The following is a 72,089-nucleotide window of genomic DNA, read 5'->3' on the forward strand; positions in this document are numbered from 1 at the left end:
GCAAAATTTGCAGATGATACAAAACTACTCAAGATAGTTAAGTCCCAGACAGACTGCAAAGAGCTACAAAAGGATCTCTCAAAACTGGGTGACTGGGCAACAAAATGGCAAATGAAATTCAGTGTTGATAAATGCAAAGTAATGCACATTGGAAAACATAATCCCAATTATACATATAAAATGAGGGGTCTAAATTAGCTGTTACCACTCAAGAAAGAGATCTCGGAGTCATTATGGATAGTTCTCTGAAAACATCCACTCAATGTGCAGTGGAAGTCAAAAAAACAAACAGAATGTTGGGAATTATTAAGAAAGGAATAGATAATAAGACAGAAAATATCATATTGCCTCTATATAAATCCCTGTTATGCCCACATCTTGAATACTGTGTGCAGATGTGGTGACCCCATCTCAAAAAATATATATTGGACTTGGAAAAGATTCAGAAAAGGGCAACAAAAATTATCAGGGGTATGGAGCATCTGCCATACGAGGAGAGATTAATAAAACTGGGACTTTTCAGCTTTGAAAAAAGATGACTAAGGGGGGATATGATAGAGGTCTATAAAATCACAACTGGTATGGAGAAAGTAAATAAGGAAGTGTTATTTACTCCTTCTCATAACATATGAACTAGGGGTCACCAAATGAAATTAATAGGCAGCAGGTTTAAAACAAACAAAAGGAAGTAATTTTTCACACAACGCACAGTAGACCTGTGGAACTCCTTGCCAGATGATGGTGTAAAGGCCAAGACTATAACAGAGTTCAAAAAGAACTAGATAAGTTCATGGAGGATAAGTCCATCAATGACTATTAGCCAGAATGGGCAGGGATGGTGTCCCTAGCCTCTGTTTGCTAGAAGCTGGGAATGGGCGACAGGGGATGGATCACTTGATGATTACCTGTTCTGTTCGTTCCCTCTGGGGCACCTGGCATTGGCCACTGTCGGAAGACAGGATACTGGGCTAGATGGACCTTTGGTCTGACCCAGTATGGCTGTTCTTATGTTCTTAGCTTATTTACCCAGAGCAGCAGGAAGTGAGTTGTTCCTTAAGGGAATTAGGAAACAATAGAACAAAGTTGATTTAGCAGAGGAATTTTAGCCTTGATAGAATTGAATTATCCTAATAATAAATGCATAGGGCTAACGCTTCTTCACACCAAAGTCAAATATTGTGTTTCTATTGACTTTAATGGGAATTGGATTTGACTTATAGCATGCAATAATTCCATACCAAACACAAAACCCCAAACACAAAAACATTGTTAAGTTACAACGTCAAACATTCAAAAGTGAGAAAATGGCAAAATTAAAGTTGCCTCTGCAAAAAGAGTTTGTGAGCAAATAATTAAAGATTGTATCATAATGTACAAGGGGGCAGAATTGAGGTTGTTTGGGCAACCTTATTTCTGGCATTTCTTAACTTGATTTTGCATCCTTAAAGACAAACCAAAAAAAAATGCAGATTTTTAAAATTTCTTATGCGATTTAAAAATAAAAGAAAAAAAATCAGTTGGTAACAACTTCCCACATGGGTCATTAGCAGGGTTTGATTTACTCCTTGACCTAAATGAGTAATAACTCAATCAACTGATAGAAATAGGATGTTATGATCTGTGTACATCAGTCATTTGAAGGGGAAATGTCACATATTTTGCCAGTTGGTCACACAGTTGTTCGCTAGACACCAGCACAATGCTGAGAATCTGGATTCCTGGATTCTATTCCTGGTGCCTAAAGAGTCATATAGTGGTTAGAGCATAGAGTGAGAGTTATGGGTTTTATAAGCTTCATTAACAAAAAGCATTCATTTACTCAGGCCTTATTCATTTGTGTCTTTCAAAGGAAGTATGTAGGAGTAACCCCCTTTTAAAGACATCATAGCTAATTGCAAATATTTCTCATATTCATTCCTATAGGCAATATGTTTAAAGGAATGACATATAAGTCTGCCATATTAGGAACTTGGTTGTATTTCCAATTCTGCCCAGTGCAAGATCTTCTGCAAGCTCTCTAATCCTCAGCTACTTTCTCTGTAAAATGGGGAATGTGATGTTATTCCTAATATAGGGGCATGAGGCCCTATCCAGTAATAAGGGTTGTGATTAATGCTAGTAACCTGGGGTCTTGGCTCCAAGTCCAGTGCATCTTCTTCTAGGCCAAAGATTATTTTCTTGGGATAAAGGTGTTGGGGGAATAGCAGTAAGTGAAGAAGGAGGTAATATTTGGTTGAACTGTCCTCCTGGCTAGAGCTCTAGCTTTGTGTAGTGTAGGTATTCACTAAGGGAGGCTCCGTGGCGTCTGGGAACAAGGTGCAGTGCAGTTGTAACATTCACAAAATGAAGGGACAGGTATGGAACAAGCTCTACTGCACATGTGGAAATGAGATTTTTTGTGGCATATAACCCTGCCAGATCTCCATGGTCTTTCTTGGGGACAGAATGAATCTCTCCAGTCTCAGCATTACCCCCTTGTAAATTTCAAATTCCTGCTTCAAACCACCTAGGCTCTAAAGAGGTTTGCAAAACTCCTTATATTGCACTAATCACATTCTTGGTAATGGCCAAACATTTTTTGATCAAACCTAATAAAATAAAGTAAAATTGAACTTGAGACAGAGACTACACATGGAAAATGTCAGCCCAAATAGTTAAAATTTATTAAAGTTACACACAAATGAAAGCACAGCATTAAAATGAAAAGTGATCGGCAACCTTAACTATAGGCATCAATCCAGCTCCAACTATTAAACATAACATATATTGACTTTTTATTGAATATAAGTGAATATCAAGATTTATTGATCTTGGTCAATATTTACTGAGAATTTATTGATCTGAGTGGTAGTCACTGAAATAGGAAGTCATTATTGTGAGATAATTTCTGAAAACTCTAAACATTGGTCTGCGCAGATATGAAATCAATACTAGCATTTCATAGAATATCTGACATAGCTAAAAATAGTTTAAATTGCAGCTCTAATAGTAATCCAAATGTACTGATTTGTTTTATCCTATTCTATTATGTATGGCTCTCCTCAGTGTATTGTGATACCCCAAGTGATATTAAACTCTTTCCACTCCTCCCTTAATTAAAAATGTCTCCATGCATGGATTTCATTGTTCATTAGTTGATCATAATTCTGATGAATTAATTAATGTCAGAAAAGGCAATAAAAACAGAGCTCTATTGGCACACATATGCCACAATATCTGTCTGGTTCAATCACGTTCAACAGAGATATGCCAAACTTTTTAAAATACATCTCTGCAATCATGGTTGGTTGAGTGCACAGACCAAATTCTGTATTTAGTTATACTAGTGTGCATCTTAAATGATTTCACTGAAACTAAGTGAATTTTTGTATATGAGAGCAGAATTTGTCTCCAAGTTACCATATATTACAGTGGTGAAATAATCACCCATATCTGTTTCATAGAACAAGGATGTTTAAAGTTCAACACACTGGTATACATTTTGTATTGAAATGATAAGTTTTCAACTATTAAATACCTCTTTTTTTCTGATTGTTTTCTTTAGTCCAGTCTAATCTCAGAAATGTTGTACATGAAAGAAAAACAAAATACCCCACCAATATTTTACTTCTCCTGTCTAATAGCAGATTTACAAAGGAAAGCTCAGTTACAATATATTTATGGTATACTGCACTAATGTTTGAAAAATCTTATTTTTCTGGCAAGCACCATTTTACATGTGAGATCTAATAAAAGCACAGGAATAACTTTCTGCAGCCTGAAAGGCATTCTGATTGTCAGATATAGGATTATAAAGTGAAATAGGATCAGATATGTGCATGTACAGCATAAGAAACTAAAAAGTTTCTTATTGCTGCAGTAGGATGCTGAATTGTGGAACCGATAACACTTCTCAGTCTTTCTGCAAGACAACAGGAAGCTTTTCTCTCATCTCTATAGAGTCACAAAAATTGTGAACACATTAAATGAAAATCTCCTGGATGACTATGGAGTAGATGATGTTTTCATAAATTGTCAGGAGAGGATGCCTTGCAGGAACACAGATTGATAATCAGCAGGAGAATTCTAACATGCAAGGTACACAAAACAAGTGTAGTAAATGACTCAATCAGGTGAATCAGAGTAAATAAAGTCAAGTTTCCAACAATTACAAGATTTCGAGTATGTTTTGAGAAAACAGTACCGAAGCAGAGCCCTGCTACTGACGGGTTTTTGAGTGGCTTCTGGTTTTGCCTTTATAGGTCTTTCAAATGTATACTAGAGGCACCCAGTTGAACCTTTTTTATTTGATTGGTACAGATAATGAAGAAAAAAATATCACAAACTTACCTGTGAGACCTCCGGGCCCTCCTACCCTTAAAGGAATGGGTAGTATAAAATCAGTTTAAACATCTGATGGAGAAAAGGAAGGAGTTCTTTTTTAACTTCTCAGCCTCCTCCTCAGAAAATTTGAGAAGTTACAGCTTCCTGCCAGTAAAAGACACTTGTGCTTTTAGTTTTGAAAACTCACAGTATGTCACTGCTTACTGCGTGCTATTTTCAGTGCCGGGAGTAAAACTATGAACACAGGCACTTTTGTGCTAAACATCATAAGGCCCCTCTGAAGTTCACCGAGAGTCCAGAATTAAAATGCAGAAGGATCCAGCAAGTAAAATACAAGCTTATTATTTTCTATTTTCTAGTGGAAAAATAAAGTACTTCTTGGCATGTAACTGAAGTGGTAAGAAGGTAATTCATCTTGCATGAGAGTATTTCACAAGTGAAAGGGACATGCCGTCTGTTTAGAGAGTAATCAGGAAGCAAATGATTAATTTAGAGCAGTCACAAAAATTATATACAAGAGGAGAGGGTTTCAGCAGTCTGTGTTTTGCTCTCCAGCAATGACTTTACTGAATCTTTTCCTTATTTCTGAACAGAAATGGTACTGTGAGGAAACCATATCCATAGTATAGCTTTATGTCTTGTCTCATGTTTTCTGACACTTTATGAACTGACTCATTTTATCCTCCTTGTAACTGACTACTAAAGCTAATTTTGACCCTTAGTTTTCACAAAAAAGAAACCAAAACAAACCCTAGTCTACCATAAAAGAGAATATAAGAGAATATAATTTGGGATGTCAAATGATTAAAAAAAAAAATTGCACTTAATTGCGAGATTAAAAATATAGTAGTGATTAATCAGTTTTAATTGTACTATTAAACAATAATAGAATACCAATTTCAATTTATTATGCATGTTTTTGGATGTTTTCTACATTTGCAAATATATTGATGTCATGGTAGGGGTCTACTGTAAAGCACCTAACCAGGAAGATGAGGAGCATGAGGCTTTTCTTAAATCAACTAACAAAATCGTCCAAAGCACGGGACTTGGTGTTGATAGGGTATTTTAACTACACAGACAGCTGATACGGCAGGGTAGATTATCCAAACCAGCTCTTGGAATGCATTGGAGATAACTTTTTTTATTACAGATGATGGAGAAAGTGACTATGGGTGAGGCTCTTCTAGATTTGATTCTGACAAAAAGGAGGAACTAGTTGAGAATTTGAGGGTGGAAGGCAGCTTGGGTGAAAGTGATCATGAAATGATAGTGTTAATGATGCTAAGGTATGGTAAGAGGGAAAACCGCAGAATACAGACAATGGACTTCATGGATGCAGACTTTAGAAAACTCAGAGAATTGGTAAGTTCCTGTGTGAATCAAGTCTAAAGAAAAAGGTTCTGGAGAGTTGGCATTTTTTAAAAAGACATATTATTAAGGGAATAAAAGCAAACTATCCCAATGTGTAAGAAAGATAGGTTATATGGTAAGAGACCACCCTGGCTTCACCAGGAGATCTTCAACCACCTGAAATACAAAAAAAAAAAGAGTTATACAAAAAAATTGAAACTAGGTCAAATTATGAAGGATGAATATAAAGAAACCCACCACCTCAAGCATGTAAGGACAAAATTAGAAAGGTGATTAAATTAGCTAGGGACATATGAGATAAAATTAGCTAGGGACATAAAATGTAAAATGAAAACATTTTACAAATACATTAGAAGCAAGAAGAAGGCCAAGGGCAGGGTAGGCCATTAGTATGAGGAGAGAAAGACGATAACAGAAAACATATCAATGGCCAAAGTATTAAATGCCTTTTTTTGTTTCAGTTTTCACCAAAAACCTTAGCAGTGATCAGATGATAGTGCAGTGAACATCAGTGTAAAAGGGGTAGAATCTGAAGCTGAGATAGGGTGGGAACAATTTAAGAATTACTTAGACAAGTTAGATGTGTTCAACTCGGCAGGGCCTGATTAAATACTTCCTAGAATACTTAATGACCTGGCTGAAGAGATCTCTGAGCCATTACTGATTATCTTTGAGAAATTGTGGAGGACAGGAGAGATACCAGAGAACTGAAAAAGGGCAAATCTCATACCCTATCTATAGAAAGGGGAATAAGGACAACCCAGGGAATTATTGGTACCCATAAACATAATGGAGCAAATAATCAATCAATTTGTAATAACCTAGAAGATAAGGTGATGAGTAACAGTCAACATGGTTTTGTCAAGAACAAATCATGTCAAACCAACCTAATATCCTTCTTTGACAAGGGTAACAAGCCTTGTGGATGGGTGGGGGGGAGGAAGCAATAGTGATATATCTCAACTTTAGAAAGGTTTTTGATACTGTCTCACTTGAGTAAACAAACTAGGGAAATACAGCCTAGATGAACCTACAATAATGTGGGTGCACAGCTGGTTGGAAAACTGTACTCAGAGTAGTTATTAATGATTCACAGTCAAGGTGATTGTGTCTAGTTTAATTCAATACCTGCATCAATGATTTGGATAATGACAGAGTACGCTCATAGATCCTGTGGATAATGCCAAGTTTGGAAGGGTTGCAAGTGCTTTGGAGGACAGGATTAGATTTCAAACTGATCTTAAACTTGAGAAATGGTTTGAAATAAATAAGATGAAATTCAGTAAGGACAAGTACAAAGTACTATACTTAGGAAGGAATAATCAATTGCACCAATATAAAATAGGAAATGATGCCTAGGAAGGAGTACTGCAGAACAGGATGTGGGGGTCGGGTGACCAGATGTCCCAATTTTATAGGGACAGTCCCGATATTTGGGACTTTGTCTTGTATAGGTGCTTATTACTCCTCATGCCCTGTCCAAATTTTTCACATGTACTATCTGGTCACCGTATCTGGGGTTATAGTGGATCACAAACTAAACTAAACATGAGTCAACAATGTCACACTTGCCACACACACACACAAAAAAAGGCGAACATCATTCTAGGATGCTGGAGGAATGCTGTGAGCACAGATAAGGCCTCAACTGGAGTACTGTGTCCAGTTCTGGGAACCACACTTCAGGAAAGATGTGGGCAAATTGAAGACAGTCCAGAGGAGAGCAACAAAAATGATTAGATGTCTAGAAAACATGACCAACAAGGGAAGGATTGAAAATATTGGATTTGTTTAGTCAGAATAAGAGAAGACCGAAGGGGGAATATAACAGTCTTCAAGTACGTTATATAGAGGAGCGTGATAAATTGTACTTCTTAACCACTGAGGACAGGACAAGAAGTAATGTTCTTAAACTGCAGCAAGGGAGATAAAGGTTAGACATTAGGCAAAACTTCCTTATTGTTAATCATTGGAACCAAATATTGTGGAATGTCATTCATATTAAGTTTTTAAGGTCAGGTTAGACAAACAGCTTTCAGGGATGGTCTAGATCAGTGTTTCACAAACTTAGGACGCCGCCTGTGTAGGGAAAGCCCCTGGCAGGCCAGGCCGGTTTGTTTACCTGCCCCGTCTGCAGGTTCGGCCAATTGCGGCTCCCACTGGACGCGGTTCGCTGCTCCACGCCAATGGGAGCTGCGGGAAGCGGCGGCCAGTATGTCCCTTGGCCTGCACCACTTCCCGCAGCCCCCATTGGCCGGGAGCAGCAAACCGTGGCCAGTGGGAGCCGCGATCAGCCAAACCTGCGGACAGGGCAGGTAAACAAACCGGCCTGGCCTGCCAGGGGCTTTCCCTACACAAGTGGCATCCCAAGTTTGGGAAACACTGGTCTAGATAATACTTAGTCCTGTCTCAGTGCAGGAGACTGGACTATATGACCTATCAAGCTCCCTTGCTGTCCTACATTTCTATAGTTTCTATGATTGTCTAATTTGACCCATATAGTTATTTGGGCATTTGATGCACTGGATGAGGTACACCAAATGTTGTGACAGGCATGTGTCAGATGCATAAATCTTGAAAGGTGTGTGGTAGGGGGTACTGATCATCGTAGCAGTGGAGATTAGGGCTGTCAATTAATTGCAGTTAACTCACGCAATTAATTCAAAAAAATTAATCGTGATTAAAAAAAATAATCCTGGTTAATCACACTGTTAAACAATAGAATACCAACTGAAATGTATTAAATATTTTTGGATGTTTTCTACATTTTCAAATATATTGATTTCAATTACAACACAGAATACAAAGTGTACAGTGCTCACTTTATATTTATTTTTGATTACAAATATTTGCACTGTAAAAAACAAAAGAAATAGTATTTTTCAATTCACCTAATACAAGTACTGTAGCGCAATCTCTTTATCATGAAAGTTGAATTTACAAATGTAGAATTATGTACAAAAAAAACCTGCATTCAAAAAAAAAAGTGTAAAACTTTAGAGCCTACAAGTCTACTCAATCCTACTTCAACCAATCACTCAGTAAAACAAGTTTGGTTAAAATTTGCAGGAGATAATGCTGCCCACTTCTTGTTTACAATGTCACCTGAAAGTGAGAACAGACGTTCGAATGGCACTTTTGTAGTCAGCGTTGTAAGGTATTTACATGTCAGATATGCTAACATTTGTATACCCCTTCATTCTTCGGCCACCATTCCAGAGGACACGCTTCCGTGCTCATGATACTCGTTAAAAAAAGAATGCATTAATTACATTTGTGACTGAACTCCTTGGGGGAGAATTGTATGTCTCCTGTTCTGTTTTACCTGCATTCTGCCATATATTTCATGTCATAGCAGTCTCAGATGATGACCAACACATGTTCATTTTAAGAACACTTTCACAGCAGATTTGACAAAACATAAAGAAGGTACCAATGTGAAATTTCTAAAAATAGCAATAGCACTTGACCCAAGGTTTAAGAATCTGAAGTGCCATCCAAAATCTGAGAGGGACAAGGTGTGGAGCATGATTTCAGAAGACTTAAAAGAGCAACACTCAGATATGGAAACTACAGAACCTGAACCACCAAAAAAGAAAATCAACCTTCTGCTGGTGGCATCTGACTCAGATGATGAAAATGAACATGCGTCGGTCCGCTCTGCTTTGGATCATTATTGAGCTGAACCCGTCATCAGCATGTCCTCTGGAATGGTGGTTGAAGCGTGAAGGGACTGATAATCTGATATTTGCACTGTGAGATTACTCACTTAAATCACATGGGACAGTTTTTATTTCCTGATCAAATGACCTGTCTTTTACATGTCCTCCTTGAAAAAAGGTAGGGACATGTCTGTGGATTTTTTACATTAACTAGTTAATTGCTAACTCTTCATCTGAGGACCAATCAGTTGCTCTGGATTTAATAGAGTTGGCAGTTTTTCAAAGGGACACTATTAAGGGCCCAAAAGCAAGCTATTCCGCTGGTTAGGAAAGATAGAAAATGTGGCAAAAGACCACCTTGGCTTAACCACGAGATCTTGCATGATCTAAAAAATAAAAAGGAGTCATATAAAAAATGGAAACTAGGACAGATTACAAAGGATGAATATAGGCAAACAACACAGGAATGCAGGGGCAAGATTAGAAAGGCAAAGGCACAAAATGAGCTCAAACTTGCTACAGGAATAAAGGGAAAGAAGAAGACTTTTTATCAATACATTAGAAGCAAGAGGAAGACCAAAGACAGGGTAGGCCCACTGCTTAGTGAAGAGGGAGAAACAGTAACAGGAAACTTGGAAATGGCAGAGATGCTTAATGACTTCTTTGTTTCGGTCTTCACCAAGAAGTCTGAAGGAATGCCTAACATAGTGAATGCTAATGGGAAGGGGGTAGGTTTAGCAGATAAAATAAAAAAAGAACAAGTTAAAAATCACTTAGAAAAGTTAGATGCCTGCAAGTCACCAGGGCCTGATGAAATGCATCCTAGAATACTCAAGGAGCTAATAGAGGAGGTATCTGAGCCTTTAGCTATTATCTTTGGAAAATCATGGGAGACGGGAGAGATTCCAGAAGACTGGAAAAGGGCAAATATAGTGCCCATCTATAAAAAGGGAAATAAAAACAACCCAGGAAACTACAGACCAGTTAGTTTAACTTCTGTGCCAGGGAAGATAATGGAGCAAGTAATTAAGGAAATCATCTGCAAACATTTGGAAGATGGTAAGGTGATAGGGAACAGCCAGCATGGATTTGTAAAGAACAAATTATGTCAAACCAATCTGATAGCTTTCTTTGATAGGATAACGAGACTTGTGGATAAGGGAGAAGCTGTGGATGTGGTATACCTAGATTTTTGTAAGGCATTTGATACGGTCTCACATGATATTCTTATCGATAAACTAGGCAAATACAATTTAGATGGGGCTACTATAAGGTGGGTGCATAACTGGCTGGATAACCGTACTCAGAGAGTTGTTATTAATGGTTCCCAATCCTGCTGGAAAGGAATAACGAGTGGGGTTCCGCAGGGGTCTGTTTTGGGACCGGCTCTGTTCAATATCTTCATTAACGACTTAGATATTGGCATAGAAAGTACGCTTATTAAGTTTGCGGATGATACCAAACTGGGAGGGATTGCAACTGCTTTGGAGGACAGGGTCATAATTCAAAATGATCTGGACAAATTGGAGAAATGGTCTGAGTTAAACAGGATGAAGTTTAACAAAGACAAATGCAAAGTGCTCCACTTAGGAAGAAAAAATCAGTTTCACACATACAGAATGGGAAGAGACTGTCTAGGAAGGAGTATGGCAGAAAGGGATCTAGGGTTTATAGTGGACCACAAGCTAAATATGAGTCAACAGTGTGATGCTGTTGCAAAAAAAGCAAACATGATTCTGGGATGTATTAACAGGTGTGTTGTGAGCAAGACACGAGAAGTCATTCTTCCGCTCTACTCTGCTCTGGTTAGGCCTCAGCTGGAGGTTCCTAATCCTTCCCAGAGATTGGATTAGTCAATCTCCAAGAGAAGTTACATACACTTTCACAATAAAATACACACAATTGTGTTTTTAATACAATGGTCCCCAAAAGTATTAAACTTAATTAAATAATGTTTATCTTAATTCCCTAATGTTTGTCCAGGACCCTGCAGAATATTGTCATATCTGTTACATGTGCATCAAAGTTGTATCTGCCCCGTGTAAACCCTGCTGCTGTAGTGCTGCTGTGTTGAACTGCTAGGACTATGTTAATGCGAACTAGGTACCTTTAAATTTGCTCTAGCAGGGTCTACATGGGGCAGTTACAACACACTTTAGTGCATGCTGCAATTCACACTCCCATAGTCCTGACAGTGGGGCCATGTAGATAAGCCCTAAGTAGGGCATGCTAAGTTCATACAGAAGAGAAAAGAACAATAGGAGGCTACTGGAAGTTAGAGGTTGACAAGAAGGACAGTAGAACTGATTAAATGGACTGGATGCTAAGCACACCCATCACATGAAATGGGAAACCACTGGCCAGAAGCTGATGAGCTTACAACAATAAATGGCACTGAAAGGTGGGGTAGGGTGGGCTGCACTGTGCACACACACCTTTCAAAGCTATGAAAAAGTTAAGCAAGGTTTTTTGCTGCCTTAAAATGGCCATATTGAGAGGGGGAGGGCTTCCAGTGACTGTGAGAGGAAAACTCCCAACTAATTTCTTCTGAGGAGAACAGAACATCAGCTCCCAGACTGTGGTCATAGCGAATTACCTCAGTGGTGACCACCAGATTGGGGGATGACCGATTGTATGAGAAAATAAATGGAACATTTAAGTAAGTTCTTGGCAATAAAGGATAAGAACCACATACAAACACCCTGGGAGTGTGTTACTTGGCTAGTGGTGCACATCCTGATGTGTAGATAGATAAAACAATGATTTTTAATACATGTACTAATTACCACCAGAACTTTTTGTTATTAACTTTCAAAGTAAATAATTAGGACTGTCATATATTAACAAATAAAATTACCCTGATATTTCTTCCCTGAATCTCACAGGTCACAGTCCATGTTACTTCCAACAGAGAGGTATCTGACAGAAAGATGGTACCTTTCAGCAGCCACTGTCACCTTGACTGTTGTCACAGCTTTCCTCCAAGACACGTGAAAGGCCTAACATCAGCTATCTCTACAGGGGAGAACCTCTGCTTGCTGACAGTAAAATCTGTATCACAATCAAAAGGAATGGGCAAACCAGTTCAGCTACAGTTAAGCAACAACCTGAACATTTGTCCATTACTTTTGAAAGAAACTTTTTTGAAGGTTGGAAGAAGCTGAGTTTAAAAAAAATGAAATTTTAATTTTCATACTAGTGAATATTACCTGGGGAATTATTATGATTTTTTTTGGTGGGGGGAGGAATGCTAGAATTCCAGCTGATTTTTTTTTTTCATACTATGTTTACCTGGCCAGAAGAAGAAATTTTGTATAGCCAAGAGCGCTGGATATTTCCAATAGGTGCTTATCTGGATAGTTAAAATAAGGTGCCAAAAATGGGTACTGAATAAAATCACTAAATAATTTTGAGGATTTGCCCATTAACCAATCCTTCTAAACAAACTGCAATTCAACCTCATTTCACCCTTTTCCCAGGAATTTAGTCTTGCATTACTGTTTAAATATAATTAAATGAGACTTTTTTAATGTTTTTATTGTGATGGCTTAGTGGAAGAGAATTGCAGTTGAAGTTTGTTTAAATACCCAGAAAATAATAATGAATTACTCTGTATGAAGAACTCAAGTTGTTTTTCCTCCGGTTAAACAAGCGTTGGCTAGAACACTTCCTTTTAATGAAAGAAAATGACAACTGGCAACCTTAAAAAAAAATAAGATTTTAAAATAAAACAAATCAGAGCAGGGCAATCTCTCGATTTAGCACAACAGAGGGCAGGCTTCACTGAAAATTGCTTTCTAATGATACCACTCTGGTGGATTCATCCAGATGTATTAGTGGTTGTGATGTCTGTATTCCCCACGCTGGAGAACAAGGGGCTAAGGAGGAGCTCGGGTTCAGGCAGTGCTGCTCTGACACACTTGCAGAGACTGCACAAGCGGGAGGTGGGGTTCAAAAAGAGAAGCAGAGCCACTCGGAGAAGGCAGGGGGTGAAAGGAAGCAGATCTCTCCTCTGAGCTCTGGGGAAGTACTGCCTGGAGTTCTCATTGCCTGAGGCCTGGAACTCTCATTGCCTGAGACCTGGCAACACAAACCTGATATAGCTTGCAGAGGAGAGACTAGTGAGATTGATTGTGAAGGTCAGAAACTTTCTTTGTGGTTCTTTAATTTGCTGTGGGAGAAAAAGTTATTCTGCAGGTCTGGAGGGTCTGAGCCCCTGTTAAGCTGGGACCTAGGGCTCTGAGCCCAATTGCTTTCCTGTGTGCCCAGGGCCCCAGTTTGACTAGGGTTCTGGAAGTCCTCTGGATGTTCCCAGTGGCAGAGGAGCAGCACTGCAGGCAGCCAGCACAGTTGGCTGGAAGCGCCATTACTGCCTAGCTGAGCATGCTCCCCGTTCCTGCCTCTCTCGTGGTAGCAGCAGTTCCAGCTTCGTCTCCTCCTCACTGCTGTGCAGAGCTTGCCCAGAGCAGGGAGCAATGCTGACAGGTGGGAGGCAGCCCCCAGCTGTGCTGAGCCAGGAGCCCTGCCACTCCCCTTTCCTGCAAGGCAGCTGCTTGCCGTCCGCTCTGCTCTCTGGCCCTTGCTCCCAGCTTTCCCCTGCCCCTCTTGGGGATGCATGTGCAGAAGCACTTGGGCTGTCAGGGCAGTAAATGGGAATCAGCCCCAGTTTTGGGGCTTGTTCACACTTGCCACCCTGACGGTACACGCAGCCTGGGTATCCCTGCACATACACCCCCAGTGAGGGTGGAGGGAGCCAGAGAGCATAGTGTGGACCAAGCAGCTGCCCTGTAGGGAGGGGGAGCAGAGAGGGTGTTGGGGATCATCCCTCCCCTGGCTGTGCTGAGCTGGGAGCTCTGCCACTTCTCCTTCCTGCAGGGCAGCCACTTAGTCCATGCTCTGCAGGAGCTAGCCCTAAAACTTCCCTGCAGCCACGCAGGGATTTTTTATCCTTGCCTTCTGGGGTATGGCAGAGGCAGAGAGCTGGGATCCCCAGGGGGCTGTGCGGTGCACTGTACCCCAAGCCCTGGGGATGCACTTCACCTCTCTTCAGCCAGCAGCACCCAGGCTGGGGTGTGTGTGTTTATCCTCTGAAATCTACATTTTTTGCCAAACTTCAAAACAAACAGAAAAAATAAATAAATAATCAAGCAAACGAAACCACCTTCATCCAACACTCCATTTTCAGAATGAAGAACTGCAAAGTTTCATTGTAATAGTCTGACATCCCTGGAGACTGATGTCCCCATTATCCTCAGAACAGGTGCACATGGGCATCTTCCTGCCATGGGACTCAGCCTAGAGGTGGAGAGCCCAATTCCCAGTAGATGGTAGTTCAGTATAAAGCCTTCTCAAACTGCACTCATTCTACTGAGACAGCCACCAAAGGAGCTAGTTATGCAGTTTATGTGCTCATGTGCTACTTATGGGCACTGTCACAGTTAGGACACAGGGTGGGCAGTAAAGTTTTCCCACAGTGCAACACCTTTGTAGCGCTTGACACTGGGTGGGGCGGTGCTCTGAGATGGGGTTACTTTGACTCAGCTCTATGACTGCACTGCAGTGTAGATGCCAGAGCCCTAGTTTCGAGCATAGGTCAGACAATCAATCCTTAACCTAGGGTTAAAATGCAGTGTGGACGCTCAAGCACAGAGTTCCCTGACGTGGGTCACCTGACTCGAGTCCCACTAACCTTAGGTTTACATTATTGTTTAGACAAACCCTGAATGTGCAATGGCCTAGACCCGAAGTCCACAAACTAAGGCGCAAGCCCTGAAGACCTTGTGGCTGCTGAAATGCTTCTCCGTGATTGGTTTTCTTTTGGTATATATACCCTGAAAGGAGTGGACAGGGATGTGTGACCCAGCCAGTTAGGGGATGGGGGCTGAGCCACAAAAAAAAGAGAGACCCCAGAAGACAGGATATAACTGTAAAGGGGAGTTCGTCAAGGAGGGAGACAACTTGCTGCACCCTCGCCTGACCACTAGGCAACACCGATAGTGAGTTTTCCCTTGAGAAAAATCTGTATCCATTCCTTGCCCATTATGTGGAGCTTTCACCATAGTGAAGGATGTCTTAGAGTGATCAAACCAAGGGGAAAATGTGGGACTTCTTGGCATCCCAAGGGGGGAGTCAGAAAAACCTTTTTTTCCCTTCAGGGCAAAAAATGTGATTCAAGCCTTATAATTTTTCTTCTTGCCTTGTTTGTTTAAAATTATCCTTCTAAAGTACAGAATGGGCTGACAATACAGAGAGAGGCTTAAATGGGATTTCAGTGATGGATAAGCTTTGTGCTGGACCTCTGCACAAAGTTGAATTTTACACACTGAGCATAAGAATCCTGAAACTAGAGCTGAGTATGAAAAAGAACGAGTATTGCACCAGAAACAAAGCTGCCTTTTTATTTTAGAAAGATTTATGGTTCTTAGAGAAGGTGAAAAAATAAATCACAAGTGCAGCATGGTCATTAGACTAGAGAGAGAGAGAAAGAGGGGGAAAGAAAATAATCACTTTGTAAAACAACTGAACGTTTTGGCAAGAGGTTAATGGAAACCAGTCAAATGGCTTCCAAGTTGTCACATTGCTGGCAAATTGATGTGTTTTATGGGAGTGCTCGATAAATGAGATCTGTCTCTAGAAATGCAAATAGTTAGCTAATAGATACATTGCCAATAGATGGTGCTCCAGAATATATTAGCATCTTTTCTGGATTTTAAACAGGGCCAACAGAATGGGAAGGTGGTGTGCACTGGAATTGGCTTCTTGTGTGTATCTCTTTACATGGTGCTTTTATCAATGTGCAGTTTATAACTTTTCAAAATTGTACAGTGCTGATGAGCAGTATGAGGGAAGGTTATCCCTAAGAGTTTCATTCTTAAGAAAGGGCTTTAATCTGATGAATTCTCAGCTCATCAGTAATAACCTACAATATATATATAAGCTTACATATTTATTTAACCAATGGTTTATAGGAATAGTATAAGAAATTGAAGGATATTTAAATACTGACCTAATATTCAGTGCAGGTTCAACGTTTTTCAGTCCCAGATGGATGCAGAATAAAAGGTAACGCACACACACACACACACACACAAACATTCCTGTTTCATGTATTGCAGGCAATGGACAAAGTGGCAGTCTGTAAGTGTAAGGATTACTTCAGGCTAGAGAAGCAGCCCATGCTTCCCAAGGGTAGGTAGGAAGAGGACCGTACATTCATACCAGTCAATGGGTCCTAGCAGAAGTAGTGGGAGGGTGCATTACAACCTCTCTAAGGGTTGTGTAGTGGCTGCTTTCCCCTGGATTCTGGTAGATGTTGGGCCTGACCCTAAGTCAATGAAAATCTCTTTCATTTCCTGATGTACTTAAGAATGGCCATATTGGGTGAGACCAGTGATCTGTCTAGCCCAGTATCCTGTCCTCTGACAGTGGCCGGTGCCAGAAGCTTCAGAGGGAATGAACGGAACAGGACAATTATTGAGTGATCCATCCAATCATGCAGTTGCAGCTTCTGGCAATCAGAGGCTTAGGGACACCCAGGGTTCCATCCTCTAATCATTTTTGTTTTCCTTCTTTGTACTTTTTCCAGTTCTAATACATTTTTTGAGATGGTTCGACCAAAACTGCACACAGTGTTCAAGGTATGGGCATACCATGGCTTTATATAGCGGCATTGTGATATTTTCTGTCTTATTATTTATACATTTCCTATTCATTCCTAACATTTGTTAACTTTTTTGATTGCCAGTGAACACTGACCAGATGTTTTTAGAGATTTACCCATGATGACTCCAAGATCTCCTGAGTGGTAACAGTTAATATAGATCCTATCATTTTGTATATATAGTTGGGATTTGTTTTCCAATATGCATTATTTTGCATGTATCAACATTGAATTTCATCTGCCATTTTGTAGCCCAGTCACCCAGTTTTGTGAGATCCCTTTGTAACTCTTCTCAGTCAGATTTGGATCTAACTATATTGAGTAATTTTGTGTTGTCTGCAAACTTGTTCATCTCACTGTTGACCCCTTTTTCCAGATTGTCTGAGTAGGTTGAATATCACTGGTCCCAATACAGATCCTTGGGGGACCCTGCTATTTACCTCTCTCCATTCTGAAAAGGGACCATTTATTCCTACTCTTTGTTTTCTGTCTTTTAGCCAGTCACTGATCCATGAGAGGATCTTTCCTCTTATCCCATAACTGCTTACTTTGCTTAAGAGCCTTTGATGTGGGACCTTGTCAAAGGTTTTCTGAAAGTTCAAACACACTGTATCCACTGGATCACCCTTGCCTGTATGTTTGTTGACCGCCTAAAAGAATTCTAATAGATTGACGAAGCATGATTTCCCTTCACAAAAGCTGTGTTGCCTCTTTGCCAACATTTTATATTTATCAATGTGTCTGATAATTCCATTCTTTACTATAGTTTCAACCAATTTGTCTAGTACTGAAGTTTGGCTTATTGGTCTGTAATGGCCAGGATTGCCTCTAGAGCTTTTTTCAAAAAATTGCTGTTACATTAACTATCATCCAGTCATCTTATATAGAGGCTGATTTCAGTGATAAGTTATATACCATAGTTAGTTGTTCTGCAATTTCAAATCTTGGATGAATACCATCTGGTCCTGGTCACTTATTACTGTTTAATTTTTCAATTTGTTCCAAAACCTCCTTTACTGACACCTCAATCTGGGACAATTCCTCAGATTTGTCACCTAAAAAGAATGGCTCCGATATGAGCATCTCCCTTATATACTTTGCAGTGCAGATCGATGCAAAGAAATCACTGAGTTTCTCCTCAACTGCTTTGTCTTTCTTGAGTATTCCTTTTGCACCTTGATCATTCAGTGGCCCCACTGGTTGTTTGGCAGTCTTCCTACTTCTGATATATTTAAAAAAATGTTTGCTCTAAATTTTTTTGTCTTTTGCTAGTTGTTCTTAAAATTCTTTTTTGGCCTGCCTAATTATACTTATAAAATTGACTTGCCAGGGTTTATGTTCCTTTCTATTTTCCTCGGTAGGATTTGACTTCCAATTTTGAAGGATGCCTTTTTTGCCTCTAACCACCTCTTTTAGTTTGTTTAGCGATTGTGTTTTGGATTATAGCCATTGTGCTTATCTGAGATACACCATCCCAGTGCAATCTCTCAGCCCTTGTGTTGAATACAAATATTTCCCTTTTTGCCTTTCTGTTGGTAATGATATCCACACAGCCAAATCCTACCTCCCCGATTAAAACTATTATAAGCAACAAGTATTAAAATTAATCCAAAACCATAAGCTGGTCAATTATCTTTAGCCAAAAGGTGTGCATACAATATGCAATATCAATGAATGAATAACACGACAATCCCATTTCCTTATATATAGGATAATTGCTTTAAGTAGCACCACATGCTGTAACTTCCCTTGTGAAAATAAGACCCCTTCCCTTGTTAATCTTGACAATCAATTTCATTATCTGTTTTTTTTTTAATATTGCTCTTTAATGATGGATTTTGTGCATTCACATACTATTCATGTTTTTCCTCCTCCATCTTTGACTCTGCATTACCATATTGTGGAATTCTTTTTGAATGGGGATAGGAGTTTAATGAATCGCAACAAAACATAATTACTTTGGGAAAAGTGTAGACTTAGTAAATGTGTGAAAATGTTGTGGAAATGGTGCATAACCTTCTTAATGAAAAGAATCTGAACATTATAGTGTAGTCATGCCTTTCCAAAGGTGAATCTTTCTTTTTTCTAAATAGTGCATTCAATATTCCTATTATGGAGTGCATTGTGTCAGAAAGAGAACATACTCAAACTCCATCACTGTTTCCATTCATTGCACAGGCTAAAACCCAGGGGAATGGGCTCAGGATGAGGGAATCTCCTGAAGAATCCCCTTTCAGAGGGGATCCCCTTCCACATTTTTCTGCCGGGGTTGACCCCACCCCTCCATGGAATGTCACAGATCCCATTCAGGACCCCTGTATATCCTAAGAGAGGCACCAGAGATTAGAGTAATTCTGCTCTACAACAAAAGTTCTGGCTCCTGGTTGTTCCACTGCTTCCTGGTAGAATTGAGCCATGCTGCCATGAACTCCCTCTGGCTGCAGCTGCACCTGCAACCAGGTCCCTCCTTAAATAGGGATCCCTGCTGAGTTGTTTACTAACTTGGACTAATTGTAGTTTTATTTTCTTCACAAAGGTTACCGCAATGAGTTAACTGAAACTGGATTTATTTGATTTTACAAGAATTAGTATAGTATAGTATAGTATAGTAATTATGGTAGTTTGTGTGTGAATAATCCCAGTCACACTTGAAAGCTGGGATTTCATTTTGTTTTTACCCAGAAGGTACATCTTTAAGTTGCTGCATTCTTCATACCTAGTTCAAACTGAAAAGATTACTAGTTGAAAGCAAAGAAAATAAAGGTTGAAGTGGGCTTATTTCAAAGGAAAGAGTTAACTCTCTCACACTCTTTCTGCCTTAAGCTACCTCCTACACTTGGAGCTAGGAGGTTGATTCCCTCCTTGTGTAGACATCTTCACATTAGCTTTCATTGAACTAGTGTGCTAAAAATAGTAGCATAGCTGGGGTAGCATGGGCAGCAAGTGGTGGCACAGGCTACCTGTGAGAAGCACACACCCATGAGGTTCAGGTGGGCTTGTACTTAGCATGACTAGCTCATGCCGCTGCTCACGGCTGCCTGTACTACACTTGCTTCAGTACTATCTTATCACCCTAGCTCAGAGCTGGGGGTGTGATTCCCAGCTGGTGTAGACATACTCACGATAGCTCTTACTAAGCGTAGACATACACTTACAGCCAAGGAAATTAGCAGAGGCGGGAGTAAGAAGTGCCCAACAGAAGTTGTAAGCACTGAAAATAGAGTTTACAGAGAGATCATTATCTTAGATTTCATTTTCTGTTTTTCGCAATTTAATGTGCCAGTACCTCTACCACCTCTTCCTCGTTGGTGTTTTGCAAGAAAGGGCAGAGCTGGCTTGGGCACCTACCTCCAGATGAGGGGTCACAGCTGTGAATCCTGAGTAGCTTAAGGCACCTCTCTCTACATCAGAATTAGGCACCTAACTCCCTTTGAGATGTGGGGCTTAGGGCACACCCCTCTCCTCAGTATCAACTACTGGCTAGTTTATGCACTCCCTATTCAGTGAACTGACTTTTGTGAATCACATTCTTAGGTGCCTTATTCTCTGTATGCACTGTAGAGGGAACCTGGACCGCTAATTCATGGCTGTGGATTCCATTGGGATCACAGCACCTAGATACTAAGTGTTGCAACTCTGAGTTTAAGTTCCCTTTGTGGATCTAGCCTCCCATGACCAAATGGATTTGAGCTTCAGAATCCTGGCTTCACCCTTTTAATAACAATTAATAGTATGTGACAAAGTTTCTTCTCTGCCTTGGTGGGTTCTGCGCTTTCTGGAGGATTTGCTTGCCTCAGAGGTTTTCGGCAGTCCTCAGTTTGGCTCCTTTTGCTAGTGGCACAAACCTGCCGTTCATTCAGCTAACCTCATCACTGGCCAGCATGGGGAAAAGGAGGAGAACAATCCCCCACAGTCTCTGCTGGCCCACCTAATGGGTCGGGGGACAGGCCAGAGACCTTCCCCTCTGGTGGGACCCACAGTCCAGATCAACTTCTCTTATATCAAATAGGGAGTTGGGGGGATGGGAGGAACCTGGGCCTGCCCTCTACTCCGGGTTCCAGCCCAGGGCCCTGTGGATTGCAGCTGTCTTTAGTGTCTCCTGTAATGACTGTGTGACAGCTACAACTCCCTGGGCTACTTCTGCATGGCCTCCTCCCAACACCTTCTTTGTCCTCACCACCGGACCTTCCTCCTGATGTCTGATAACGCTTGTACTTCTCAGTCCTCCAGCAGTACGCCTACTACTCTCAGCTTCTTGCGCGCCTCTTGCTCCCAGCTCCTCGTACGCCCCTCACTGACTGCAGTGAGGTCCTTTTTCAACCAGGTGCCCTGATTAGCCAGCCTGTCTTAATGGATTCTAGCAAGTTCCTGATTGTTCTGGAACCGTCCCGTTACCTTACCCAGGGAAAAGGGATCTGCTTAATCTGAGGCTAATATATCTGCCTTCTATCACTCTCCTGTAGCCATCTGACCTGACCCTGTCACATATCCCCCGCCCTCTGCTCAACACCACGGGGTTGGGCAACTTGGGACGTCAGGCGGTGTACCCGTGACAAGCCATCTGCATTGCCATAGTGGCTTCCAGACCGGTATTGTATGGTGAATTGAATAGGTTGTAGGGACAGGAACCATCTGGTCACCCTTGCATTCTTCTCTTTATTTCACTGCATCCACTGGAGGGGTGCATGGTCAGTCACGATGATAAACCATCGTCCCAGCAGGTAATAACGTAGTGTTTCCATGGCCCATTTCACAGCAAGGCACTTTCTCTCAACCACTGCATACTTCTGCTCTCTTGGGAGGAGTTTCCTGCTGAGGTAGAGGATCGTGTGTTCTTCGTCTCTGACCATCTGTGATAGGACAGTTCCCAATCCTACTTCAGATGCATCTGTTTGTAAAATGAACTTTTGTTGAAGTCCAGGGCTATAAGCACGGGGTTACTGCAGAGGGCTGTCCGTAGATCCGGGAATACTTTCTCTGCGGCATCTGTCCACTTCACCATGTCTGGACCCCAGGCTTTTATCAGGTCTGTCAGGGAACTTGCTCTGGTGGCGAAATGGGGAATAAATCGCCGGTAGTACCCCACCATACCCGGACTTGCTTTTTTCGATTTGTCCGGGCCAATTTTGGATAGCCTCCAGTTGGTTTAGTTGGGGCTTGACCACACCCCTTCCTACAATGTGGCCAAGGTATTTAGCCTCGGCTAGCCCTATAGCACACTTGGCTGTAAGGCTGGCCCGTCTTAGCATGTCCAGTACCACTTCCATCTTTTCCAAGTGGGTCTCCCAGTCGGGGGTGTGAATAATCACATCATCCAGGTACACAGCTGCATAACTGGTATGGGGCTGCAGGAGCTTGTCCATAAGATGCTGGAAGGTGGCAGGTGCTCCATGCAGTCGAAAAGGAAGAACAGTATATTGAAACAGACCCTCTGGGGTAGAGAAAGCTGTCTTTTCTTTCGCATCTTTGGCAAGGGGAATCTGCCAGTATCCCTTTGTTAAATCAAGGGTGTTCAAAAATTGGTCATTGCCCAGGCGGTCAACTAACTCATCAATACGGGGCATGGGGTATGCATTGAATTTGGATATCTGTCAGCCGGCAAAAGTCATTACAAAACTTAGTGGTGCCATCGGGTTTGGGCACCAACACAATCGGGCTCAACCATTGACTGTGGGACTCTTTGATGTCTCCCAGCTCCAACATCCTTTTTACCTCTGTCTTGATCTCCTCCCTTTTTGCTGCTGGGACCCGGTAGGGCCTTAAAGTTACCTTTGCCCCAGGGTCTGTGATAATGTGGTGATATGCTTCGGTGGTCCGACCTGGTTTGGTTGAAAACACATCCTGGTATTGGTTGATCATCTCAGTTACCGCCTTCTTCTGGTTTGGTGTCAGATCAGTGGATATCCTGATCTGCTCCTGCAGGTTATTTCCCTGGATCTGGGTCTCTTGGGCCACTACACATGCCTCTCGCTGGTGCCAAGGCTTTAAGAGGTTAATGTGATCAATCTGTTCTTGTTTCCGGTGTCCTGGTTGCCACACCTTGTATGTTACTTCCCCCACAGGTTCAACCACCTCATAGGTCCACTGCCATTGGGCCAAAAGCTTGCTTTCTGCTGTGGGTACCAACACCATCACTCAATCCCCTGGTTGGAATTGTCGGACTTTTGCCTGGAAATTGTAATGGGTTAGCTGGGCCTCCTGCGCCTTTTCCAAATGTTCCCGTACAATAGGAGAGTAGCGAGGCGCCTCTTGCTGGTCTTTCAGGGAATTAGCTTTTCCAGCCTCCGGAGCACCCTCTGCAGACCGATGCCCCGCTTGCCACTGGCCCCCATGTCCCTCCTGGACCCCAATGCCCCTTTGCCTAGAGGTTCTGCCCCCTTGCAGTACCCCCACAACTCTGGGTCTCCCCTCCTGGGGGGACCCCCAACCCTCTGTCCCCCACCTCGCCTCAGTCTATAGCTACTGCTAGTCTCGATCTAGCCCCTGTTCCCTGGGGCAGACTGCAGTTTAAATGCCACTCATCACCGGCAAGTGGGGTTTGGACCTGCTGCCTCTGCCTACCCTTGGGCTGCCCCTTTGCAACCCCAGTACCCTTTCTGGCCTTTAACAAGGCCTGCAGCCTGGGGGGTTTCCAGGCTGGAGCTCCCGCAGCTCTTCTAGCCTTCCCCCAGCCCTGCTCCACTTTAGGTACTCTTTCTCAGCTCCCAGGCAGACAGGCCCTTCTCCCTCAAGAGCTACAGGGAGAGTTCTCTCAGCTCCTGGCTTCACTGGCTTTTATAGGGCCAGCTGCAGTCTGATTGGGGCATGGCCCAACTGCGGCTGCTTCCCCAATCAGCAAGCCTTTAGCTCTCAGCCCCAGCCCTCTCCCAGGGCTGGCTTCAAGCCCTTTCAGGGCAGGAGCGGGTGACCATCCCACTACAAGGGTGACCCGGGCAATCCGGTCTCGCATCTGCAATACATGTTCAATTATACTTCTCCCCTCATTGGGTTCCTCTTCCCAGATCTCTTTGGCAATATCTAATATGCCACGGGGGTGGCGCCCATATACTAATTCAAAGGGGGAAAGCCCAGTTGAGGCCCGAGGTACCTCTCGGATGGCGAACATAAGGTAAGGTAATAGGGTATCCCAATCCTTCCTGTCCTGACTTACCACCTTCCTTATCAGAGCCTTGAGGGTTTGGTTAAACCTTTCTACCAGCCCATCGGTCTGCTGATCATAGACTGAAGTTCTCAGGGTATGTATATGGAGTAGGGTACAGAGATCCTTCATTAGCTTCGACATAAATGGGGTTCCTTGGTCTGTTAATATCTCCTTTGGTAGCCCCACTCGGGCAAAGATCCCCACCAGCTCTTTGAAATAAATGTGTATATAGTACAGTTGAGATGCAGCAACCTTAAACGTTCCAGAAAGAGATGTCCAGATATACAACACTGTACAATAGGAGTAGGGCGGGAACATTCTGTGGCAAACCCAGGTGAGATGGGATCTGTAGTAATAAAATAATCATCTACATCACCTATATAGTGTTTTGCATTTACAAAATATTACATAATCATGAACTATTTATTGTCAATCCAAAGGAGACAAGACTTTGGTTTTAAAAATATTCTCTATTCTGGAGTTTGAATGGTTGGAGTCTGTTCTCATGTAATGCTTACAAAGTGAATGTGTTGTTGTAATAGGCAGTATTTTACCCACAGAGGGGGAAAACAAACAAATGAACAAATAAAACAGGTGTATAAGGCTGATATGGATGTTTTGGAAAAGACCATGAAGATGCAATTACAATACAAGACAGATTCTGTAGCTGGTTTGCAAAGGACTACAGCAGACTGTTAATGGAACGCTGCATAAGTGAGGAAAGTGACAGTGAAGACGGGAGATTGTTAGGGGGCTTTCTGCCAGCTAGTGCAGAAGAAGTAAAGAAACAGAAGAAGAGGCACAGAAAAATAGATTCAGTCTCTGCATTAGGCAGAAATCAAGCCAAAAATGAGTGAGGATATACAGTATCAAGGCTGTAGGAAGAGTGTGTGGGGTGACTATATTAAATTAGCAACAGATGGTGAATCATTCCAAGAATAAACCAGATGGAGAAGTTGCAACTGGGTCATCTTGGCCACCAGCCAGATGGAGAACCAGCTAGCGTGGCAGCCAGGAGTGGAGGAAACCATGCTAGAAGCAAGACAGCAAGGTCCCAATCAGATTAAGAGCTAGCTAGCCCAGCAGCAAGGTCACTCCTGTCTTGGGAGACAGCCAACTAACCACCAGCCAGCTGGAGAACCAGCAAATGCAGCAGCTCAGCCTACTCAGTTCCACAGTCAGTCAGTCTACTTTGCAAACAGCAAGGTCAAGGGATTTCAAATAGTGGAGAAACCTGAAATGAAAAGATGGCTATTATTATTATTAAGCAGGTCTACTCCAAGATGTCTGAAAGGGCATAGGGATCCAGTTAGCTGAATACAGTATGATGCTAGAGAGGTATTATAGTGTGTTGGTTAGAGCAAGAAATTGGATATCAGGAGTCCTGGGCTCTATTGCTTATTCTTCCAATGATTTACTGTTTGGCCCTTTTCAGGTTACTTCTCTGCCTTAGGACTCCTGAACTGTAAAAGAAGGGCAATTATATTTACTCATTCTGTAAAGTACTTTGAGAATCTCAGATAAAATTCTTTGTGGGCTCAATCCAAAGCCTGAAGTCAGTGGAAGTCAGCCCTGCATAACTGCAAAGTATTATTGTTGTTGAGATATTTTTTGCTATTCTAATAAAGAGAGTCTGGACTTCACTAGAAAGAACAGATTAGCATAAGAATTTATATCCATTTTTCCTTAAAGACAAAAGGGTCTGATTCTGCTCTCACTTGTTGTATATCAAGATAATGCAGTGGAGTTACTGTTGTTGTTTTACACCAGTGCAACGGAGCAGAATAAGGCTGAAAAAATAGCTCTAAAAATAGAAAACTTCACATTTTCTTCCTAGAGGAACAGTGTTCTCTCTTTCTATTTAATAGCTTATAAAATATTCACACTTAAAGATAAAAACTTTTCCTTACACACACGCGCGCACACACACATATTGGGATCCACTTAACTTCGACAGGAATTTCTGCTCATATCCAAAGGCAGAATTTGCACTCAGTGTCTCACATTGATGCAAATTTGTACACACATTGAATCCGTTTTTTGTTTTAAATTGTTACTATCACTGATTTGCAGTGGGTTTCTTATGAGGGAGGTAGTGGTTTACAGATTTAAAGCCTCAATTACATTGCGTATCACAGAGAACAAAATGGAATGGCAGGTGCCAGTCTAAACTCTGCCTTACAAATATACCTTAAGCCTGACCTGGAGAAAACACTGCTCTAATGTCAGTCTATTTGCTTGTTCAAAAGTACCGTAGTTTCCTGGATAGGGTCTGGACTGGAAGACCGGCAACCTGGATTCTGTTCCTCTCCCACTGACTTGCTGAATGGCATTGGACAAATGAATCTGTCTTGTCTTGATTTGGCTAAGCAATTGCTTAACTTTAAGCATATGCTTAAGCCATCCCTATTTAGGAAAGTATTTGAGCACGTTTTAGTTTAAGTGCTTTGCCTCTGTGCTTCAGTATCCCAGTCTACAAAATGAAGACAATATGTCCCTCTTTTGTGAAGCATTGTGAGATATATGGATGAGAAGTGTTATACAAGTGCTTAAGTTTTGTTTGTTTGGTACTCTAGCAAGGTTGTTAAAATTATATACACATGCATGCACTCCCCTTCCTGCCCACTGCCCCAATTTCAAAAGAGATGATTAGTCTCTAATTTCTGTTCAGTTAAGAGATTCAACAGGAAAAATTGGAGATATTTATAGGGACAGTGCTGTAAGCACTTGTTACATTAAATCATACAGGCCACATCTTCAGTGAGAAAAAGTGTAATTTCTTTGGTAATGTTTAATACCTGGATTATAAACTAAATTATCTGAAATATAGAATATAAACATTTTTTTCTCATGTCAACTGACTGAAGTATAAGTGTTCCTCCCCACCTCCAATTCATTCCCTAAAGGAACGTTAACAGCTTTTACGTATTTCTGCTTTAACCTAATCAATCAATCAATAAATAAAGGCAGCTTTCACTGTTAAACTGACATCTCCAATGAAAATTAGGCTATTTTTGTCTGTACACTCATGTTAAAGAATCTCTGCAGCAATGCAGCAAATGAATACACAAATAACTTGGCTCATTTAAAAATCTACTGTGCCTATGTAAAGAAATTTACTTCAGTAAAACCATTTCTAAAAAACCTGTAATACACGGTGTTTGTGTGCTGTTCCCCAGGGGTACCCAGAGTCACCTCACAACTACCGGCCCTTGGAGTGAAGTAGTCTTATCTGTGTCTGCTGCAGATCAGCTCCCCGACACTAACAGCCTCTTGCTGCACAGCACTCCCTTACAAGACTTTGTTGACCTTACACTCTTTCTGTACAGGTAGTAACAGGCTACTAACCCCACAAACACTCAGAGTATTTCCTGTAAGGTCCAGCCCCTTATCTAGGGTTGCCAACTTTCTAGTTGCACAAAACCAAACACCCTAGCCCCGCCCCTTCCTAGAGGCCCTGCCCCCTGCTCACTACATTCCCCCTCCTTTGGTAGCTCGCTCTCCGCCACCCTTACTCACTTTCACTGGGTTGGGGTGCGGAAGGGGGTGAGGGCTCTGGCCTGGGATTACTGGCTCTGGGGTGGGGCTGGGGATGAGGGGCTTGGGGTGCAGGAGGGTGCTCTGGGTTTGGGGGGGCTCAGGGCTGGGGCAGGGGGTTGGTGGTTGGGGCATGAGTGGGCTTACCTCAGGCGCCTCCCGGTCAGTGACGTAGCAGGGGGGCTAAGGCAGGCTGCCTGCCTGTCTTGGCACCGTGCTGTGTGCATCCTGGAATCAGCCAGCAGGTCTGGCTCCTACGTAGGGGGGTCATAGCTTATTCTGAAAAAAACTTTGCATCCAGGACACTCAAGCTCATGGAATTTCTGCTTGATAGCATATTGTGATAGACTGTTTATCAGCACTACAGTCATATACAAGAACACAGAAACGGCCATATTGGATGAGGTGAGTGGTCCATTTAATACAGTCCTTGGTCTCTAACAGTGGCCAGTACCGGGAGCTGCAGAGGAAGGTACAAGAAACCCTTTAGTAGGTAGCTGTGGGATAACCTGGCCTCTGTTTCTTCCTAATCCTCAATAGTTAGAGTTGACTGAAGCACAAAGCCCTTCCAGGTTTCATAGGCCTGGGCCTGAACAGAATGCAAAGACAGAAATTCTTCATAGGGAGTGGGATAGATCAACTGATTAATAATGGACCCCTTTCAATAATGGTTAAGATGTCAGTCAAATCCCACCTACAGTAAATCAGTAGTGTCCTAAAGTCATTGTTACAGTCTGATGGCTTCTGAAGTGAAATGAGTTGGTGTTCTGAACCATGTCTTAGTGAATAGATGGTCAGTTCCAGGGCCGGCTCTAACTTTTTTGCTGCCCCAAGCAAAAAACAAAAACAAAAATGAATGCCACCCCGGCATAACAAACCCTCCCCCCGTGAGCGCCGAAACAACAACAACAAACCCCGAGCGCCGCCCTGCCAAAACAACCTGTCCCCCCCGAAGCGCCGCCCTGCCGAAACAAAACAAAACAAAAAAAACTGGAGCACTGCCCCTCCACCCCAAGATTGGCCGCCCCTTAGAAGGTGCTGCCCCAAGCATGTGCTTGGTCGGCTGGTGCCTGGAGCCGGCCCTAGTCAGTTCATAAAGATTAACACCACAATTGGTATCTTTGTTTGTGGCCTCAGGAGAAAGCCCAAGACTGAAGTTGGCATTAAGAATCTCATCACTTGGGAACTGCCTCTAAGACAGGATTGACATGGACATACTACAAAAACTTTACATTTGTTGAATGTTCACTTCCTTTTTTTTTTTTCTTTGAGCCATACTGGGGCATCCATCGCCAGCCACCAGAAGTAGGTTTCTCAAACTTTGACAACATGGTACACTGAGTAGATGATTGTGGTTAAGGCTCTTCAGCAGACTGAGGAGTGCATGTCAATATACTTGGAATCAGAAGTGGGAGAGGAAGCTCTGTTCCAGTACCATCTCTTTTCCTTGTGGCTTCTGACCGCTTTTCCTCTTACTGCACCTGAGTCTCCAGCCCATCTGCCCTCTACATAGTGATTTTCCCTGCCTTTTGTTGTGCTTCCAGTTCTCAAGGGATACCCTAGTTCTAGAACCCTGGCTAAGAACTGGATTTCTGACAGCAAAATAACAACCTTCCCAACCTCAAATATCTGATGCACAAGATTAATGGGAGCCTTTTTATTTGTTTCAATAGGGTCTTGATCAGACCCTCGGATAGCTAGATAAATGGAGAATCAATAAAAATACATTAGTGATTTCTGCAAGGAAAGGCATGAAGAGCCTTACTAATGTCAATGGGATTCGGTATGGGCACAGGGACGTGCTATGCAGTACTCTTGGCAGCTACTGACCTCAACAATAATCTTCAAGATTTGGGTTCAAAATTACTCTAGTCTGTGTTGATGGATCAGGTGCCACATTAGTCCCAGGGGACTGAAAAGTTGTCAAGTCCAATGTACGTAAAGTACTGAAAAGGTCCCTTACCTTGAGCTATAAGCTCTCTGCAACTAGAAACTACAGCAGAGGTGCTGTTGAAATTTAACTTACTTACACAATTACAAAAAATGAGAGCAGTCAAGTTGGCCAAATGTCTGTGTCAAATCCATAGCAAGACCCCATAACTAGGAAATTAATTACTTTGCTCAGCACTGGGTGCCAGGGGGTTATTTACAAGAAACAAACAGAGACATCAGTGTGGCTATAGTATGACTAAATGCAATACCGATACCCCAAATTCCATTAGAACCAAACTCCACATAGAATTTGGGGATTGTTTATTTCTTATTTTGCAAGGCTTGAAAAGGTCTGTATAAGGGGTTAAAGAACCAACTATACAATACTAAGAAACAAAGTCAACTGGTGGGCCCTAACCTGGTGAAATGCTCTGATGTTAAATATAGCCTGATACTGAATTGGAGTGTTGACAATAGACTTCTTTTTTAATTTTGTAATGAATTAGGAAACAGTTGGTATATAAAATGAACAGATGTTAAATATCATTATTATAACCATGGTAATGTTGTATCTTGTAATAAGCAATATATCAGTAAAGAGTACTGCCAGAGCGAGAGAGGATCGGTTCAGAAAATGGTCTGATTCTTAAGGATAGAGAAAAAAAGTTCTAGATTAATACTAATTCCGATTTTTTAAAAATGGTATGTGCCCATAAATCATTAAAAGACACACCCAGGCTTTCCTCGTTAAAAGGGAAAGTAGAGATTGGTACCATTAGAACAGAGAAGGAGCCTTATGTACATAAATCAATACAAAAGTCCACTGAACCCTCAGAATGTAGAATTAAGAATTAAGAGCTGTGAGAATGAAGAGTTATTGCATGGTGCTAAATGGGGGAGAGCAGATCCCATTTGCAATGGAGTAGATGACAAACATTATTATTGTGAACATCAGTATCATCATGCAAGTTATATACACATTCTAATCGTGAAAAGGTAAAACTCCCAAAAGGGGGGGGGGGGGAAATCACACTCTTCTGCTTGCCAAGAAGGGGTAAAGAGCTACATTTCCCATATTCAACTGTAAATGTATTGTTTTGGATTCAGTGTCCAATTTAATAGAGACTTCAAAGGAGCTATGCCAGTTTACATTAGCTGAGGAACTGACCCAGTGCAGGACTAATAGCAAAAAAAAAAAAAGACAAAATTCTCCTGTAGAAGAAATGTTCTCAGTAGAAACTCAGAACAGAAGGAGTGATATCCTATTGAAGTCAATTATTTTTTTTCCAGTGACTTCAATGGGGCTAGGATTTCATCCAACCTCTCAATCTGGCAATTCTACAGTAGAAAAATTGACAAAACAGGTGGGACTCCACACAAGCCTCGAGAAAGAACATACAAAAATGTTTTGTCTTGATTCTTTATTCTTACATACGCTGCAGTGTCCTGTTCTGCTAGTATAACAACATTGGCAACAAAAGAGAATATTTTACAGGAAGAGATTATTTTAGGGAACATGCAGGGTAATAATATATTTTGGTAAAAATGATCAGGTGACAGGAAAAACAACTTACTGTAGTTACTTTATTAATAAGGCTTAAAAAAAAAGAAATGCATGGCATTCAAATTTATTGTAGCACTATAGTCCATTGTTTGGAGCACAATGTATCCAATGTAAATCAGCCCCGTTTACTTCAGTGCAGCTTAGTCAATTTACACCATCAGAGGATCTGACCTATTTTTCCAAGGATTAAATATGCCTGAAAACCTTCAGCATATTATATGCTCATGATTTGGTGTGATAGGCCAATATTTGTATTTCTTCCCATAATTTTTAATTATTCTGGGTAATACAGTTTTTTTATTTAACATTTGATGAAAGGACAATACTTTACTTTTGCTGAAGAAGCCAAATCTGTAAAGGGAAAAATATGGCTGTGGAGGGGAGAAGAGACTTATATAATGTATTTCACACTAAAGTACTGTAAGTGGCTCATTTAGATATAGTTTTGACGTATGGGCTAAATTAAGGCTCTAAATAGTGCAATACATCTTTTAATGCAAAAGGAACAGCATAAATGGGGACTCAATTAATGAGCAGAAAATATAAAAGATATCTGGAAAAAGCTATAAATTGCTTACTAAAATAAACCACTAAAATTAATACATAGTGACTCCTGCAGCTCACTATCATGTCCTCCAAACCACAACATTGATCAGAACAAAACAAAACAAAACAAAACATGATTATACCTCAGGTTGTGGATTGGGTTTTTTTGTTTGTTTTTTGCACTTGCTGAAGCCACCAGGGTGAAAACAATGATGGTTCAGTGTGCTGGGGACAAATTAAAAAAAGCTTTTAAATTGCCAACTCAGACGTACATCAGAACAGTGTGTGGAGAACGTTAATGCTTTCAATCCCACCATCACAGGCCTCCTTTCCTCCCTCCCTCTCTCTCTCTGAAGTGCAAGTAGCCATTCATCAGGCTGCTCTGAAATCTTCAATGTGGAGAGTTGGCTTTTGCCCTCTCCTGTTATAAAGACTGACTGCCTCTCAATTTCCAGCTCCTGCAAGTCTGTTCTGCCTTTCGCAGGCAATGCAAAGCAGACAGTTGAGCAGGGGGGTGATGAAGGCCACAATGAGGCGGGGAAGGGCCTGGCCTCTGTCAGAAATCAAACAATGGCAATTTGACAATTTGTTGCCTTTTTCCTATGGTGTGGGGGCTCTTAATCACAAGGTAGGAAATTACATAATTATCTGTTTAACCACAGTAAGATTACTACAACTTCAGGTTTCATTTCCTGCCTGTAAGTGTTAACAGTGCTGCACATTATCACTTTGAGTTAAATGATCCACTTCATGCTTCAGCGATTTTACTTGACATTTAAGAAGGAAAAAAAAATAGTGGTGGATTGTTAATCTCACTGTTGTGAATCATGATTTAGCATTATCACCCCAAACCAACAATTTTACTGGCTGGTGGGAGACGCTCAGTCCTCCAGATGTGATAGCAGCTAACTCCCTTTTTTTAAATAATCAAATATCATTTTAGTGCCTCACAAAGCCAACACACACTACTAATTTTATTGGACTGACACAAACTTATACAACATAAAATTGCAATATATTTCATTTAACTGTCCTTTCCTTTCTATCCACTTGCCTGAAATGTTTTTGTGCACCTTATTAATCTCTCATCACGATATTTGTAATATCCTCTGGGTCTGTCTCAGTTCCCCTCTCCCCCAGTTTAGTCAAAACTCTGCACCCAACACTTCATCACCCTCAACCTTGAATCCTGACATGGCTTCTTAGATTTTACTGCATCAAATTCAATATCCTTATCTTTAAAGCCTCACCTAATTTCACCCCACCTATATCTCTGCTCTCATTTCCTCCTGCTCCCTATGGACCTCACAACCCTCTTTCCTTATTGCTCTATGTGACAGTCTCTGTAATGCTGCTTCCTATGACTGTAGAAGTGTCTCATTTCTTGTCCATCAAGGGCCTTCTCTTCACCCAATCCTCTCCTTAAAGCACATTTCTTCCTTGAATTCTTCTTCCATTGCTCTTCTCTGCACGGCCCATCTACTGAAATCCCAGGGGCCAGAAACTGCAATTCTAGAGGGTCAGGGGAGGCTAAGTAAGTCTCTGTCTACCATACCTGGGACTCCAGAGGAACCATATTGGTCTGGAGCTCTATCATCCTGACAGAGGCAGTGGCAGAATCCTACTGGGGCAGAGGAAGACTCTAGTTGCTACATAATATTGCAGCCTCACAGTCCTGGATTCTACCCTGAGACATGAGCGTATAATATGGTGATCTGTTCATTTGTGACTGCTTGGAGGGAGGCGAATGAAGGAGCAATTGCAGCACTGATATCAGTCAAAAGAGATCTACTGCTATGACCTTTAAAAATGGGAAGTACTCTATCCCATTTTTGGGGGTGTTTTTTGAGGCTCAAAAAAATCCAGTATGGTTATTTTTATACCTGTCTAGAAGATGATATTTCCATTCCATGACAACTTTTGAGGTGTAGAAATTTGTTTTTGTTCTGCATGGAGCAAAACCAAAATGTTTTTGATGTTTTCATGAAATGGAATTATCTCAGCAGAGCTGTTTTCTGGTCAGAAAGCTCAGGGTTTTGATTCAGGTCTCTCTCTATCTCTATCTCTCTGTGTTCAGAAGTGATCAGAATGCCCTGGATCTCAAAAACCTTCCTGATTAAATATTCATCATAACTGGTACCTCTTCTCAAAACAGCACATTTCAATGAAATTCCATTTGGTCTAAAACGTTCCAATCACCTCTATTCATTTTCTAACTACTGTTACCCAGCTACAGTGAACTTTGCCACTGCTTTAAAATGATGGTGTCATTCTCTTAGAAGTACACCCCTGTAGTCATATTGGAGTTGGTTTACAGTTTGGGGACAGACACAGGAAATATTAGTGCTGTACTGATATTCCTGGAAGTGTCACCTACCTGAGGCAGCACTTCCAGTAACGAAGTCACTCAAGATAAACCTTCAGATATGTGAGCATTTGGGGGACTTATGCACGGGTACTGTTATATACTCGGTATTTCAGTGACAACCTTTAGTCTATGCTGGTTTCTGGTACCGTTATATTCTGTGCAACAAATTAGACATAAGTTTACAATATGACGTGACAGCAAAAAATGCTAATGCAATTTTGGGCTACCTACATATTGTTCTGAACTGGGAGAGAGTGCAATCATACCTGGAGTATGGTGGGAACTGCATTACTAGGGAGATAGTCACAAAGTGGAAGCGGTTCAGAGAAAGGCAAAATAAATTATTAGGGGGCTTTGAGAAATAATTTGCAAGAAAAGATTATGGGACTCTGAACCTCTTTACATTGACAGACTGATGTAAAGCAATCTTATAAAGGAGAATCTGGGACTAAGAGGGTTAAGTCTATACAACCTGCTTAAGTGCTGATAAAGGGAAGGGACAAGATAGCAATCTAAAACTCTATGAAGGGTTTTAATACAAAGGAAATGGAAGAATTATTTTGGCTAATCCAAGACATATAAATAGGAGTAATAGGTTGAAAATAAAATATAGAATATTAAAGCTGAATACCAGAAAAACATCCAGACAATAAGATTATGTTAGACTCTAGGACAGTCTTCCCAAAGAATTGGTGGAAGATTTACTGCTTGGGACATTTAAAAATAGACTGGCCCAAACAAAAGCAACATTTAATAAGGAACAACCCAACAGTGGCAGGGCAATAGACTGAAATACTTGACTTTGCAGCTAGGGAAATATAGACTGGGTATTAGGAATAACTGTCTAACTATAACAGGGGTCGGCAACCTCTGGCATGCGGCTCGCCAGGGTAAGCACCCTGGCGGGCCGGGTCAGTTTGTGTACCTGCCACGTCCGCAGGTTCAGCCGATCGCGGCTCCCACTGGCCACGGTTCGCTTCTCCAGGCCAATGGGGGCGGCGGGAAGCAGCGGCCAGCACATCCCTTGGCCCGTGCCACTTCCCGCAGCCCCCATTGGCCTGGAGCGGTGAACCGCGGCCAGTGGGAGCCGCAATTGGCCGAACCTGCGGACGCGGCAGTTAAACAAACTGACCCGGCCTGCCAGGGTGCTTACCCTGGTGAGCCACGTGCCAGAAGTTGCTGACCCATGAACTATAAGGATAGTTAAGCACTGAAACAGGTTACCTAGGCAGGTTGTAGAGTCCCTGTCAATGGAGATTTTAAAGAACTGGATAGATGATCATCTGTCGGGGATAGATTAAGTAGACTTAATCCTGTTTTAGCACAAGGGGATGGACTAAATAGGGTGACCAGACAGCAAATCTGAAAAATCGGGATGGGGGTGGGGGGTAATAGGAGCCTATATAAGAAAAAGACCCCAAAATCGGGACTGTCCCTATAAAATCAGGACATCTGGTCACCCTAGGACTAAATAACCTCTTGAGTTCCCTTCCAGCCTGACATTTCTATGATTCTATGACTTCAAAGGACTTTTTGAAAGCTTATACTTAGTTAGGAAAATGGGAATGGTCATATGGGATCAGTCCAGTGACGCATCTACTCTAATATCCTGTGTCTGACAGAACGTACAAAATACTCCATATTGGTCTACTATGGAACAACCTGTCCATAAAGGTTTCTGCCTAACTTGCCATCAGTTAGATGTTGACTTAGACCAAAGGGATGAAGGCTTATAACCCTTCTAATATTTTTAAACTATCTAATGAAACTGTGAATGTTCTTATTGTCCATATAAATGTCTAATCTTTTTTTTTTTTTAATCTTGCTATGCTCTTGGCCTCAACTGTATTTTGTGGCAATGAAATTAAGCATGTGCTTAAGTGATTTGCTGGGTCAGAGTCAGAAAGTTTAGTTTATTTAGCTGTCTATCCTTCTGGGAACATCAACTGCTTGAGGATATATTTCTTCTCTTGTCCCTATTCTTTTCCTCTTGCTGTGTCCTATCACCATCAGATAATATGATGCCATGTCATCATGTAATGTGACATCAAGACCTGTGAGGACAACCACTAAAATTAGTGATGTCTTCCTCCCATTTTCATCTATGTTAGCCACTTTAGGGCCTGGATCTCATTTGAAAATCTGACTCATTATATTCTAATTCTCAGTTTTATAACATTGAGTATATTTACTGTTTTTTCTAGATCATGTCAAGGGCTCATGACTTCTGAGGATTTCACAGCCTCTCACCTTTATTCCCTAGGGACCAGGGAATCAGAACAATCAACAGTATTCCTTTCTTCAGAACAAGTTATTTCACTACCGAACTTGAATATTTTAGAAGCGTTCTTGAGGCTTATACTGTTGTCAGACAGAAATTATGGCTGTAGCAACCTATCAGTGAATGTACTGTTCACTCCTACACAAAGTTAGCTATGCCAGATTTATGAGAGGAAAGAGAATGCTGAGAAAGTGAAGTATGTTTCACATGCTCATATATATATTGTATTAAATACTTTTGAGCCAAAAAGGAATACCTAAATCCTAAGCTTATTTGTGCTATACAAGTTTATCCTGGTTAAATAAAAGACCTTGCATAACTGCTGAAAGCTCTTTTGCTTGAAGATAAATAGTCTGGTGCCAGTTATGCAATATATCCTAAAGTGCTCGGCATCAACAAAAATCACTATCATAGGTATCTGAGTGAATTTGGGCATCACTTTAGCTTATTTTTATGTCAGCCCTGAAGATATATGATTCCTCCACTACATATTTCCATTTAGATTTAATAGGTTATCTTTAACGAGTAAGCTTTTTTTTTCTTTCCTGGAATTTTTCTGTTGTGGCAATTGTTACTGGATACAATCTTTTTTCTACTGCATCTCATTTGAGTTTGGCTAACAGTTGCAAGGGAGCATATATTTTTGAACTGTTAGTAAAGCAACATTTAATAAAGAAGACCTTAGCGAGGTTAGAGTTGTCCTTATTATTCATACTGCTGTGAAGCAACATGACAGGCTAGGAGGAGGAATCTTGAAGTGCTAGTCACCTGTGTAGAAATGAAAAACCAAGTGACAGAAGTTGAGTGACCTTTGTCTGTGAGGTGGCACCCTGCTACTATATCCGTGGCCAATGTGAGCAGGGTACAAGCAGCTGCCTTAGTGAGCTAGTCTTGCTGTTGCTAGTGGGTGTCAACTAGTAATGTAGAATGTAAAAAGAGAAGATGGACTGGAGATTAATGGGCAGGGGGGAAGAGTTAAATAGAAATCTCCAAAGAAGAGTGTTAGTCTAGCAGGCGTTATGTTTGATTTTTACTTGGTTACATGTTATCTGATTTTGCTGCTGAAAATAATATCTTACATTTATATACAGCCTTCCATGCTTTGTGAACTGTAATGATGATGTTAATAATATAAGAATCACTGAATCCAACACTGAAGCTCCACTAGCTCTGGAGTGAAACAAAGCAACAACTGAACAGTGCACAGCAACACTATATAACAACAGACAGACTTGCTTCAGCTAATTGCTAGTGTTCTGAGGTAATACTAAATGCAGTAAGGAATGTGCAAAGCATTTGTAACAAAACACCCAACTCAACCTTTGTTTAGAAAAAGAGTCAGTGATGTTTGCTAAAGTTTCAGTGATCCTGGACACAGATTTAATTCACTTCTAGGACACCAAATTCCAACAGGCTTTGGACCCATATGACTCTCTATCTATTTGATGTACTCTTCTATTTTCTACGTGTTGAGTCTGACAGGCTACAGTTCTTTTGCTGGACATTTTCAGAGATAGGGTTGGGTTGCTGGCTGGCCTCGTCCCAAACTCTATGGATGCCCAATGCATGAATATTGTGGTTGTCAGTCCTAAACAAAGCCTGGCTACATGATGGCATACCTGTTACAAAAGGTAGAACCTTTGTACCCACAGCTTTAAAAAACCTCAAGGCATATGAGTAGCTAACTGGCTTTTTTGTCATGCTGAATCAATCTAAAGCAACAACTGAAAGATTTCTCTAGTAATAATGGAGAATGCTATGACTGCAGACAGTGCTCAACAGCCATTAGCTCTAGAATGAGCCCTAGGCTTCCTCCTGAATAGTGAAATGCTTCCTCTAACGCAGTGAGCAAATAATTATAATGTAACAGTTTCACAAACCTTTTGGGGCCTTTTCCTAGCTGCCCAAAATGTACTATTTGAATAATAAAGAATGAACAAGATGGGAGACTCCTTACCTTTTTCCTAAATCCATTTCTTGTTTTTCACTCTCTTGAACCTGAGGCACAAAATCAAAAAGAGGGATAGACTTTCTTCTCATTTGAGCTCTGCACATTAAACAAAACAGTCTTTTCTACCATTCTGCTTTCCTAACTACCTAAGAGCACCATGTTGGAACCATGACACACACTGGATGGGATTACTTAAATGAGTAAATACTACGCAATGTCAGTAAAGGCTGCAAAATCTGACCCCAAAATGGTGAAAACCCTCAATATTGATTTCTGTGCTATGGGCAAAATGATCACTCACTCTATATTCTTCTAGGTAGCCAGCACCTACTTCTTCTGCACAGGCTACTCAGAATACATGTGGGTCCATATGGGACTGTGCAGATAGTGCCTTCAGTGGGGCCTCTTCTCTCTGCCCCACAGTGTGTTGGCCAGTGCCTTTGAACCAACTTGGAGGGAGAAATAATCTATGCCAATACTGGGATGACCCGGAATACTTTCTCACTGGAACAAGAGGGGAACCAAGGGCTATATTGTGATTCAGAGATTTTCCTGAGTCACTCTATAATCCTTAGTTTGCTCCTGGAGCGGCACAGCTGCATGCTGCCCCTTATTCAGTTCTTGTGGCAAAGCTGCAGTCTAGTCCTATGTGAGCAAGAATCGTGCAAACTAAATTAAGAGTTGAAGTATATATGTATTTAAAACATTACTTCTGAACCTTACCTTTTTCCACAAACAGAAAAATATAGCCCTGCATAGATTTCCTAGAACATGCCAAAGATCAGTTAACCAAAAATGTAGTTTAGAGGCTAAGACACATAAATTGTGTAGAAGTTGATTGACTTTATCATGAATGTGGACTCTTATCAATGCTAGCAGGCATCTGGCTGTATTCACTTTGATTTACTCTACTGAGCATTTACTCTACTGAGCATTTTTACAGATGTAAACCTGTTTTGCCAAGACAAATGGAGTGGTAAATATAATAAACTAAATGCTCATAGTAGGAGAAAAAGGAATTGTCAGGGCTCTAGTTACAGAAGAAAAAAGCCCGTAAGATACAGCCTTCATCTTTCCTAAAAGATAAACTCCAAAGACTGAATTAAAAATGAAAGCCTTTCTGAAGAAAAAGAAACAGCTACAATGGTGGAGGGGGTGGAGGGGAAGGAGGAGGAAGAGACAGCCCTGCTGAGGTTAAGGTTCTTTTTTCCCCCCACAAAAGGCAGCTCAACAAACAGTGGCAGATGTCACCCTGACAGGGAAAGTGGCAAGCGGCCATCTCAGTTCTGTTTGTGACTTTTTTCACAAGAGTCAAGCTGCTTTTTCCACTCCATTCAGCATGTTTGTGAATGCTTGATTTGCTCAGAAGACAAAAAAGGGCAAGAGCTCTAGAATTCAATAGAAGGTCAGAATGGCAATCTTTTTGCCGGGTCCGGCTTCCTTTTATACTCTGACATCTGGGGCCTATTACCAGAACAAATTAGAGCAATTCAAACCACCAGCAGGGGAAAGAGAGTTTTCTGTTTTTCATACAGCATAGCTACAAACTCAGGAAGGGGAACTGGGGCTCCTGACAATACAGCGTAGCAATAGATTTGCTACACTTGTTTTACAGACATATACTGCAACAAATGTAATCAATGATTAAGTAAAAGATGTCCGGTCTTCAATATGTCCCCCACAAAAGGAAAAGAAGAAATAATTAAACTGATGAATTTGCACTTAATTTTCAGCCTGTTAGAGCATGAAGCTCTAACTGTTTCAAGGAGTCACATTAGTAGAATCTATAACATGGTTCCCCTTCCCCCCATCTGGCACATTAATATGTGTGGCTTCTGAAATTGCATTTTCTTCTACATTCCAATAAATAAAGTATTATACTCTTAGTTGAAAGTGTAGCTTTACTTAATATGTCTGGAATGTTATGCCAATTGGTGGTGGTAAACATTTTCACATGTTTATCCCTCTTTTAATTGTGTTTTTCAGCATTCCACTTAGTTTCCTCTTAGAAGTCAGTCTACAGAGCCAAATTCCTTTTACTAGCTGGGAAGCAGAGACACGGACAGTTAACACTCTTTCTGGGTACATTGGCTGGAGGCAACAACAGGTCTTAAACATGTAATCTGTACTTGTTTCAGGGACTCATTGAGCGGCAAGGCAATTTATTGTGTCAAATTGGTCTGGATCCTCACTATGGGGGATAAATGTATTCACTGAAGCTTTTTGCAGTTAAACTCTTTTCTCCATGGATGAGATTTACTTTTCAGTCCAGTCTACTTGCTTTGGAAAGCACGTTCTGTTGGTGACCCTTCACTTGACCAGCAAAATCAGGTCTTGATGATGAGGAGAAAATCATAGACCTGATACAGAAAATGAATAATTATATTAAATAATAATGCTGATATTCAAAATCCATAGTATTTTAACAAAGAAAAACTATGGTGTGCCTTATAAAGCCCTCTGTTAAAATCCTACCCTCCTGCTACATTTGTATTATCATTTTCATCCCTTTGCAGGGACCCTATTTTAAAAGATGTTATTGATATATTGGTATTGTGCTGGTGTTCTTCAGGGGTGTGATTTTATTTGGCCCATTGAAAATATGAATATAGTACTTGGGTAACTGGACTTCTAAAGTCCATTGAAAGGCTTATTTTAGTCTACAGATTGTTTAACTGAAAATATCAATACTGTATAGTTATGATGGGCCCTTGAGTAAATTTCTTGCCTGTAAAAAGGACTAGAAAATGTCCTGGGCTAGATTCTTTGTGTCTTTGGTAACTTGTGTGACTTTATTTACAGCCTAATTGCTTCTCTTTCAGCTAGTTCTAAAAAGAACCTCACAGAGTGGAGTCCATATTCAAATAAAACAACATACCTTGGTTAGCACATACCTTTCACCTGAATGGAAGCATTTACTTGACTTCTCCTTAGGATTACCACTAGTAGCTGTTTTGTAATCTACTGAGCATAGGTATAGTATAGGGCTTTAAGGGAGTTGTATTTCACAGAGCATATTTTTTACCTACAGTCAATTGTTTAATGGAAACATTTATTGCATAGTCAATATTCCTCATCCTCATCCTTCATCAGTATCAACAGGTTACTGGGAATAATTTAAACTCCTGGGGTGCTGAGGGTAGACTAGAAATATATCAAAGGTCTTTGAATGAGAAATTGTTTTATGAATTTGACAGATTATAACTTGCTTAGATAATTGTGTGTGTTGGGTATTATAGTATATTTGTTTTTGGATATTATTGACTTCATTTGAAAAAGAACAAGGAGAGTGTGTGTGTGTGTACTTTTGCTAGTAACACTCTTTTGATCACTCGCCCCTATTAACAGATATGTGAATTATATCCAAGTTTGATAATATATATTGAAAAAAATATGTTGACTAGATTTGTGCTATATTAAACATTTTAAAATAGCCTTCCCTCCCCATGGTCTCTCTTTCAAACAGTCCCCTTTAAAGCCTCTGCTATTAATGTTAAACTGGTGTGACTAGGGCAGAACATGAGACTCTGAGATGACCTATTTCATAATAGTGCATTTTCCAGTGTTGAATAAACTGACATGAGAAAAAGTGCTGGTATTTTACACTTGCTGTATGTAATGCTTTTCATCTGAAGATCTCAGTACACTTTAAAACTTTCAGTTATTTTATTCCCACAACGTCCCTTGATGTAAGTACATATTATCTGTATTTTACAGGTGAGGAATCGTGAATGTAGTTGGGGAGCACCGTGGTGCAAGATTATCCAGATTTTGTGGGTGAGGGATGTACCATAGGAGCTGCTCCAGTAGCTATTTACAACCTGATGAGGAATCCTTAGAAGGTTGGATCCACTGGGTTTCCAGCTGTTTGTATTCTCCAAATGATACAAAGTGATTGGAGAACTGCTCAGGATCTGTCTTTCCTTTAGTCTAAACATTGTTGCCCGTAGTGTGCTTTTGAATAGAAGCAAACACATGTTCTCCATTCTTTGCTGGATTGTTTGAATATTCTTTTTTCTTCTTTCTTCTTTCACAATTTAGAGAAACAACACCTTTAAATCTGTTTTCACTTTACAATGAAGTAAATACTGTACCTCTTTGTTTTTCTCTACCTCCATAGCTCTTCTTGCTTCCAGCAAGCAGAACACATTAGTGGCCTCCCAAGGATCAGGTTTGTCATAATGTGGAAGATATGATGGGCTGGATTCTCTGGTCAAGCCAAGTAGTGTTTGGTGATAATGTTTGGTCACGGGAGGGTGAGGCGAAAAAGGACAGAGGCAACTTTAAGGCACCTTTATGTTCCTCCAATCTGAGGGTCAGCCAGAGCCCAATTTGGTCACTGGAGTAAATTAGAACAGACTAAAAGGGAAACTGAGAGTAATGGAATTTTTTTCTCTAACAAATTAGTGTTAGAGAAGACTTCTTGAATTTATGTAGCATTGATTCATGTTAGATCAGAAATGTTCACATTGTGGTCAACAGCGCACCAGTGGTTTTCATAGTCCTTGTAGAATTAAATAGTTTGAGAACAGTTTATGGGGTGACTGGAGTATTGGAAGAGGGAGTGATCTATGAAAGGTAATTTTGCTTGCCAGGTGGTCTACAGAATGAAAAGGGCAGCAAAATATGATCGTCTGTGTCTTCATAACTGATGATGCCACTTTATCCTAGGTAAATATTGCAACCAGTGAAACAGATGTGCAATGGGGCAGCTGGGAGACACTGAGATACTAACGCCAAAGTAACAACAGTCAGAATGAACTTTTCCATTAGTGTTCTACTCATTTTCATTGAGGGACTCTAATGGGGGGCTTAGTGAGGCACAGGAATGTCAGAGACATTTAGGTATATTATTACTGTTGTTGTTCTTTTTTGTATTTCTAAGGCACATACCCTCAGTGTCTGCATGCCATGGCCCATTATACATTTTGAAGCACATCAGTTCTCTCAGGGAAGAGCAACGCTACATGCTGTTTCCCACAGACTGAACCTACTTACAGAAGAAAAAACAACCGCAAATATTTCTATTTCCCAGCCAAGGCCCTTTTGCAGTTAGGGGGAAAGTTTGTGGAAAGAGATGATCTTCATAACTGCAAATATTAGAGGAGCTGTTCATTGGGTGAAAATATGCAACATTCCAAGTATGGAGTGATCCTTCTCTCTAATGGTTTTAAACTCATCTTGCAGGATGTTCTTCTCTTTGGTGTAAGAGGTGCACCTGTCTATGTATTTGTACCAATCTATTTTAAAAAAGAAAATAAAATCTGTAGTTCTTTGTTCTGCATCAGCAAAGTGACAGTCACACACTGTCCTTCTCTCAGGAGTCTGGCACAAAAATAGCCTCGCTCTATTGCAGGCTTACAGACAAACGTTTTATGCAGGCTAACAATAGCAAATGATTTCATAGGCATGGGGTCGCACCCTGAGTCCATCCAGAGGCTTAGGGTGAATGACTCTATCTCCCAGTCCCACTTAGTCCTTTCCCACTTGTCCCTTTTCATCTAAATTCAGAACACTAACCCTCTTGACTTAATTCTGTATTTGTTTGAAGCTCTCTCCCCCCCTGTTAAATGACAGTTCCCACATATTTTTAAGTAACAGCTAGAGTGCCATTGAGTGCTTAGGATTGGACATTTGAGACCCCTTTCAACATTCTCAGTAAGGTGTCAAGGTACCCTAAGTTCCATTGTGCACAGTTCGTCTAATGGGACAAAGATAAGGTAGATTTTTCAAAGCAGATGAATGGGCTTCTATAATCTATTATGTGTTACTTGTGAATATGGCTTGATTCTGTGTTTGTACATGATTTTGGTGCTCGTGACAGGTGCCATATTGAAAACCATGTAAACTTCAGTTCTCTATTTATCCACAAAGCAAGGACAAAGTGAGCAGCAGAGATGAATCACATACTGAACTGCCAACCTGCCTTAATCCTAACCTGTAGGGCTAACTTCTAGCACTGCAAGGGTAGTTCATTTTCTGTGGCGTTTGAGCTTCTGCCGTGACTAAAGTGATTGCCATTAAAAATAAAATAAAACCAGCTTGTACCACAGCATGGTATTTGATTGTGATGCCTTATTTGGAGCATACCCTATACTGAGAAAAACAGTATGAGAGCAAAGTCCTATAGTTAAGGCACTGGACTGGGACAAAGAAGATGCAGTGGATTGAGACTCAGAAGATTTAGATTCAGTTAGCATGTCTGTTACAGACTTTCTCTGTGGCATGTCACTTAGTCTCTCTGTCCTTCAGTTCCCCATCAGTAAAATGCGGATAATAATGCTTTCTATCTCCTACCCTTTGTCTTTCTTGTCTATTTAGATTGCAAGCTCTTAAGGGCAGGGACTGTCACTTACTATATTTGTACAGTGCCTAGTGCAATGAAGTTAGATCTTGTTTAGGGCTTCTAAGTGCTACTGAGATGATATTAATAATAATGGGGAATATCAGGGAATATTGCAAAAGCTACATTACATTTAACAGCCACAACCGAAAATCATGCAAATTAAGAAGATTTGTTTTGTGAAATGAACTGAGCTGAGACTAACACATTTATCAGAAATTGCCAAATACCTCACAGGCGGTAGCTATTTTTCCTTACTATGAACCTGTGCTTCAATTAGACTGATATCATCCAAAGTTAAGCATCAGTCCTACAATGATGCAGTGCACAGATGGACTAATGAGCCCTTGAAGAATCACACTGACTTCAATGGGGCTGTACACTGGTGCAGCAGTATGCCCACGCTTCTTAGACTAAAAGAAGAACTCCTTTGCACTGTGTTCACCTGTAAACACAATTACTGGTATCAGTTTTGCATATCATAATTTTAGCTAGCTGGAAGCATACTAGAGAGGAAGTATCCTACACAGGCAACTGTGGTGTGAACAATTCAAGCACTTTAAAACAATAACAAGCAAAACCCTTTCAGGTTCAGAGGAATCTAACAAATCTTTTCTTCAAAGCTTTTTGTCCCTCTTCTCAAATCTACCCATTCAAATAAAGCTGGGGACATCTGAAGTCTGACTGTTTTCCTGCAGTTAGTTTAAACTTTTCATGCAGTCATATTCCCACTGATGTCCAGTGCTAGCAATCTGACATGTCTTAGTTGAGAGAAGTTGTTTCACATCAATGACATTGTCCCTTTAAGGGACCATTTTTCACAGACTTGAGCCTCCTCTAAGAATTCTGTTTTTAGCAGATAAGAGCATCATTTTTATAATAATGTTTTACAGATTTTCACAACTTGTTTTCATTGACTAAATCTATAAAAACAAGGAGCAGTTAGGAGTGAACTGTACTGTGGTTTGTCACATCTAACTTGTTTCCTCCCAATCTTGGTGCTTAGATAAAGAAGACTAGAAGCACGATTAGATCTCAGAAAGGTATTCCTAACACAGTTAGAGCTGAGAATCATCTTAATCAGTGGATAGGTTTTATCTCCTTTCATTTTCAGAACTATATTACAAAGCCTAAAATGGTGCAGATGCATTTTGAATACTTCCCCCTCATTCCCCAAATACCCTTCATTATTCTCTCTGGTACAGAAAAGGAATGGTAAACTGCCACATTTTTACCTTGTAAGTTTTCCCCTGTTACTTTATTGCCTGGTTTTCATTTTTCTCCACTCTAAGCTTTTTTTTTTTTTTTTTTTTTGGTATTTAGTGACTTTCAAGTTAGACTTTAATTTTAAGATGCAGACATCCCAGCTAAAATATGGGTCTGAGTTACTGATGATAACTTGTTTTACTTCCTACCATGTACCTCACAATTTATATTGTCCTGACATAGTACTTTTACACTTATCTTCCTTCATGTGCAGCATTGTTGTTCTAGTTTAGTAGTGTTAAGGATGCCACCTGCTATGCCAGCAATATGGTGCTGCATTTTGAATCTCTGAGAAATAGACTATCCCATCTCCCTAGAATTATAGTGGAACAAAGGTTTTTATTTATTATGTATTATGATTATTATTATTTTATCTGGAACATCTAAAAGTGCTCTGGGACACAGTGTCCCTAATCTCCTGACTAGTACTGAAAACCATCATGTGGGACCAGCAATGACTAAACAGAGCAGAAAGATCCAGCTGTGATGATTGGCCTTGCGGTTTGGTAAGCAGCACTCTGAGACTTGGGTTCAGGCCCATGGTGTGTTGCAAGGGTGATAAACTGGGGCTCCAAGGGAAAGAAGAAAAAGACGTGGATGTTGACCTGCTTGAACTACTTGCAGCGAAAGATATATTCAGTACATATAAGCCTTTCATCTCTTTAAGAACAGACTGTGACTTTTGCACTAAGTAGCATCTGTGCTGAGGCTATCCCTAAGAACTGGGGAGGCAGAAGTGGTTCTTTCTTCCCGTTCTTTTGTGCCAAACACAGCTCTGGTTCAGGTGAAACTAGACATTAAGCTAGTGATGATGCGAGGTAAATCAACTCTTCAGTTTACAGTATAAAAGGTTTCATTGTCCTTTCTCAAATAAGCATTACTTCTAAAAGAAAACACTTTTCACACTGAAAAACCAAAGGACTGTGGGAGTCTTATCACCTCCATTTCTGGTACGAGCACTTTGGCAACATTCAAGGAACATCTAACAACTGAATCTTGGCTCCCCTGTATTAAAACAAACAAAGAATCCAAACTAAACATTAAACCAAAACAACCAATCCCTGGATCCAAACACCCATAAACCTTAGGGCAACATTTGCCAAAGTGTAGGACATGCCACTCTGTGGGGAAGTGAAAGTATATCAAGGGGGTCATGGAAGATGCATACACTAAGATGGGCAAGCATTTAGAAACAGCTGGTGGTACTGACTATTGGTTGCTCACTAGTCATTTCTCTACAATAATAAACCCAAACGCTGCAGCTTAGATAGTACTATGTAATATTTTGCATCATTACTCTAGAGAACTACGTATCTTTTGTAAATCAGCCCTGTGCTGAATTAATATTATTGACACAGGTTGAGCAAGTGATGGGAACAAGCTAGAGAGCAGCAGCAATTGTAATGCTGTCAAAGGTGAATGCAGCACCAATTCTTACATCACTAACTTATTTAGCATTCAGAATTTACTGAGGAATCTTTTGTCACATCATCCATCACAGATTGGCACTAGAGAGATAGAAGATACGAAAATTAAAAACCTGTTTATTACCATAAACAAAAGAGCATGAACAACATCCATCAAAGACAGACAGAGATGGAAGATAAACAAAGGTTGGCTAGAGCCAACTAATCTGTGCTTATTTTTTAAAACTATTTATTAAAATGTTCTAGATACAGATTAACTTTCTTTTGCTCAATATTATTTCATTTGCCTTGAAATGGAAATGGCAAACACTTTGATAAATTAATTGTAAGGGTCCCTGGTTTCACACTCACTTCTTTTAAATACCTTTGCATCCTCTGCTGAAGTGTAATTTTGTAACTTCTTTCAGCTATACTTCTCCATGAATTACAACAGATGCCACTGACACAGCCTACAGTGGCAATTAAGAAAGGGAGTGTTTTTCCTCTTTTTTGCTGGAAACACAAGAGGTATTACTAGTGGAAGGATACTGCACTTAAAGTCTTGATTCAAAACTCATGGATGTCACTTGGAGTCTTTCCATTGACTTCCATCAAGCCCTAGGGAAGCCCTGTGCGTTACTATGCCTTCACAGCATAAAATCTCATGGCTTTACTGAGGACTGAGCAAAACAATTGTCTTTTACTAAGAACCAGTCTGAAACTCAGTCATGTTCCCAATCAGAACTCAACCTTTTTAGATTATATAACGCTAGCATCTCCCAGAGCCACCTATCTTTGTTGGTAAAATTGCAAGATTCAACATCTATGAAGACTTGCTACTGGGCCCAAAGTGCTAAACAATGTAAAGGTAGTGCTCTGACACACAATGCACAGTAGGAAACTTCTAACATGGAAAATCCAAGTATGTGAGAAACATAAATTCAAAGAATGTAGCCAACAGGCAGCTACAGTTGCTCTGCCTAGCAACACAAGTATATTAATAAGAACAAAGAGAATGGAGAAGAGTCCGTTGGTACTACAGGGTGAAGATGAAAGTTGGAAGAGTTCTATGAGCCTGTCAAGGACAAAAACAATGGGAAGGATGAAGATCATGATGTTCTGGGATTCTATCTGGGGACGTTCAAACAGAGGGAGGTCATTAGGATGTCAGAAGGTTGTCACATATAGAGGTAAGAGGAAGAGAGAGGGAACACAGCACAGGGTGAAGAGTAAAATGCAACATCTTCTGATAACAGAAAAATATTCAGAATGTTCACACAAGGGTAACAGTATGGTACTGCTAAAGTACCTGTCTAAAACAGGTATCTAAGAAACATGATAGCAGATGATATTCATTGTCATCAGGTGCAAAGTATTATACCTAGGAAAGGGAGGGAAATAAGCTACTCGTACAAATGGATAGTCTAAGAATTATGATATGTCTCCACAGCAGCTGGTAGTGTGCTTCCCAGCACTGGTAGACAGACATGCACTAGGTCTGCTCAAGCTAGTGCACTAAGGATAGCAGTGTGGCTGTGATAGCACAGGCAGCAGCTTGGGCTGGCCACTAAGTGCAAATCTGCCTGACCCCCTAGCTATGTACTCAGATGGATACCCTGAGCTGCTGCCCAGGGTGCTATGGCCACCCTGCCATTTTTTGCATGCTACCTCAAACAGAGCTAGCGCATATCTGTCTACCCAGTCTGTAAAACACAATCCCAGCTGCTGTGGAGACATACCTTTAGTTTCTAACCTGGTAGAAAAAAGAGCCATGCATCAGTGTGTACATCTGCTTACTGCACCGAAGTGGTCAAAAAAAGCACATAACATTTCTACTGCATTGGGAGGGGATAGAGAATAATATGAGAAAATGTAATTTTATTAGATAAGTCTCTTCTCATTTTGTGAGTAGTGGACCTGATTCATAATTGCATTGCACTGTGCCAGTGTAATTCCACTAAAATCCTACACTCGCGTAGTGTCCAGACAACCAGGTGCACAGTATTTTGTTTGCAGAGTTCATTTCTCAACAGAAGCATGTTGTCTTGGCTGCTGGCAGAGCATTCTTCACAGCAACCTCTCCCCTTGGAAATTCTCTGCCCCCTGACCTTCCAGGCACACTCCAAAGCTTGTATATGGTGAGGAGCTTTAGGATCCCTGTTGCCCAGCTAGGTCCTGCAGCCACAGCAGCATCCACAGCCACAGCATGAAAGTGTAGGAAGGGAAGCTCCCTGACATGGCGATAAAATACATAGGTGGTACAGCCCCAAACTTGATGTTTCCGTTTCTGAGGGGTAGAGTCAGAGACTCCACCCCATCCTTGAGAGCTGCTTAACTCTTTTTGGATGTCACATACATTACTAAAAAGAACGAGGAGTACTTGTGGCACCTTAGAGACTAACACATTTATTTAACCATAAGCTTTTGTGGACTAAAATCCACTTCATCGGATGCATGCAGTGGAAAATACAGTAGGAAGATACATATATGTACACAGAGAACATGAAAAAAATGTGTGTTGCCATACCAACTATAACAAGTGTAATCAGTTAAGGTGGGCTATTGTCAGCAGGAGAAAAAAAAACTTTTGTAGTGATAATCAGGATGGCCCATTTCCAACAATTGACAAGAAGGTGTGAGTAACAGTAGGGGGAATAGTTCTACTTTGTGTAATGACCCATCCAGCCTTTATTCAAGCCTAATTTAATGGTGTCTAGTTTGCAAATTAATTCCAATTCAGCAGTTTCTCATTGGAGTCTGTTTTTGAAGTTTTTGTTGTTGTAGTATTGCTACTTTTAGGTCTGTAATTGAGTGACCAGGGAGATTGAAGTGTTCTCCGACTGGTTTTTGAATGTTATAATTCTTGACATCTGATCTGTGTCTATTTATTCTTTTGCGTAGAGACTGTCCAGTTTGGCCAATGTACATGGCAGAGGGGCATTGCTGGCACATGATGGCATATATCACATTGGTAGATGTGCAGGTGAACGAGCCTCTGATAGTGTGGCTGATGTGATTAGGTCCTATGATGGTGTCCCCTGAATAGATATGTGGACAGAGTTGGCAATGGGCTTTGTTGCAAGGATAGGTTCCTGGGTTAGTGTTTTTGTTGTGTGGTGTGTGGTTGCTGGTGAGTATTTACTTCAGGTTGGGGGGCTGTCTGTAAGCGAGGACTGGCCTTTCTCCCAAGATCTGTGAGAGTGAGGGATCGTCCTTCAGGATAGGTTGTAGATCCTTGATGATGCGCTGGAGAGGTTTTAGTTGGGGGCTGAAGGTGACAATAGCCCACCTTAACTGATTACACTCGTTATAGTTGGTATGGCAACACCCATTTTTTCATGTTCTCTGTGTATATATATATATATCTTCCTACTGTATTTTCCACTGCATGCATCCGATGAAGTGGGTTTTAGCCCACGAAAGTTTATGCTTAAATAAATTTGTTAGTCTCTAAGGTGCCACAAGTACTCCTCGTTCTTTTTGCTGATACAGACTAACACGGCTACCACTCTGAAACCTGTCAACATACATCACTGGCTCTTTTTGCCCTTTCTTTCCTGCTCCCTGTATAGGTTACTCCTGCATAACAGACTAGTTAGAGAACTGATGGGTTCCTAAATATTGGTTCCTATGTTTTTAAAGTCCATACATACCAGAAAGGGAAGGCCCAAGTTTTTCTTACATTTAATCTCTGAATCCAAAACTATGAATGCAGACTGCACTGTATCCCCAAAATAAAGATGAACTATTGACACCCTTTAGTTTTCTATAAAACTTTGTATCTTAGTTGTTCCATTGAGCTTACAGCATTGCTAACACCAATACCAAACCCAGAAAGACAGAGTCTGAGTTAGGAGCCTGTGGCAAAAAAAAAAAAAAAAAGCTCCTTTTCTTTAATAAAACAACTAAGGAGAGGTAAAACCTTTCAGTTTCTTTTAAAATGGGACATAGTTTTCACACCTGTCACAGTTTTATTTTGTCCGCATCTCTCTAGACTCTCAAAAACACTCAGGGATCCATTCTTAGGGCTCGTCTTCACATTTTTAGCTCTAGGTATAATTCAAGTGTTGCCCCCAGCCCAACACCTATTCACACATGCATATCTATAGCTTGAGTTACTTGAGCTAGCCAGCCTATTAGGAGGTGTGCATTAACGCATGAGTGCTGCTGATGCTGCAACTAGTAATACTGTGGGGACTCAGCTACTCTGTGCTGCTAATCCAATCACTCTGTGCATCTTGAGTGTTGTTTGTATAGTTGCCAACTTTGGTTGGATTAATTCCTGGAGGTTTCATCACATGACATTATCTTCAATTAAAGATTAATCTTTAATTCCTGGAGACTCCAGGACAATCCTGGAGGATTGGCAACCCTAGTTGTTTGCAGGGCTGGCTCCAGGGTTTTTGCCGCCTCAAGCATAAAAGAAAAAGAAAAAAAAGCCGCAATCTGCTCTACCGCCACCGCTTCAGTTTTTGGCAGCAATTTGGCGGCTGGTCCTTCACTCCGAGAAGGACTGAGGGATCCGCTGCCGAAGTGCCGGACATGCTGCCCCTCTCCGTTGGCCGCCCCAAGCACTTGCTTGCTGGGCTGGTACCTGGAGCCGGCCCTGGTTGTTTGACAAATCGCTCTTGAGCTAGGCTAACTCACAAAGAGTTAACCTGAGTGTAGATAACACAAGCTCATATTACAGTGAAGACAAGCCAGTGGTTGCACCTGAGGTCTGCTTTGTGCAATTGAAGAGATGGAGCAAAGATGTCTCTCTGATCCTAGGGCTGGCCCAGGGACAAACCTCAAGGCTGTGTTAAATTCTACCAGCTGCAGTGGGCCTCAAAGGACTGTTACAACAGCCAAGCTGTCACTGGAGCACTTCACCAGTATGCCTCAAACCTGACCTCTATCCATCTCTAGGAAAAAGAGAGAGAGAATAGTTCTTATTCTAAGCCCATTTAATCCTTGGTCTCTTTGATGAAGAGGCCAAAGTGCAATTGTTTTGAAGGTGGCTTTGTTGATGAGAACCTTGTCTCCCAGGAAATGTACTGTCACCACCATCTAATTTTTTTATATCCTACTAAACAGCCACCAGATATAAGCAAGTTTCAGACCGTGCCTACCTGAGTCAAATACAAACCAAAGTCCTACACATAAAAATCTTTCCAACAAGTAAAGCCTACTCAGCCCATTGTTATCAATCAACTGAATAAAATGAAATCAATTTTCAAAATAAACCCAATCCTGCATTTCTTTGACAGTTTAAGAAACACGCTAGTTAGGTCCCAATCTTGCAAACACTTGTGCATATGTCTGATTAAAATAAGACTGCTCATGGTCAAAAAATTAAACCCGTGTAAGTGTTTACAGGAGCAGTGTCTTATTTGGAAAAAAAATTACTTTGAAATACAGCTATAATCATATTTTAATATACAGTATATGGGGATAGTCTCTTGCACTCTCCTCTCTCTTTTACCACTAGGGTGGTGCACGGAGAACAGAAACTGGTTTCATCTCCCTAAATGGGGATTCCCTTTACACACTGCAGTGCTCAGTCAGCATGCATGTAACCAGCACCACCACCACCCTTAATTGCACCCCCAGTGCGGGTAGCATAAAGGAGGTGTAACCAAAGTGTGCTGCTGGTGACTACTACCAACTGGCAAAGCTTAGGGCAGTGTCCAGGCTGCTCAAAGTCCAAAGAGACCACTGTTGGCATAGAACCAGCCATGGAAACTGGGAACTGTAACTGTTGTTCTGGTTATCACCCCTCTCTGTTGCACCCAGTTGAAAGTCTGCAGACAGTAGGAGCAGAAAATCTAGACCTATGTGTTTTTGAGGTTATATCAATACCTCACTCCCCGTCCACACTGGCAGGGCACTTACAGCGCTGTATCTCCCTGGGTACACCGCTGCAGGTATTTGCAGGATGCCTAAAGTGTCCTGGCTAATATTTCATCAGTCAAGATATAAAGAGTTCTATAATGACAAAATGTCTGTGCAAGTCATATTAGTATCCTGATACAAAGTGCTTTGTACAGCCTCGCTTCACTGTCACTATGTACTGAGTGTGCATTTTATTCTAATCATAGTTTGAGGATGAAGCTTGTCAGGTTTTAAATGAGGTTTATGTGTTGGCAAACCAGTCTAGCTAATGCAAAAACTTGTGACAGACTTCCACTCTGTCCTCTTGAGGTGCTTGAGGGGTGTGAATAGAGGGAGTGGGCACTTGTGCTCTCTCTGTCTCTCCTTGTCTTCCCTCTTTGACGGCCATGGGGGAAAGGAACACAGCTCAGCCTTTCTTCATTTCTTCTCCACTGATCCAGATGCAGCTTTTCCATCCCAATTGGAGCCGACCAGAATGTTGAGTGCTTGAGTATCTTATAACCTTTAAACATGTTGCCAATAAAACTCTGGGAGTTTGCTTTTGAAAATATGGTCCCCTTACTGAGCCTACTGTCATTTTTAATTACTGTGAGTTTTAGTGTTGATTTCAGTGAGGGTCAAAGCAGGCCCAGAAGAACAAATATATATTAGTCAGATCCAGTTATATAGGCTGAATTGTCTGGTTGCCATTTGTTTGTAGTTCATTTGAGAGTTTTCATGCTCACTTAACCCTCTGGGCTTCTTGGCCCTTTAAGTTAAAGGAGTTGTTCACAGAGGCCAAAGCTACAATCAAGAGGGACACTTGGCAAAGGCAGGAAACACTGTCAGCCTGTCTCACTAGTCTGTCATAGATTTACTAAATATTTCACTGCCAGTTGTACCAGCTCAGCATGGCCACTGTGTAAAAGGATGGGAAAATCTCACAGGCTTATTTTGAGTAGGCATCCCAACATTTTAATGGTCATTTATCTGAGCATCTCAACCTATTTGATCAGGATACACTGCTCTACAGCCAAAATGCTTCTGAAATAAATGTAGTCAAACTTTACTAATTCTGGGTCACTGAGAACGAAAATGATGCTTAAAATTGTTGATTGGCTCTAGTTTTCAAGATATGCTATTGGGTCAGTATATACGACCCTTGACTTGGGAATGGCGGAGGATAAGTGAGTTATAAAGGGAAGGGATCTCAATTTAAACCAGAAATGACTAAAATACATCTTTGACTGGATCTATGAATAAATCTATGACTGGGTTTGGACAGTACTTGCTTTTTAGGCAAAACAATGAATGATGCAATCTGAAGCTGGTATTGCATCATACATGATATGAATTGCATCATGTTATTCCTAGAAGTCATGGATGATGCAATCATAACGAAGCTTACATCACTCTGCTGAACAAATTGCCCTATATCAGCTCTAGAAATCATACAGTGTCGTGCTCTCTTATTTGTCAGTGTTTGATTTTGCAAAGGGACACATTTCTGTTTAGCCAAAGTGAGCAGAGATGCCTCGTACTTGTGTGAACAGTGCAGATAACTTCTGCTATGTTTGTGGTGAAGTGACTTTTGCATCACAAAAGCGCAGTATAACCACTATGGTTAAGAAAGCCTATCACCTTTATTTTGGCTGCAAAATTGGAGATCAGGACAAGAGGTGGGCCCCACACATATGCTGCAACACTTGTGCAACAAATCTTCGCCAGTGGTTGAACAGGAAAAGAAAATCTATGCCTTTTGCAGTGCCAATGATTTGGAGAGAGCCAACAGATCATACCAGCAATTGTTACTTCTGCATGGTGCCTCCAGTTGGGAAAGGTGTGTCAAAGAAGAAAAAGTGGACTGTGCATTATCCAAACATTCCATCAGCTATACACCCAGTACCCCACGGAGAAGGACTGCCGGTTCCTGATGCACCAGAATCATTCTCACTTGAGTCAGACGAGGAAGAGGAAGAGGATGAAACTTCTGGTCCTGAACCATCAATGTCACAGGACCCACATTTTCTCCCATCCTCCTCCTCTGAACCACACCTCATAACACAAGGTGAACTGAATGACCTTGTCAGGGATTTGGAACTACCCAAGTGTAAGGCAGAGCTGTTGGGCTCCAGACTACAGCAGTGGAATCTCCTGGCAGGTGATGTTAGGGTTTCCATGTTCTGTGACCGTCAAAAGGATCTTGTCCCATTCTTCTTCATGGAAGGTGATCTTGTAGCCTGCAACAACATCGATGGTGTGATGGCAGCCCTCAACATCGTTCACGATCCAGATGAGTGGAGACTGTTCATTGATTCATCGAAGACGAGTCTTAAAGCTGTTTTACTGCATAATGGCAATGTTTTGCCATCAATTCCAGTTGGTCATGCAGTCCATATGAAGGAAACCTAGGACAACATGAAACAACTTTTGAGGTGCATAAACTATGATCAACATCAGTGGCAGCTTTGTGGCGATTTGAAGGTTGTTGCTCTCTTGCTTGGTCTGCAGACTGGATACACAAAGTACTGCTGTTTTCTCTGTGAATGGGATAGTCGTGCAAGAGATTCCCACTACATCAAGAAAGACTGGCCACCCCGACAGTCATTGGAGCCTGGGAGGAAAAGTGTTCAGCATCCACCACTTGTTGAATCAAGGAAGATTTTGTTACCACCTTTACACATCAAGCTGGGTCTGATGAAGAACTTTGTCAAGGCCATTGACAAAACACAAGCAGCTTTCAAGTACCTCCGTGGAAAATTTCCAAGGTTAAGTGAAGCTAAGATAAAGGAAGGTGTCTTTATTGGTCCTCAGATTCGTGAACTTCTTCAAGATGATGCATTTGACCATGCACTGCGTGGCAAGGAAAAGACGGCATGGAAAGCCTTCCAGTTAGTGGCAATAAATTTTCTCGGAAACAAGGCAGACAACTACAGGTTGTTGGTGGAAAACCTCCTCAAGGCATACAAAAGCCTTGGTTGCAACATGTCACTAAAGATACATTTTTGGCACTGTCATCTAGATTTTTTTCCACTGAACTGCGGAGCAATGAGCGACGAGCACAGCGAGCGATTTCACCAGGACATTGCAACAATGGAGAAACGCTATCAGGGCAAATGGAGCCCATCAATGCTTGCAGACTATTGCTGGACAGTGACAAGAGATGCTCCATTTAATGAATACAAGAGACAAGCCAAGAAGCGCCGAGTAGACACTGAATAGGACTCAACTATGTACAGAATAGTTTTTTGCCTTTTGTTTCATAATAAATTTTATTTATACAACCCTTTTGCTGATTTTTAAAGTGTTACATAAACAGGACAGGTGAAATATTATCATGTAAAGCAACCATAAACACATGAAAAGACCTAGGTTTACAATTTATGATTAAAACTCTACTATCTACACAATATACATAGACATAAAATGTAAAAACTTAAATATCTTAGAAACAGTAGCCAATCAGTTGTTTTAATTGTCATATTTGAATTCAGCCCATCAAAATACATAATAAATAGCACATTTTATCTCTGAAGCAGATGACTTCTCAAAAATTGTAGACCAGTGATATCAGAGCTTCCTGAAAAGAAACGGAATGCTCTTTATTCTGTCTGTCTAGAACAGTGGGAGAAAAACTTCCCTCTCAGCACATGCATGAACTTACTAGGTGTTCAGTCGTCTGGCCCTGATCCAACAAGGTATTTTAGCATGAATTTACCTTTAAACACATACATAATCCCATTGAAGTCGATGGCACTATCTATGTGCTTAAAGTTAAACTCATGCAAGAGTGCTTTGCTGAATTGGGGCCAGAGGCTTTGAGTCCTCTCTTTATGATATTGGCCTAATGCAAGCACTACAGAGATATATGCATAATTTAATTAAAAGGTTTTTCACCCTCTCCTTAACAAGCCCAACCCCACAAAATGGTGCAGCTCTGGTAGGAGTTCTGAGTAAAGTCTTGTGTTAACACTTATTTAAACCATCTTGAATCACCTGAACAGCAGACTACTTTTGTTTCTTCTTCCAAAGGCTTCTCTGTTTTGTATAGCTAAACAAATTAACTACAGTTCTACTCTTAGGTTTACTTCATGACCTATTTCATTTACAAAATGAACATGGATTTATAATTCTTAAGAAACTTCCCAGCTATATTGAAAGTGAGGACATTAGAACTCCAGCAGCATCTTATCCAACCCTGTCTGTGACTCTTCTTTCTTATTTGATCATCTGGTATTTTATAACTCATGAGACAGAGATTAAAGTTGGTGTTGTGAATAAAAATAATTTGCTAACACACATTCTGCTCTCTGCAATATTCCAATAACAAAGCCTAGCTTAGTATGTAACAGATCCACATACCTCCAATGCCTGGATCCACATTAAATGAATGCATATTTTACAGATTGGACCGACTGAGCCATTTTCATATGAATAGGTAGCTAATAAACCATAGAAAGCTCTTGAAGTATATAAATGATTCTAGTAAGGAAATCCAAAGGAACAGGCAATGTTAAGTATGTGACGGTATTACACGGCCTGCTGTGGTATATTGTGACAATGTGAAACGTGTGAACTTGAGTTGGGTATTCAAGGAGCAGAGACTCTTGAGCTTCTTCTTCACTACAAATGTGAGAGAGCTGCTGACAGAACATTCTCTGTAATGGCCTCCTACCTCTCACAAAGTCAGAAATAGACCCAATTTGTTGACTTTTCAGGCACATTGCTAAGACCGGCTGTTTGAATGGTCATCGGCAAAGGACTGAGGCAACTGAGAGTGGAATTTGTATCTTGTTGGAAAGTTTGTGTTGTTTTAAACTATATTAGTCATATGACTGGATCAAATCATGTTCAGTAGTATGGGAGAAAGAAGTGCTTCTGCTTTGGTCAAGTTTTACTTTCTATCTTTGATAGTTTTTATCTGCATGGCAGGGGAGCCCAGAGCAGTGGATTTGATATAAGACTGAATCTGAATAAATAAATACAATATTTGTAAGTGGAAGATATGCAGATAATTGCTGTGCTAGATGTCGATGCTCTACCACACCTGAATTGTCAGATCTCTAGACTTCAGTCTTCAATCATCAATTTCACAGAGAATATCTTTTCAGACTCAAACTAGCCTGATTTGGGTAAATTTAGCAATAAATTCAATTCTTTTTGAAAGAAATCTTTATATATTTTTTTCATTTTCTTTTCTCCAGTGTTCTTGTCAAATTTCAATCCAAATTCCTAGTCTAAATATCAGCCAATCAGACATTCTATCTGCATGGCCTATTGATACATTCCAAGTATTATTTACTTGATTATAAAGCCTGGTTTGATGGGATACAATCACTATTTTGTTCTCAATTACCCTTTGAATGTTGTATTACTCAGACACCCATTTAGATGATGTAAATGTAAATGACCTAATAGGTTAGTATTCTACCATGGTGATAACTGAACTCAAATGTCAAAGCAAACTTATAAACAAAATCTGCCTTTTTGCTTAACTGAAATTATGATCCAAAAAGCATAGGAGTATTATCTATGGCAGTTGGTTGTTTTGTATTTCTTTCACTTACATGACATAGCTATATGTCTCTAGACACATACTTGTTATATAGGGACATTTCAAGATTTTCTCTACAACACAGTGTAAAGGAAAACTGACAATGAATGAACAAAATGACACTAAGTATAAAACACAGCAGATTGTTAATGTATTTTGTTTTTACCATAATGTGAACTGAAATCTATTTCAATTGTCGGGGAAAGTTTTGAGCAAGGAAAATGTCTCTCTCTATTTGTTAAATTGATCACATTTAATTTACTTTTGTTTAAAGTCCTGTAAGTAACATTTCATTGTTCTATGACTAAAAACATATATCTCTTATCTGGTCAGTCCTGTCCTCATAAAAATAATTGTTTGCAGATTATAACTATAACTACTTTTGAAACACTGAACCTGATTCTATTAGTTTAATATAAAATATGGATTTGGTTCTAAACTCAAATCTCTCTCTTTCTCTCTCTCTGTCTCCCACATGCATTTTTGAAATGGCACCAATCACTGTAAAATTTGAGCACTTCCTAAAGAGTTGGAAGCCAAAAATTTGCAATTAGCCCATGGTCTGATTTTCCTTCTCACTTGCCCTGAGGCAGTCAGACTAATTTTTGGTTCTATTTTTTTCTGCTTTTTTTTTTTTTTGAGTTTTATTTCCTCCTTCTCTCTTCCATCTTGTCTGCATTGCTTTATTCTCCTCTTCCTCTTAATTCTAATTCATGTCATCATAATCTCCAGTGGATGAGAAAGCCCTGTCTCCCACTCCCCCAAGCTTCACCCTTGAGGTCTTGAGGTTGTTAATGTCTTAATTCCTGAGGAACAGGGCTGTTGAGAGAGAGAGCTTATAGTCACCTAGAGAGATGTGTTGTCTGAAATGCCCATGACCAGTTCTGTGGAGTACCCTGAAAATTAGGATCACAATTTTGAAACTGACATTATTTTCTGTGAGACACACTGTAGTGAGCAGATCACCTGAATGAGATTCTATGAACTGCTAGAATTTTTTTGGGAGGGAGGATGCTGCATTCTGGACTGACTGAGGCTTTTGTAAAGTTGAAGTGCACATTCCATTGGATAATACGGTGCAGTAATCAGCTTGGTGGTTAAAAAGTGTGGATCGTAGTGACAAAGAGATTATCTGAGAGGATGGGGCTCAGTCTTTTAGCCAGTCTCAAGTAGAATACGATGTTTTTCGCAGCTGGAGGTAGTTGAGACTCCAGCAACTGTTAGAAGTCCGAAAGGACTCCAAGGGTGAAGAGTGATTTGACAACATAGTGACAGACTCTTGATAAAGAGTGATGTGAAGTTGGCATTCTGGTCTTCAAAACGTTTTCCTCTCCCTCCCTCCTCCCAATATCATCCCTATGCCCTGTCTTACTGGGATTCATCTTCAGCCAACAGTGTTTTATTCAGATCTCCCAGGCACTGGTAATTATGTAATTCTGTGGAAATGATTGAAGTGAAGCATACAGGTAGGCATGAGAGTGTCAGTAGCAGCTGCCAGTGCTACCTCATAGAATCTGACTAGATTATCCACATCTCAGCTCTTCAGTTGGGCGTAGTTTTTATCTGGCTCCATGGGGGTGAGCCATAAAAGGCAGAATCTTCTATTTCCTTGTTTTGTTGTGCTCTCAGTTTTGAGGAGGGAGTGCTCTATCAGGAGAAGGGTTTGCTCCTGCCTTTTCTGATGTCTGCTCCTAGGCTAAGGATCCAGTCTTGAGTCTGATCAGCTATGTGAGTTGTACATGAAGTCACATGTTGGGAATCTATCAGTGGATTGAGGGGACAAGAAGATTTGGTTCACTATGTCTGAGGTGTTGCCCACATGGATATTAAAGTTTCCTAGGACACTTCTCCTGTGGACACCATCAATGAGTCAGAAATGTTATCAAATCCTCTGGAAGGTCTTCATTGTCTAGGGAATCTGTAAGCAGTATGTCTATGTTAGTGTGCCTTCTTAATGTATCTTGAGTTACTGTGAACAAAAGCTTAAGGAAGATCTGGAGTGATTCTTTGTTAGGATCCCTCAAAATGACCAACAGCAGATTGAGATTCTTTTACCTACCTCACTTCTGCTACATACAAGCACATGAAGATGAACTGAGGAAGGAGTTTCTACCTTAAATGAAGGTCCATACTTTGGTGGGTTTCATTCACAAGATAAATATTGTTGTGAGCATCTAATTGTAATATACTATAAAATATTTGCAACTACAGTACTTTTTTTCAAGAGTGAGAGCAAATGGGAATAACAAAAAAGTAACCTGAGAGGACTAGAAAAATCAAACCAAACCAAAACAAAAAAACCCAAAACAAAACGTCAACCCTTTTTAGAGAGCACAGGCTACTAGTAAAAAAAACGTGTTAAAAAGCATACGACCTTAGGCTTTGTTCACACACCAGCAGAGACAAAAATGGTACTTGTTCATTCTCTTCTTGGGTGACTTTGCATATGGGATATGGCATGCACAAAGCAAATGTTCAAGCAGGGTTCATGGGCAAGAGAGAGACTTGCCCATAAAGTTTCCCTTACAAAAAGGTTATATTTAAAATATTTCTATAACTTTTTTATTACTTCATTGTTAAAAAATATGTATTCACCTAAGTAGAGTGTTCAATCTATGCCATCCAGTTTAGCTTGGGTATCTTTACTGTTCACAAATTTGGTATTTAGTAACATAACATGAAATAAACTAAGCATATTGTTTTTTATTATTTTTCTTTTGTATGAAAACAAATATACAGAAAAAGTCTGAATCACTCATTCTGTTATCAAATGCACTGGATTCAGAACATTTGCATTGTATTCTACAGTGTTAAGGAATCATCTCCTATATAATAACTATCTGCTGCATTTATATTCCTTTAGCGTATTTTTGTTATTTGTAGTCCTTTTTTTTTTTTTTATCCTTGTTAAATCTGAAATGGGAGTAATTAATTTTAAGTTCCCCATGAGTCTACCACAACAACCTTGGGAATCAGAAAATAAATGGCCTACAATTTCCAAGCCATGTCAATAATCAAGATTATTTTACTGCAACCTGATGTTCCTTGTGCCATTCTAATAAAGATCACCACATTTCACGCACATAAAACTATATTGACAATCAATCCTACACACTCTGGGTTTCCCCACCTGTTGTTCGCTTTCTGTAATACCTTTGGGTACCTACACTAACTTATTCTATGGTACATCAACTGCTTGAATGCTTAAGCTTTTAAACAAATGAGCCAAATTTTCAAATAGAACCTTCATCAAAGGAAGGGCAAACCCTTTTGATTGTGAGCATTGAAAGGAAATGGTGACTGGGTTTTTCAGCACACGGCTTAGATCACCTTTTACAGAAATTTCAATGACTGCTTTGAGAACATCTATCACTAGTTTTAGTTCCTCATCTGATATTTAGGGAAAATATTGAAGAGACATTGGAGGGACATGAGGGCCAAATTCTCACTTTTGAAATAGATTATATGTATTTTTGTCTTCAGACATTGACACAATGGCCCCTATCCCTTGGTAAACAAATCATCTCTGATAAATGAAGAGGAAAGGAAGGAGACTACTGCACTGGTGGCAAAAACAAACAAAACAAAAAAACCCACCTCATTCCAAATCTGACTGATTGCAAAACAGAGAGAGACTTTCTATATTTTCTAGATCACTGATGTGGTAGAGGCAAAAAGGAAGTGTCCCCTACACTTCTCTAAAGTCCAGACCACTAGAATTATTAATTCTATGGCCTAGTGACTCTAGACCAGTGATACTCAGACTGCGGCTCGCAAACTGCAGAGGGCTCTTCAATGCATCTCCTGTGGCTCTTTGCAGCATATAATAATTAAATCACATAACGTTTTAATATCAACCAGTCTAAGTTATTAACCAGTCAGGATGCTTTTACTATGTTGTTAATAAATTATGTTATCAACTTCACTAAGTTATTAACTTATTTGCTATGAGAATATTATATTATATTTATATAAACTAAATATTTCCCCTGCCATACTATTTACATATGAATTAAAGAACTTTGGACTGAGAAGGCAACTGGAAACTGAGTGAAAGGTGCCTTGGTGAAGGGAAACAGAAGCAAGTGGTCTGCATTGTGCTACATCTCCCTCTGGAAGGCAGAATACAGGCTGTTCTCAAACAAATAGGGGTTATGCCCTTGATAAATAAGCTAATACTTAATGTTAATGACTTTATTAATTACCACCCTGTCTCAACCTTCCCTTTCTGGGAAATGTTACGAGACAGTCCATCATTGGGTAGCTTCATCTTCATGTGAATTATTCTAAATTTCTGTGTATCTATCAGTTTCATGGTTTCAAGTTTGGTTTTGGTTTTAAAAGCTTCACTAATTTGGTCAAAGGTCAGATGTTCCTATTGACTTTAATAGCTATGCCAGTGGCCTATTGATACTGCTGATGACAAGATATTGCCAACTCATCTGAGAGATCTGACAGGGATGGGATAGGTTGCTCCTCAGTGGCTCTGTTCCTTTCTTTTTGCGATTGTACTGAGAATGTAGCATTGCTAACCACATTTATGAGATTTTTAACAATAATACATTTAGGGTTTTCTTTATTTGCCTGATGTGACTGGCCATGTACCCTGAAGACCTGCCGGATGCTGTTCTATCACCTCTCTTCCTTTTCATGTGTATGTAACAGTATAGGGGAGACTTTGTGTAATTTGGAATGCGAGTAGGCTTGATTCTCAGCTGGTGTGAATCAGGCCCAATGACTCTTAGCTCTTCCTTCACTTGTTGTGACATCTGGATGATGCATTTTCCTTACTTTTCCAGTGCCTAACAATGAGATGGCTAAGGTTTAGTCTGAATACTAATCAGCTGATCCTGGTCAGCAGAGGGAAAGCAATTAAAACCTTCCCCTTGCAACTAAAGACGTCTTTTCTAATGCAGAAATACAGACTTCATAAAATTATATTTCATGGTAAGCTTATGGTAATTGAGTCCTAGCAGCTGTAGCAAAACAATGCCTTTTCTTCAACGTGGAGGCAACATAGCACATTATTAAATTCAATGGATTTTTTTGGATAGGGTTGTAGTATATAGACATCTGATTAGATGTTAAAAGTTTTCACAGACATAATACTGCAAATCAATAGTCACAATAGGGATGACAGCAATCCTTAAGTAATGTTACAGCAAAAACATATATTGTTATATCCAGGGTTCACCAAATGGTGCTGTTACACATAGTATTACAAGTTTTTCTTAGTATGTGAGCCAGGATTTAATCTTGGAAGAAATAATGTATTGTTTTTAGTGGTAGTATTGTAGCTTTTCTTGGGAAGCTGTGGCAAGGAGCAAAGGATTCTACTCTCTGTCTTAATCTCTCGAACTAGAGTCAATTCTCCAGGTAGAGTTGCTCCCAGCAAACTGGGCATTAGTGGCTGGGCTAAGATGCCTGGAAAAAGAGAATTGCCTGTGTGCTGTCTGACACCTCCTCTATTCCAAAAGTGATGTATATTTGTAAATTAAGTTGTACTAAAAATATGCACAGACCTAACATCACTGGAGCCTTGCAAGTCAATTTCTTATTGGAGAAGAAATTGGATATCTGCCACTGATCAGTGGAGAAGCAACAATATTTAAACTTGACATGAACATAATTTAATTTGTTGAAACCATCTTTAACATACTTTAAACAATGATAATGTGAACAGTGAATTCAGCTGAAGTATGTTGTTTTATCACAGTTGACTATCCCTAATTTTAATAAAACAAACAAAATACGTTGTGCAACTGTGAGAGCTGATTTGAAAAAAAAATAGTTTGTCTTTTTGTATAAATACGTATGTAGTATTAGGTAAATATATATTTAACACTTTCAAATCTGTTATATATTTGACAGGCCTCAATATTTGCTTTACAGCTGTTGTGGTATACTAAGTAACAATGTTTGTGTCCAAATTTTGAAAACATAGATTTACCCAATGGACTAGCCACATGCACTCTTAAAGTAGAAAGTTCTAAGATATTCCAATACTTTGCATGAACCTTTCTTCATTTGTGGATCATTGACCTGGTCAACTGAAAGGGCAATGGGCTCTTACTACTTATGGTCTGTCACATCAACCTGGTTGTGATGAACATGAACCAAGTGCTGTTCTGTGTACCCATGAATCAGGAAAAATGCTCAATTTAAGTCAATGTTTTTGCCTGAATAAGAGTGCAGGATTAAGCCTGACATGAACAATGTCTACTAAAAGTTCAGGTGGGATCAACTGTGCAATTTTTATGTCCATAGGATGAGTAATTCTTTGTGCTATGGTAGCACCAGTTGGCTCCAACAGAAATCAGGGCCCCATTGTGCTAGGTACTGTACAAATACACAGTAGGACATGGCCAATGCTCTGAAGAACTTGCAGTATAAATAGGCAAGACACACAAAACGTGTAAGTGGAAACAGGAAATGACTTCTCCTAGATTACACAGCAGATCAGTAGCAGAACCAGGAATGGAACTGAGGTCCCTTGACTCCCAGTTCAGCTCCCTAGCCAACGGATCACACTGATTTTTACCCTTACTTGGGCTAACTTCATTATGTGAAGTAAGTGATCACCTTTTTTTACACATACAGGGTTAGTTCGATTCTGCTTTAGGGGGGGAAATATTGGGGTTTAGGCTGCAATATTCTTTCTAGAGTCAACAAACTCCTCGCGGCAGCTATTCTCTTCCTGTCTGCATGTCCAATGCTTAGAACAGCAGGGAGCAGATCCAGAAAGTATTATATACCAATAATAGCTGAACACAAGTACATGTTTGTGTTTGGTGGGTTTTTTTTTTTTTTTTTTTTAAATATTGAATCTGGCAGCACAAAAAACAACAACTAAACCTGGTAAACGTTAGGACCAAATTGGCTTCTGGTCTAAACTGGCACAGCTCCTTTGACTTCTTTAGCGTGTCCGCAACTTACACCAGCAGAAAAAAATGTTCTTTTGTGGGATTTTTAAGCAAAATCTAAACAAAACTACATTTAACAATGATCAAATTGATATAACACTTCAAAATTGCCTTATTTTTTTCTCCTGTGCTGAGATCATAAAGAAGTTTCAATGGGTCAATAACATTTTTAAAGAAATTTACATTTCTGTGGTCTAATATAACAAGAAAACCACTTATAATGGAGTCAGGTGTCAGAGGGGTAGCCGTATTAGTCTGAATCTGTAAAAAGCAACAAAGAGTCCTGTGGCACCTTATAGACTAACTATAGTCTGTTAGTCTATAAGGTGCCACAGGACTCTTTGTCACTTATAATAGAGATCGTCTATGTTGCAGCGTAGCATTGAGGACTGACTCTGCAATAAGCTCACTGATTTCTACCATACTATTAGTTTGATAGGATTTTTGCCCTCTGAAGTTCTTATAGTGACTACCATGAGCATTAATTTCCATTTTTTTCTTCATTTGGGATTTCCTCATGTGGCCTGTTCATTCCTTAAATTCACACTTATTATGGTTTGCTATCTTGCATAATAGAACAAGAAGATATACTGCATAATAAAATCTGACAACCATACAAATGACTGTGCCATGTTTGTCTAGCTGGATGGTTACACTCTGTATTTAGACACAAATAGTATCTAACAAAATTATTTAAAATCTTACATTAGAGTCCAACACTATCCAATGGCTGAATGTTTGACTCATCAATAACTGCCTCTCCACCACATCAACCCAGACAAGTAATTTCTATAAATATATCACTTCAGCATTGGGTCAAAACCTTTCGCAAGAGAGCTGATGAGTAAGTGGAATTCTTTAGTGCCTGTGACATGTCTTATGTGGAAAGGGTAGCTGGAAGATGCAAAAAGAACCTAAAATCTGAGAAACAAGTTTAGAAAGTGCCTTTTACCACTGTGCCCCATTTCCCCCTATTTCACAGAGGTGTTTCAAGGCTTAATTAATTGGGCTACATTCTGTGCTGGTGTAAACTGGCACAGCTCCACTGACTAATTTACATCACCAGAGGATTTGGCCAGCTGTTTCTAAAGTGCTTTGAGCTCCTTAGATGAAAATCATTATTACTGTATGCATCCATCTTTTAGCACCTGATCTGTACCTATAGTGTAGGTACTCTCACCTCTTGTCAGAATACACTACAGAGTAGTGCAGTGGAGACATCCTCTATTTCAATAGGTATCTAAAGAAGAGTACATGGCTTTTCCTAACAAAAGGGAGTAAAGAGGCATATAAACAGCCTATGATGCGGAGTATAAACCCTGCACCAGTGATGAAGGGGTTAAATACACTGCTGTGGGCAAGGCTGGACCTGCCCTTCCAGCCCTATCAATCATGTCAAGGGTGGAATAAGGATTTAGAAACAAAGTTCCCAGCAGTTGCTGAGCAGTGGTGGGAGAGACCAGATGGCAGTGCTATAGCTCCCAAAGGGGATTCCTGGAAGCCTTTGGGGAACTGCCCTCAGGAAGGCCCTCAGTGTCATTTCTCTCTCCCTGTGCCACTGCTGCCCCCCGCCCCCTCCGGATACAGGGAAACTGACTCTGGTATACTGGCGGTAAAAACAAGTTGGGTAAGCCCCAAGACAAGTTGATTAGGTGGTTGGTGCTGTTCCCTTCTGCTCCTGTTGGGGTTAAACAATCTGAGAATTGAGTGGGACTAGGACAATGGGAGCCAAAAGGCCCATCCCCATCAATCCAAAAGGATTATATAAACATTGTATCATTGGGGCTCCTACTTAGGCAGATGGAGGCCCCCTAAGGACTTCTAAGCACCTGTCTGATAGGAGGTGCCTGTCAGCAGCCTGAGAACTATGACAGAGCTGCATCAGTGGTGGTTACGGTTCAAGGTGGCAACTCCTTGCTCATCTGCATGGTAGGGGCAACAGGCAGAGAGTGGCAGGCAGAGTGACTCCACAGCTTGGTGTTTTGGTCAGCATAGCTAAGACATGGCGGGAGAAGCAACTTGCATCAGGGAAAAGGTTGACATATTACATCTCCCTGGAGCAAGGACGAAGGTTGAGGGATTAACAAGGGACCAAACTGTGACTTTTACAACTATGTGCTGCCCCTTACTCAGTGCTTGTGGTAATTCCATATTCTAGTCCTAAAAAAAGCCACTGCCCATAGGAAAACATTGAACAATATGGTCCATAGAAAGAACATTATTCCTATGCCACAGGAGGTCAACTATTTCTAGCTTTCTCTTCCCTATATTCTTCGTGATTAAGAAGATGGGCATTAAAACAGGAACTCTGTGTAGGATTTCATCTATACTTGCTGCTTAATCCCTATTTTTATTTCCTACTCCTCTTTGTGACATCATAATTGGTCAAGTGGAAACTAGTCTGTCACAAAGGGTTATAATTTTGGGTGGGAATTAAGCAGAAGGATAATAATGAAAACAGGAATTGGATCCTTACCTATGCCAATGGAATTAATCCTGATGACTAAAGTGAACAAAGTTTGGCCCAGGATTTTTTCCTGTTTCCATGAAATTGCAAGAATGAAAAACTTGGAAAATATATGATCAGTATGAAAATGAATTTAAAAAACATTTTCACTCAGTTCCTTGCTCCTGAACTAGAAAATACCTCCTGTCAAACTTATACTTCACTACTAATGGACACAGAAACATAAAACTGAATCCTTTAAAATTCTTTATCTTAATGTATCCTGACTGGTTCTGAGCACCTTCCAATCCCAATGAAATCAACAGGTCTGATCTGATGTCCACTTAAATCAATGGAAAGGCTTCTTCAGTGTGTATTGGATCAGGCTCAGTGGGCTCAATTCTCAAGTTGAGATCAATTCCACTTTATACAAGGTCCAAGGGAACAGCAGCCAATGTTATGACCCTTCCCCTTTTCCCCAAAAGCCAGTTCAGCTCCTGGCACAAGTCAGAGAAGACCTATGGTCCACGACTCAATCCTTTGATGCTTCTGATGTTGGTAATACCCCCACTCTACCTGCTATACATGCAGGCTTGGAAGGATTAGGGGTTTTTATTGGTAATTATCAGTACATGTAGATATCTGCGTAAACACACACTGACACGTTTCCATCAATAATCAAAATGTATAGAGATAAAGGAAGAAAAATGCTGCTTGAGAACTTATTAGTTTGACCTAATGATTTTTACTTTGCATCTTTTGACATGTGATGTAGACAATTTTGTTTTAATGGTTATAAAGCTTTAACTTCTTGAATCTCAACCTGTACTGCCATGACACTGCCATAATTTCCTGCAACTAAACAAATTAAATTGATAAAATTTAAAAAATGCTTAAAACCCATACGTTTGCACAACTGAATTTAAACAGATAAAAATAAGAGCTCCAACATTGGTATGTGTATAAATTATAAACAAATAAAAATGGAATTCTGTCAAACCTATATGTACAGCATAGACATATGATACTGCTGCTACTTTATACCACTATCAGGATTGGGGGACTATATATGCTGCTGACTTCTAAGCCATCTTTTGAAGAGTTTGAAAATTAGATGCTGAAGAATTAAAGACGCCAAGATGCATAATTAAAAGATAATGACTGACTGAGGTATTCAGGTGTGAAACACTATACTATTCGTTTATCTTATTTAGTTACAAATATACTTTAATATAGGTCAGTACAAGAAATGGGTTAACTTGGTAGACCCAAACACTCTTAAAATAAACACAGCCAGCCAGCCTGTGGCCCTAGAGAGAGATGAATTCAAATCAGTGAGGGGGAGGAGTGGTGGAAAGGAAAAGCTAGAAGAAAGTAGGGCAGAAATAAATAATAAAACAGTGCTGGGTCTTGAAACCAGGAGGCTACTGGGGTGGAATTCAAGGCATGATTGATGCAAGGGATAGGACGCATCAAGAAGAGGGAACTTAATACATTATTAAAGCTGCAGTGTGGCAAAATTGCAGGTAAATGGTGAGGGGAAGAGCAGAGGGCATAAGAACTAGATCTAGAGAATGATGGAGACTTGGGGAATGATTTGATGAGCTACTGTGTGCCCTCAATTCCCACTGTAACCAGTTAAATATGCACAGCACCTCATAGAAAGCACTCAGTTCCTTGTAGCATTATGCCTTTGTTGATCAATATCCATGGCAGAAATGCCCCAAATAGGTGATCACATATTCTAGTGTTCTCTCCCAATTGCTTTCTAAACTCAATTTCTATAAAAATCTATAGATTATTTGAATCATCACCTCCCCTAAATAATGTATACAGCAGTGTGATAGTGATGTAACTAGCCCTACTAAACTCGTAGAGCAGATAAAATTGTACTGCTTCCTATGCCTCTTCCAAAATTATAACTCCCTCCATTGAAAATATACAGCCTAAAATGAGTGGCTGGGGGGGAGAATCTACTAAGTTTAGATTGCCCTCTGTTTTAGAGGGAACAAACACAGACAAGAAAGTAAAAAAATGAATTCCATACCTGGTCTCCCAGTAAAGTCAATTCTCCCCTGTTTGGAGGATTCCTTCTCTGTGTGTTTCAGTATCTCAGCATTAACTCACTTGTACACCATTCATCACTATCACAGATGGAAGCTATGCTAGCATCTGTAGCAGCTGCAATGTGCTTTGGATGAAAGATCTCCCTGTTTCCTGCTAACAATGTCAATTGTTCTACAATCTCAGTATTCAGAGTTGGCCTTTAATAGTTAGAGACAACATTCCCAGCTGTGCCTGGAATGAGTTTTGAATAAAAACTGTCCAGGCGGCTAAAAACTCAGTGGTATTTATAGTTCATGAGGACCATACTTTTTGAATCTGAAACCAATATATGAGTATATTGTGGTAGTCTTCCTCTTGCTAGACTGCTACTATTGTATAGTCATGTAAATAGGCTTCCATCAGAGATGAATCTGGCAATGAATGGCAGTGAACTATTTCTGCTAGATATCTTGCACAATTTAAATTCCATGGGCCAGATCCTCAGCTGGTGTAAATCTGTGGCATCAAACAATTGTTCCCATATTTGTTTGTAGCCCCAGTTTACAGTAGTTGATATGGTATAAGGTAGAAGAGACAGAAGGTAGATGACTGGCTCTTATGATAGTTTACACTCTGTATCAATGAATGTCATGTTTCCTGGAGCCTACCTCTTCTTAGCTGCTTTTTGTGATCATTTATTCCCCTCTGCCCTTAAGTGAAGTTAGTACTCATGAAAAGAGCCAGACTAACAGCTGTACAGACCCAATTCCTTCATTTGTCCATAGGCCAGAAAGCTTCCCATGCTACCTCACTGGTGGACTTCTTTCTTAAACCACCCGGACTATCAAAACGTCTGAGGGGGTATCTCCATTCAACTTTTGGCTTGTCTGACATGGTCAATAAGTCTACCATTTAATGCTAACAGGTGGTGACACTCTGTGGTGATTACTTATACAGCAACATAAGTGTTGATGAGGATTCACAGACAAGTTAAAGAAATGGTCCCTAACTGGAGGACCCAGGAATCCCATTGGATTCCTATACACTTCAAATCAACTCACATCAAATAGGCATTCAGAATCCATCTGAGGGAAATGAATTTTGATGACTGAGTAGGATTAAGAACTGTAATCTAGCACTGAAAAGGCAACACGCCTTCTCTCTTTACATAAACATTTTTTTATTATTATTTTCAGATTGCATCTGTATTCATCAACTTCATTCCAATATTTGGAATATTTGGCCTAATACTGCTCTTACATCACTGATTTTACATGGTATAACTCCTCTAGCTCCATTTACTGACTTGTATTGATCTGAGAGGAGAATCAGGCCCCTTATCTCTAGGTCTAGTATGCTTTTTAAGACGGCTCTTTGTGATGGTTATCAATATGATTTTCAATGTCTCCATCCAAATATTTCAATATCTGACCTTGTCCACTGACCAGGGATTAGAACAACACATTTCTTTTCCTGTACCTTGTACACCCTTTGTATCTGGAGTATTAGTTTATTGGTGTATTTGTTGTTCCACCAGCCCTTTCACCAAGTGGGGGGGAAATGTTAAGTTAGAACTTCTGGTTTTAATTTGAATGAAGGAAGATAGTTTATCCCCAGCAGTTCTCACATGGGTTTATGGGCTTTTTATAGTGACTAAAATGGGTGCAGATATTGTGAGCATCTGCTAAAAAAGATTTGAAACTATCTTCTTTCTAAAAATAGAAGAACATATCCTGGTAACTTGAGATGGAGTCCAATATGGTCCACATGTGATTTATATATTTATTTATATATTGTGACAAAGTTCCTCCTCTATCTTGGTGGGTCCTGCGCTTATTGGCGGATTTTCTTGCCTCAGAGATTCACCATGTGGGTTGGGAAACAGCCCAGAGACCTTCCCCTCTGGAAGAACC

The sequence above is a fragment of the Emys orbicularis genome, chromosome 2, assembly GCF_028017835.1.
Source record: "Emys orbicularis isolate rEmyOrb1 chromosome 2, rEmyOrb1.hap1, whole genome shotgun sequence".
In the NCBI taxonomy this organism is placed as follows: Eukaryota; Metazoa; Chordata; order Testudines; family Emydidae; genus Emys; species Emys orbicularis.